The sequence below is a fragment of the Halichoerus grypus genome, chromosome 15 (genome assembly GCF_964656455.1).
Source record: "Halichoerus grypus chromosome 15, mHalGry1.hap1.1, whole genome shotgun sequence".
NCBI classification, from domain to species: Eukaryota; Metazoa; Chordata; class Mammalia; order Carnivora; family Phocidae; genus Halichoerus; species Halichoerus grypus.
In genome coordinates, this window is record NC_135726.1 from 39853382 (window position 1) to 39923950 (window position 70569).

General features: G+C 52.4%; 2 protein-coding genes across 15 annotated transcripts in view; one reads left to right on the forward strand and one right to left on the reverse strand.

Moving 5' to 3' along the window:
- The window catches only part of PLEKHF1 (pleckstrin homology and FYVE domain containing 1), a 9246-nt gene extending 7537 nt beyond the window's left edge, over positions 1-1709 (forward strand). For all 3 annotated transcript variants that reach the window (XM_036113436.2, XM_036113434.2, XM_036113437.2), the window contains one exon: positions 72-1709. In XM_036113436.2, the coding sequence (XP_035969329.1) occupies positions 89-922 (834 nt within the window). In that variant the 5' untranslated portion in view covers positions 72-88 and the 3' untranslated portion in view covers positions 923-1709. The remainder of the gene's footprint in view (positions 1-71) is intronic.
- Positions 1710-15448: 13739 nt separating this feature from the next.
- C15H19orf12 (chromosome 15 C19orf12 homolog) lies at positions 15449-27444 on the reverse strand. 12 transcript variants are annotated; one of them, XM_078063561.1, is made up of 7 exons: positions 26830-27034; positions 25767-26023; positions 25349-25662; positions 22656-22825; positions 19026-19278; positions 16148-16177; positions 15449-15869 (listed from the first exon to the last, which is right to left on the reverse strand). In XM_078063561.1, exons 3-6 carry the CDS (start codon positions 25402-25404, stop codon positions 16159-16161), a joined length of 498 nt encoding a protein of 165 aa, XP_077919687.1. In that variant the 5' UTR covers positions 25405-25662; positions 25767-26023; positions 26830-27034; the 3' UTR covers positions 15449-15869; positions 16148-16158. The 12 variants fall into 12 exon arrangements, with proteins under 12 accessions (XP_077919687.1, XP_077919685.1, XP_077919692.1 ...); XM_078063559.1 differs by having other exon boundaries at positions 26742-27034; XM_078063566.1 differs by lacking the exon at positions 25349-25662 and having other exon boundaries at positions 26742-27034.
- Between the last annotated feature and the right edge of the window lie 43125 nt (positions 27445-70569).

Sequence of the window (70569 nt, forward strand, 5' to 3'; positions counted from 1 at the left end):
GCCGTGGGGTCCCGGCCCCCCAGCTCTGCCCGGCAGCTTGCCGCCTCCCTCACCTGCCGCCCCTCCCACAGCCAGGCTGCCGGAGAACATGGTGGATTACCTGGCCAACACGGAGATCAACAGCCAGCGCATCGCGGCCGTCGAGAGCTGCTTCGGGGCGTCGGGGCAGCCGCTGGCCCTGCCGGGCCGCGTGCTGCTGGGCGAGGGCGTGCTGACCAAGGAGTGCCGCAAGAAGGCCAAGCCGCGCATCTTCTTCCTCTTCAACGACATCCTGGTGTACGGCAGCATCGTGCTCCACAAGCGCAAGTACCGCAGCCAGCACATCATCCCGCTGGAGGAGGTGACGCTCGAGCCGCTGCCCGAGACCGCGCAGGCCAAGAACCGCTGGATGATCCGCACGGCCAAGAAGTCCTTCGTGGTGTCAGCCGCCTCCAGCACGGAGCGCCAGGAGTGGGTCAGCCACATCGAGGAGTGTGTGCGGCGGCAGCTGCTGGCCACGGGCCGCCAGCCCAGCACGGAGCACGCGGCGCCCTGGATCCCCGACAAGGCCACGGACATCTGCATGCGCTGCACGCAGACGCGCTTCTCGGCCCTCACGCGGCGTCACCACTGCCGCAAGTGCGGCTTCGTGGTCTGTGCCGAGTGCTCCCGGGAGCGCTTCCTCCTGCCGCGCCTGTCGCCCAAGCCCCTGCGCGTCTGCAGCCTCTGCTACCGCCAGCTGGCTGCCCGCAAGCGGGAGGAGGACGAGCCGTGCGCGGGGGCCCCCGGGCAGCCGGCCCACGCGGCCGGGGCGGGCTGCGGAGCGTCCAGCGGGGACGAGGAGGACTCTGACGAGGACAAGGAGGGCAGTGGGGACGGCGACTGGCCCAGCCGTGTGGAGTTCTACGCCTCGGGCGCCTCCTGGTCAGCCTTCCACAGCTGACCGGGATCTGCGGCTGTGAGGGAGGGCCTCCCGGTCCCTCCTGCATCCGAGCAGACTCCATCGCCGGGCCCTGAGAGAGCACAGCTCCCGCGCTGCACCCCGCCCCCAGGACCCTGCCCCACGGGTGGCAGGCGCAGTGGCAACGGCTCTTTCTCTCCAGACCCCGGTGCCTTTGTGCTGGACATTGGCATCCTTCTTTTCCACTTCAGGTAATTCTCTGTCCACTTGGCGAACTCAAAACACTTGGGCCTCTTAGGAACAAATAAATGCCTTTTCTCAGCCCTAAGAGCTGTGGTCCCAGATGATGACTTGAGCTAGACAACCCCAGGCACCTTTCGGGACCAGAGGGCAGATAGGACTGGAGTGAGGTCCCCTGAGGCCGTGCACCCAGCACCTGCCCCCCAGACAAGCACACCCCCAGGGAAGACTGGGAGGGCTGGAAACCAGGTCTGCCCATGCACCTTGCTGACGCCCACCTGCCTGCCTGGCTGGGCCTTCTCAGGCCAGGCATGTGAGCTCACCTTGAGCCAGACTAGAGTCTGCCGTGCCGTGGGTGCCCGCCAGGCGTGCGACTGCAGCCTGGCTCCCTGGGGTCCAGGGCACATGCCCGGGCCCCTGTCCCCATCTCCCTTCACTCCAGATGTCCAGGTGTCTGATGCCCCTTGGTCCTGTCCTCGTCTCTCCCTGTGGCTGGGGAAAGCAGTGTTTTCTGTTAGGACCCTTCATTGCAAGTGACAGAAACCCTACCCAGACTGATTTAACAATAAAAAGAACGTTTATTAACTCATGTGGTCAAAAAGTTCAGGAATGACTTGCTTCAGACACAGCTCATCAGGGGCTCAAACCATGCGAGGTGGCAGCTGTCCACAACCGTCCCCCATGCTGGATGTCCTGGGAACATTGGCAGCGCAGTGGGGTCAGACATTCATGCCACCCCTGGGCTGCATCCCGCGGACATGGCCCCGTCCACCTGGGTGCTCTGCCCGTGGCCCAGCGTGACACGGTCTGCACATGGCAACACGGTCCCCTGATTTGCTTCTGCCCTGTTGCCTGGCTGACCTTGGCCAGAGCCCACTGTGGTGGAGGGGGAGGTCACTGTCAGCTCGAAGTAGTGACTCTGGGACCAGGAAAGCCTCCCCTAGCCCACATGACCCTCTGCCTAAAACCCCTTCATCAGGGCTCCAGGCCTTGGGGGAAAAATCGCCCTCTGGCCAGTTCTCAAGTCCTCCTGTGCAGATAGAACCCTGAGGGTCTGGCTAGAGTACTGCATCCGATTCAGCTGGTCGCTGGCTCCCAGGGGCAGCCAGGCTCCAGCCCGCTGTTGACGGGGAGCCACCGCTGTGAGGGAGGGTAGAAGCGGTAAAGTGCCAGACACGCGGGCCTGCCTGTGGCCTCCTGCACAGGCAGAGGGAGGCAGGCAGGGAGGGTCAGAGGTGCTTCCAAGAACAACTTGTTGGTTTTCAAGCCCTTGGCCTCCCTGAGCCACACAAACTGGTCTAGGCTGGTTCTGCCTGGGCAGAGGGCTCGGGGCAGGACAGGTCATGGGATGAGGGGCAACTTCCTGAAGACGGATCAGATACCCTCTCACAGCCAGGCCAGGCAGCCCCATCCCTTCACCCCAGGGCCGGGGCTGGGGCAGGGAGTGCCCAGCTCCAACCACTGGCCTCCTGGTCCCAGCCCCACTCTCCTGGAGCCTCCCTTTCCTGGTAAAGGGGGAGTAGAAGCACCGGGCAGCATTCATGTGGACAGGAAGGAGGACTGCCTGCAGCTGGGCACCGCCAGCCTTCTCTACAGAGGCCTGCCACAGGGGCACAGACAAGACCCTAAGCGTGCAGGGCAGGCGGCCGAGAGCCATGCCCTCCTCACCAGGGCTGGGCAGCTTCTGGCTCAGCCCTTAGCCCGGGACCCTTAGGCCTGCTCCCCTAGTACCCCCACCTATTAGGGCCTGCAAGGACTCAGGGCTTGAGTGGCAGCAAGCTTTGGGGGGCCTTCATTCATGCAGACGCATTGCTCCGTGCCATGCCAGGTGCTGGTGACAGAGCCGTGGGTGAGACACACAAGGTCCCCACTCTTAAGGTGTCTCCTCTGGCGGAGGAGCCAGGCAGGCGTGGGGTGGGTGGTGTCAGTCCTGGTGTGCTGTGACGGGGGCAGGGACTGAGGCGTGACATGGTGGGCAGGTGGACGGCAGCACTCCGCAGGGGTGAGGTCCCCGCATATGGTGAGAAAGAGTGAGCAATGCCAGCTAGAGAGGTGGCGCTCCAGACAGAGGGAATGGCAGGTGCAAAGGCCCTGAGGAGAAGAGGTGCTCTGGAGCAGCATGGCTGGACTGAGGCCAGATGGGTGGTGGGGCCGGCTCAGATGAGCCAGGAGCCGCTGGAACCTTCCACAGGGCAGCAAGTCTGCTCTTTGCTTTCCGGAGCTTGCCTGGCAGCTCTGTGCAGATGGCTGAGGCAGAGAGAGCTGCCTGACAGCCACCCCAGACTCCTAGGACCCCGGAGAGGGCAACCAGGCTCCACTAAGGCCACATCCGCCTGCGGTGGTGGGGGGTGGACGGCAAGCCGTGGCTGTCCCCACCTCCTCCTAAAGGGCCGGCCCCTCCCCTGTTCTGGATGACAGCAGATGGTGCACCGGGAAGCAAGATAAATGCCTCGGCCGAACATTTGTCCTGGGCCAGAGTGTGGGGTCGGTGATGGTCAGCGCCCCGGCCACTGAAGCCCAGAGGAGAATGTGTTGGGAGGAAGCGGGACCTCCCAGAAAAGAAGATGTGGGCCCGAGAAGGGGAGGTGCTGCCTCAGGAGACCCCATCTCTGACTCCTTTAGGTCTGGTCCCCTTTAGAGACAGCCTCGTCAGCCTGGCTCGTGTCATGGGTCAGGCCAGGCCCTGCCTCCAGCCGCCCCCCAGGCTGTTCCAAGAAGGGGCTGGCTGCCAGCCAGGCTGCCGGGGAGTTCTGCTTTCTCTCACCTACTTCCCCAGCAGGTGCGGTCCTGCGAGGCTCTGGAGCTGCCCTTAGTCGAGGCCACATAGAGGACCCTGGCCCTTGGCCACCACACTGCCCCCCTCGCATGGAGGAGGTCAGGAGTTCTCAGGGCTCAATCAATGCTTCTGCTCTTTGCGATGTTCCCTCTTCCCAGAATGAAGCTTGAGGTCTGGCCGCAGGGCTGGGTCTGCTGGGCCTATGTCCCAGCCCTCACTCTCTCCTGGGGCTTTGCTTACAAGGCCTGGCAAGGACCGGGAACCCACTGTCCTGCCAGCCAAGTGCTCCCTTCCACAGCCCAGGAATCCTTCCTCCCAGCCGTGCCTGGACTCCGTGTTCCTGCCAGAGGCTGATCCTTCAGCCCTGGGAGGGGCCTGCCCTGCCCTGCCCCTCCTCCTGGGAGATGGAGATGGAGACGGGCCAGGGGAGGGTCCGAGGACCAGGCCTGTGCATTTGAGGGGCACCCACCACCTCAGCATTGCTGGAAGCGCCCCTGTGGCATCAGCCCTGATGGAAATCACTCCAGGTGGAAAGTGAAGTCTCAGGGTGACCTCAGGGCAAGGGGGCCTCCCTTGAGAGTTTGACCTACCGCTGGGCAGGGCTGCAGTGGTCCTGCAGGACTCGGATACTGAGGGACGTCTCTGCAGGTTACTGAGGCTGATGCTGAACCTGGCTGCCCCGTACTGAGACCCAGCTGGCCACCGGCCTCAGGAAGGCAGAGCCGGGTTACACAAGGCCATCCTGAGTCTGGAGGGGATGTGGCCTGAGTCCTGAGAGAGGGATAGACAAAGCCAGTGGCCAGAGCTCCCAGAATAGTTGTGTGATCAGGGAGGGCTTCCTGGAGAAGGTGATGTTTGGTTGAGCCCCAGGAAGGCACGACTTTATCAGAGAGGACAGTGGTCTCCACCAGGACTGGGACTCTGGGTCTTTTGTTCACTATCCCCTCCTGCCCCTGACACTGAACACGTGTGGATTGAATAAATGAATCAAGTAAGAAATGAAGTTGGGGACCTGGGGGCAGAAGGGATGATAATGAAATGGCCATTGAGCCTCACCTCTGGAGCCTCCGGTCAAGGTGCTGGATGAGAACTGGTGGGCCTGGCCTCTTTCTGGAGCATTGGGGAGCAGCCCCGTCCCCCAGACACTGACTGCTGCCCTGTCAGCAGGGACAGGAAGCGTCCATCCCCCCCTCCCAGGCAGAGCTTTCTGGAGACGTGATGTCAGACCTGTTTGCAGGGGGTCATCATCCAGGTTGGCCTCAGCGGATGTCAGCTGGCCTGGCCTCTGCCCGGCCCCAGCCTGTTCTTGGGGACTCAGCCAGGAAGAGACTGCAGAGGAAATCAGGGCCCCTGCCGGCCCCTGCTACCGGGCAGGTGGGGAGTGACTGCAAGGCTGACCCAGTTCTCAGCCAGGATCCTGGGGTTCTCAGGCCACTCTCGCAAACCAAGGCAACCACTTCCGCTGACCTGCCCCTGACCCTGCAGGAAGTAACCGTCCCCAGGCCTGTGGGCCGGCTAGAGGCCGCCTCCGAGTCCGAGGCTTTTCACACCTGGCGCCAGCAGGCTCTGGGCTGCCCGAAGCCTCCCTCCTCAGTGCTTGCCAACTGTCTCCCTGCCTCTCTCTGCACGCAGGCTCCAGCTGTGAAGGGGCCCACACCCTCCACATGTGTGCTCTGCCTTAGCCCTGAGCAGACTCGGCGAGAGACCTGTGCCCAGAGGACAGAACTTGGGCCGAGGGCCACAGGCCGGAGGAGGGATTCTGCCTCACTGAGCCAAACAGAGCCAGATCCTGGGCTTCTCTGGGCTACTTGCTGACTCTGAACCCAGCATCCGCCTGCGTGCATGACCTTTGGCCCTCCCTGTGGACCCCAGTCTGCTGCCACCTCCCCTCTGCAGCCTTCCTGGTTGCCCCAGGGCAGCATGGCTAGCCCGTCTGTGCTCCCGGAGCACCTACAGCCCCAGCTCTGGCTCCCACCCTCCGTCCTCCATGAAGTGCCTGAGTGGGCCCTCGAGTCTGGGCTGCTCGAGCGTAGAGGGCCACTCAATCATCATTCGCCTGCAGCCCCCACAACTCTCAGCCGGCTTCCACAGACGCCTTTCATGGAAGGTGGCCTTGGGCCTTCCCCTAGCTCCGGGGGGGCGGGGGGCTGTCTGCAACATGCTGGGGTCACGGGACCTCAAAGCCAAACTGACCCCGTTGGCTTCCCCTAACCAGCTAGTCCTGCTCCATTGGCACCTGCCCCCATGCCTTTGAGCCAGACATTGGGGAGTCTCCTGACCGTTCCTTGCCTGTCCCCCCACCCTCCTGTGCCTTTCTAGGTAACCCAGGCCCAAACTGGGAGAGCCTGTGGAGCACTGGGGCCCTGAAGGAGCTTCCATAGGGCCCTGGAGGGAGTGGTTCAGGCAAGACCACAGAGGTGGGCCTGGGCCAGGCCCCACGAGGTAGAGTCCTTATCCCAAAGGACAGTGAGCCCTGTGCACACACAGGTGCACACACCCCTCCGGTCCCTCTCAGCCTGCCTCCTACTTTGCCCTCCCAGACTCCCCATGTCACAGCCTCAGACTAGCTTTTGGAGCAGTCTAGAAGGGAGGAATCGAGAGTGAGGGCGGGGGCTCACACTCAGGAAGGGAGAGTGAACATCCAGGAGGCTCTCGGGTGCTCCTCCCCATTTCCTTCAGTGTTTGGCCTGGGAAGCCGAGGCCCACAGGGCAGGTGCACCCCTGACACTCACGAATCAGGGGCAGTGCCAGAGTCCTGTCCCGTGTCTTCCCAGAGTCCTATCTCCTGCTGGCTCCCCTCACCACCACAGAGCCCAGCTCTGACTGGAATGTTCCAATGCTGAAAACAGAAAGGCTGGCAGGCAGGGAGGAAGAGAAGGGGGTTGGGGGGAAGACCAAGCCAGACATTTCTAGGCAAAAACAAGGGGAAATTTCAATCGCTGGAGTATTACTTTAGGGGGTCCTGTCAGATGTTCTGACCCCAAGAACAGGCTTTCTGGAGAGCAGTACTGCTCACAGTAGCTCCCAAGCTGGGAGGGAGGGAAGCTGGGTGCCGGGAGCCAGTCGTCCATGCTGCTGCTGCCCACTGTTTCCGCACACAGTGGGGCTTCACGTGACCCCTAGCTGCCCATAGCGACACCCCGGGTGTGGGAACCCAGGCTTCCAGGATTCTGGAACCACACACACACAAAGATACACACACACACACACACACACAGGCACACACACACAAGTTTTCCTTTGTGTGTACAGAAGGAAACTTTATGCAGTTGCAAATTGCCAACATTCTCAAAATGCCAAAATGCCTTCCTTTGTATCCCAACCAAGCCTCCTGGAGTCCCCACCCCCACCCAGAACACAGAGGGACCCTCTCAGCCTTGGGCCAGGCTGGCCGCTAGAGCTAATCTCTTTCCCCAGGGTTGAGCTAGAGCTGGTCTAAGAGCGTGGCGTCAAGGCAGAGGCGCTCAGTGAGAGGGAGTCTGGCTGGGGGCCGTGGTGTAGTCATCACCCCAGGACAGGCCCAGGCTCCCCACGCCCTTCTGTTCTGCACTCATGTCCTCACCTTGAAACACAGGCCAACTCCCAGCTCCCTGACTCCTGCTGCTGGAGGGGTTCACAGTGTGGTGGGCACCCGTGGCTCACCTGGGTATGTTCGTCCTTCGGGTACTCACACCCTGGCATGAAATAATACCAAAAAAAAAAAAAGTGTTGGTTTCTAATTCCAATTCCTGGCACAGAGCTCCCAAATACCTTGGAATTTCCCGGGTGACAGGAGTGCCTGGTGTCCTAATGAGGCAGAACTTAGTGGGCACTAGAAAGACCAAACTGTGATTAGAAGCTTGGAACTTTCGGTCCCACCCCTCATTCTCCCGGGAGGGGAAGGGGACCAGAAACTGAGCTAATGATCAGTCATGATGAAGGTTCCCTAAAAACCCCAGAAGTACAGGGTTCAGAGAGCTTTTGGGTTGGTGAACACGCGGAGGTGCTGGGAGGGTGGCCCCTGGGGTGGTGGGGAGGCTCCGCAGCCCTCCCACATACCTTGCCCTACGCATCTCTTCATCTGGCCATTCATCTGTAGCCTTTATCCTAATCTCTGTGATAAACCAGTCAACGTATTTCACTGAGTGCAGTGAGCTCTTTTAGCAAATTCTCAAACCCAAGGAGGGGATCACAGGAACCCTGATTTATAGCTGGTCAGTGAGAAGGACAGGGGACACCCTGAGATTTGTGATTGCTGTCTGAATTGGGGGCAGTCTGGTCTGGGGAGAGAGCGTCAGAACCAAACTGAACTGTAGGACACCGAGCTGGTGTTGCAGAGAATCGCTTGGTGGGGGGAACCCCCCACGTGCGGTGTCAGAGCGTTGTGAGTGTGGTAGTGCGTGGCGGGGGTGGAATAAAGGCAAGAACAGGAGTGTTCCTCCCACTCCTTGCTTTGGCCACTAGCTTCGGTGCAGCTGGGCCATCCACACCCTGGCTCTAGAAATGAGCACAGGATCGCGGTCGGAACAACCAGCACAGTTGGTAGGACTGAGAGGACGTCCTGAGGGCTGTGAGGGTCCACGTCCACTTCTCCCACCTGTGCAGAGAGGCGTGGTCCTGAGTCACGTGGCAGGGGGTCACAGCCCGGCTCTCAGGAGGGTCCCGGGAAAGGGATCGGGGGCCCTACATTCATCCCAGAACGAGGCTGTCACAAAGACACTGTGCAGATTTCAATTCAATTAGGGAGAAACCCACCCAATGATGAACAGCTCCAAGATATGAAAACAGAGCATTCAAAAGCACAATGGACACAGTGATTGTTTCCTTTATTCAAGTCAGAAACAATGCGACATCTCACTCAGGCACAAGCTGATTATCACATGAGTCAAAACTCTGAGGAACAAACATAATTCAGATGCAAACCTGATTTGGGAAACAAAGCCCGTCCAGTCCTCATCAAGTTAGGACAACAATGATGCAGAAACACTGAGCTCAGCAAGGAGGGGCTTCCTGAGAGTACCCAGGTCCTCCACTGTTCCGTCCAAGGTCTTTTGCACATTGATCTCCTCTACAAAGGTCAAGGAGTAAGCAGTTAGGAAAATCAATAAGTCTTCAGAGCAGTATGAGGAGGAAATCAGCATGGGGTGACACTTAGTTCATAAGTGGGGGCAGTCAGCCATCTGGGGCACCCCCTGGGGCTTTGGGGTTTTTATTGAGGTCTAACCTACATCTAGTAAAGTGCACAAATCTTAAGTCAGTGAGACTTCACACGCACGCACACACACACGCACGTGCACATAAGTGTGCATGCATATGCCACCTCCTGGGGCGAGATAACCAAGGTCCTGCCTCCAAGGGCGACTGGTGTTCACCAAAGTTTTCCCTTGTTGTTTTTTTTAACTTCATATAAATAGAATCATATTGTATGCATTTTTTTGTTCAGACTTCTTTGTTCAAACCATGTCGTCGTGAGCATCCGTAGTTGGTGTTTTTCAAGTGGTGGAATATTCTGTTGAGTGAGCCCTCCACAACTGTGTGTCCACTCTACTGTGGACAGGCATTTGGGTTGTTTCCAGTTGGGAGTTGGCATGGATAAAGCCGCTGTGACCATTCCCGTAGATGTCTTTGGTGGACGAAGCATGAATAGGGGTGGCACTGCTGGGCCACGGAACATACACATATATGGCTTTAGCAGATGCTGCCCGAGAGTTCCCTGCAGTGGTTAAACCAGTTTGCACGGCCTCAGCAGATGAGGCTGCAGGTGCTCCCCTCCTCAGCAGCACCTGGCACTGTAGGGCTGTCTCACTGCCGTGACTCTGGAGGGTCACTTGGAACGAAGGCTCAGACACCAGCCTGAATTCGGAGCTCCCCTCACCGGGCTGGCGGGAGGCAGCCTTTTCTCCAGCGCTGGGAGGAGTGGGGGTGGGAGACCGAGGTGGTGCGGGTGTTAGGCCTGCCCCGCATGCAGGTGAGATGGAAAATGAAACCCAAGAAAACCTGCCCGCTGCCTTTATTTTCTTCCTTCCTTCCCCGAGTGTTTACTGAGCACCTACAGCCCTGGGGCCACAGCTGTGAAGCGGACAAAGAGCCCTCCGCTCATGGAGCTCGCACTAGTGAAGAGAGAAAGATCACAAATACAACTGAAAAGGGTAGTATACTCCCTCATATCTCTGGGGTCTTTTCCAGCACTAGGAAGATACCCAACCCAGAGGGGCGCACTGTGGAAACACTCATGTCTGCCCCTGGTTAGCTCAGCTCCCTCAATGTGCCTTTATCCATTTGCTTCCTTTTTTAAAATGTAATTTAATTTAATTTAATTTAATTTAATTTTAATTCAGTTAATTAACATATAGTGTATTATTAGTTTCAGAGGTAGAGTTCAGCGATTCATCAGTTGCATGTAACACCCAGTGCTTATTACATCACCTGTCCTCCTTAAAGCCCATCACCCAGTTATGCCAACCCTCCACCCTCCTCCCCTTCCTCAACCCTCAGATTGTTTCCTAGAGTTAAGAGTCTCTTATGGTTTGTCTCCCTCTCTGATTTCATCTTATTTTATTTTTCCCTCCCTTCCTCTATGATCCCTGTTTTGTTTCTTAAATTCCACATATGAGTGAGATCATATGATAATTGTCTTTCTCTGATTGACTTATTTCACTTAGCATAATACCCTCTAGTTCCATCCACATCGTTGTAAATGGCAATTTCATTTTTTTGATGGCTGAGTAATATACCATTGTATATATACCACATCTTCTTTACCCATTCATCTGTTGATTTGTTTTCTGAAAAGATGATCTCAACACCCTTCTTGATGTAGGTCCTCTCCATGGGGGTGGGGTAGGAATAAGTATATAATGGAGGATGTTACAAGGACTGAGGGCTACAGATAACAACGCAGAGAGGGGGACGGTGAGGGCTGGGTGGCTACAATTTCAGATCGAGTGGCCAGGCAAGGCGTCACTGAAAAGGTGACCTTGAATCAAGCCCTGAAGGAAAGGAGGCAGATATCTGGGAGAAGAACAGCCAAGGCAGAGGAAGCAACAAGTGCAAATGCCCTGGGGTGGGGATGTCCCCAGCCTGGTGATGGAGCTGGGAGGAGCCAGTGTGGCTGGCAGAGCAGCGGGGGGGAGAACAGCTGGAGATGACTGAGAGGCAGGGGAGATGAAGCAGAGCCTGGTGTGTTGTGGTGGTTGTTGGTTTGTTGTGGTTTTTGAGAGGGGAGTGTGGGTACCAGGAGCTCAATTTCCGAGTGTAAAGCTGGAGACCGAGTAGGCGGTTGTGCGGGAGGGACTAGGGCCAGGAGGGAAGTCTGAGCTGACAAGCACCGTGTGGGACCCGAGCCCCATGGGAGAGGCGACGTGGGAGCAGCAGAGGTGTAGAAGGAGGAGCAGCCGGCCAGGGGGAGGGGGGCCCGGCCAGTGCAGCAGCCGAGGTGGGCATAAGGGAGAAGCCTGCCAGATGCTGCCCAGAGGGTGGTTGGGCGGCAGGAGGACTGAGAACCAGCCCGTGTTCAGTAACGTGGACGTCATGTGCAGTGGTCGCCTACAAGGTGACCACCGTCATCGGAGACCATTTAGTGGGGTGGTGGGAGCAGGGGCCTGCCAGAAAGCACCAGAGAATGGGAGCCAAACTGGCGAAGTCATTTGAGGAATTTCACTGCAAAGGGCAAGAGAGAAATGACCAGTGGCTAGAGATGGAAAAGTTGCTTTTCTTTTTTAAAAGATTTTATTTATTTGAGAAAGAGTGCAAGAGAGACAGAGCAAGAGAAGGGGTGGAGGGGCAGAAGGAGAAGCAGGCTCCCCACTGAGCTGGGAGCCACCACTGGGCTCAATCCCAGGACCTTGGGATCATGACCTGAGCCAAATGCAAAGGCTTAATCCACTGAGCCACCCAGGCGCCCCTGGAAGAATGGCTTTTTAAACAGCTTTATTGGGATATAATTCTTATCCCATAAAATCCGTCCGCCCTTTTAAGTTTGCCATTCACTTTTGCTAGTGTATTCATAAGATTGTGCACCCATCCCACTATCTAATTCCAGGGGATTTTCACTACCCCAGAGAGAAACCCCACACCCATGAGAGCTCACTGCCCGTTCTCCCCTCTCCCAGCCCCTGACGACCACCCATCTGCCTTCAGTCTCTATTGGTTTGCCTATTCTGACATTTCATGCAAGTGGAATCATGCAATATGTGGTCCTTTGTGACTGGCTTCTTCCACTTAGCATCTTTCCAAGTTCATCCATGTTGTAGCAGGTATCCATATATAATTCCTTTGGTTTTTTTTTTTTTGCTGAATAATATCCCCTTGCATGTTATATACAATGTATAGACCACATCTTCTTTATCCATTCATCAGATGATGGACATCTAGGTTGTGAACACTTTTTGGCTGTTACAAAACATGCTGCTAATGGACATTCATATACAGGGTTTTGTTTGGATATGTTTTCAGTTCTCTGAGGCATATACCTAGGACTGCAATTACTCGGTCTTATGGTAACTCTATGCTTAATATTTTGAGGAACTGCCAAACTGCACCATTTTAAGTTCCCACAAGCAACGTATAAGGGTTCCAACTTCTTCCCAGCCTCATCAACACTTGTCATTGCCTTTTTTATTTTAGCCATCAGAGTAGGGGAGAGTGGTATCTCATTGTGGTTTTGATGACTAATGATGTTGAGCACCTTCTCATGTGCTTATTGGCCATCTGAATATCATTTTTGGAGAAATATCTATGCAAATCCTTTGCCCATTTTTGAACTGGATTGTCTCTTTATTGTTGAGCTGTGAGAGTTCTTTATATATTCTGATACTAGTCCCTCATCAGATACCTGATTTGTAATTTTCTCCCATCCTGCCTTTTTTTTCCCACTTTCTTGATGGTGTCCTTCGAAGCACAAAAGTTTTTAATCTTGATGAAGTCCCATTTATCTATTTTTTGGGTCATTTGTGTTTTTATGTCATATCTAAGAAACATTGCTTCATACAAGGTCATAAAGAGTTATTCCCTTGTTTTCATCTAAGAAATGATCTATTTTGAGTTATTTTTTTATATGATTTAAGATAGGGGGTTGTCCAACTTCACTTTTTTGCATGTGGTTATACACCTGTCCCAGAACCATCTGTTGAAAAGACAATTACTCCCCATGGAATTATCCCGATAACTTGTTGAAATTTTTCTTGTTTTTTACTATGGGAGAAAAGACGCAAGTGTGCGTGCTGCCGGGTCACACGCTGCACAGAGCTGGGACTGGTGATGACGGGGAAGGAGGAGAATGACTGGAGCAGTGGCCTCCAGAGGGGGAGGGGTGCCCAGTGCAGGGGCTGGCACAAGTCAGGATCAAGGTCAGTGCGTAGTACCAGGAGGAGAGATGGGCACAGATGTCCGCAGTGACCTTTCTCTCCTTTCCCCAGTGACACAGGCACCAAGTCAGCACTGCAGAGAAGCAGAGGATGAGGGTGGGGAGCTGGAGGAAGAGGTTAGCGGGAGTGGAAGTGGGCTGGGAAAATGCAGGATACTTGCCAGCAACATTGCAGCCCCCTCTGAGCTTAGTGATGACAAACTGAAATAGGTGCAGAGGGGAGAGTGGAGGGCTCCAAGGCCTCTGAGGGCCGTCTGTGCTGGGGCAGAAGGACAAGGCCAGTTCTTAGTGGCTGCGGCAAACAGCCCTCTCCTGATGATGGTCAGGGTCATTCCAAGGAGGAGGTCTTTAGCCATGCAGAGGCCAGCTGGTCCTCTCAAGACAGGGAGACAATGCCATTGCCCCTAAATCTAATTAGAGAGGGTGGGGAGGGAGTCACCAGTAAGTTCTCAACTCTCCCAGTGCCCCATCTGTCTCAGGGGCTTGGGCTGCCAACAACAAAGTACCAAAGACTGGGTACTTAACTAACAATGGACTTGTACTTAACAATGGACATTTATTGCTCACAGTCTGGAGGCTGGGAGCCCCAGAAGAGGTTGCCAGCAGCGTTGGGTTCTGATGGGAGCTCTGGCTTGCAGAGAGCTGTCCTCCCACTCTGTCCTCACAAGGCAGAGAGATAGTGAGCGAGGTCTCTGGTATTTCTTCTTATAAGGGCATTAATCCCTTCTTGGGGGTCCCCACCTTGGCCTCATCTAACCTCATCACCTCCCAAAGGCCCCACCCCTAAATGCCATCACACTGGGGGTTAGGGCTTCAGCATATGAGTTTGGGGCACACAGAATCCAGTCCACAACACCATCCAAGCTGCTCTTGACCTCCAAGAATCCCAGATGCTGAACTTCACAACAGAGAAGGGACAGAAAGTGGTTCCGGGCCCTTACAGGGACATGTCCGCATCACTGGCAACCCACGTGGAAAAGAAAAATCTTCCATCTTTACATTTTTTATCATGTATCTTACAGAGTTATGAGGTCTGAGATGGTAGCCACGGGCCACACGCGGATTGACACGTGGCTAGTCAGAATGGAGATGTGCCGCAAGTGTAAAACCAGGTTCAAAACTTAATATTTTTAAAAAAGGAAAATATCTCAATAACCGTTTATATCAACTACATGCTGAAATGATAACATGTTGGGATATTGGGTTAAATTATATTATTAAATGAATTTCATCTGTTTCTTATTTTTAAAAATGTGGTTATTAGAAAATCGAAAGTTATATATGTGGCTGACATTTGTGGCTCGTTGGGATTCTGTTGGAGAGATGCTAGAGGGAGGACTCCACATCCAAAACAGCCCCCAGCATGGCAGGCCCTCCTGCCGCGGTCCGTGGACGTCTGTGCCGCCACCTGGGGATGAGCCTCCAAGTGCGTGTTACAGCGGGGCCATGCCTCAGAGGAGGTAGGGGCCCCGGGGCAGGCTCGTGAGGACACAGCCTCGTGAGGACACAGCCCGGAGCCCAGCGCAGGCGGCCTTGGACAGTCCCTGGGAGGCAGCCCCAGGGAGCTGGGGACCAGGCTCGTTCTCGTTTGGTTTAGGCACACGTAAATAATGCACATTTTTCAACACTGGACTCGCCGCAGGCACAAGATGCCCACACCTGGAGATTCTCGGCTGCCTGCACTGCTTCCTCTGAGCCACGATCTCGCTGCCCGGGAAGCCCGTAGGTCACCAGCACCTGTGACAACTGGTCTTTCTCTTTATTATACCCCCTCGCATGCACGTACGTGTGAGGTTGCTGTACGGTAAATAATGTGTGTGGAGCAGTTCTACTGAATTTCATACACCCATCCCCGTTGGCTACTTATCAAAAGTGGCTATGACATTGCCCACAAAGGCCGTTTGACTCTGTCCCTGTTGCTCAGCACTGGGCGGGCTCCCTTCTCTCCTGCTGCCGTAAACCGCAGTGCTAGGAGTATCCTCATCTTCCTTCCATTTGAATTATTTTCTTGTAATGTCTTCCCTGAAGTGAAAAGTGCTGGCTGCAAAGTATTTACAATCTCATGGTTCCTGTGGCTTTTTTTCTTCAAATCACCCTCCCAGCGGACGATATCACCACGTACGATCTCCGGGGCTCTGTGTGCGCGTGCGTGCTCCGTGTGTGCGTGCGTGTGCTCCGTGTGCGTGTTGTCTTCCTATGCCCCTACTGGTTACGTGTTTGAGCATTTTTGTTTATTTTTACCAATTAATTGTTAGGTAACAGATACTGCCTGGGTATTATCCCGGCATTTGCTTAATTGCAGATGAAACCGAGTAAAGTCCTTCCCTTAAAACTCACACAAATTAAAGAAACAGCCACCATCTCGATAGTTTAGAGAAACACTTTTCGGCTCCCTCTGCTTGTCAGCATTTGGGGTACCCACAGCCTCCCAAGGCTGCAAGTCAGCAGGCCAGGCCCGAGCTTCACCTCCTGACCCACTGTTATCACAGTGGTCCAAGAAGCCATTTATCTCCTCCAACAAACAGAAAACACATCAGACGGTCCCCCTTCCCTGTGTGGTGTAGACGAATCCTGGCATTTCTTAATTGCCGTATGTTGATTGTTCAGGATTGAGACACATTCTGGTTTATCTGTAAAAAAGGTTGCAGGAGACATGGCTGATGATCTGTTCATGGCTTATTAAAACCTCAGGAAGACCCCAGTCCCTGTCCTCTGGGGAACTCATAAAAGGGCTTTCTGGTGGAGCCACATCCTGGCCTGGCAGGTGACCCAGGAAGGCAGGGAGGAAAAAGAGAGAGGATGCGCCTACTTGCCCACTAGATGGCACCTCTCAATAACTAATGGGGGGAGTATCACTTCCTTCCAAACCTGGAGCCCCTGCCCTGACAAACCCCGCATTGCAACACACCCCAGTCGTGTTTACTTCCAAGCCAGACATCTGAAAAAAACAGAAAAATAAAAAAGTTCATTCTAGCTAAAAATACACCATCTGCCTGTGAAAAATCTTGCTTGGCGCTGTCATGTCAACACCCAAAGCAGTTTAATAACCGGCCCAGAACAGATGGTTTCTTTTTATAATTATTGGGTCTCCCCACCAACGCTTCCTCCTCAGCTTGCCCCCTTGCCCTGCTGGCAGCCCCCTGCTGTTTCCTGGCCACCCCGCTGCCACTGCCCAGCCAGCCACCGCCCTGCCAGCCACAGGGGGCCAGGCCACAGCTAGCCCTCTGCTCAGGCCAGGGCCCCCTCACCCTCTGCTGGGAATCAGCCACGGGGGCCCGGGGGGCTTTCAACACCACCGGGAAAGATGGCTACCAGGAGGTGACCCAGCCTTGTCACCCCCACTAGCAAAGAAAAATTAATCAACACAAGATGTTGGTAATCACCCATCAAATCAACAAAGGTTTAAGACACTATCATCCTATTTCTTGGTGAGGATGCAGTGAGATGTGTACCCCCAAACACTGTTGCAGGGAGAGTGATATTGACACTTACTGTCTAGAAGGAATTTTGACTGAATATAAAACCTTAAAAAATATTGCATACATTTTAATCCAGCAATTTCACTTTGAGGTATCTATCCAAAATACTATCTGTCATAGTCTAAAATATGAACAGAATGTTAACACAAACTGTTCACTGGGGCAATGAAAACCACACCAGGGATAAGGCTAAGTATGATTACACATATTTACACATATATACATATATATACACATATTTACAAGGAATTTTAAATTAAACACAAATGTTATTTAATGTTAATTGGTAAAAGCATCAAAGAGGTCTAAACAGTAAGAATGGAAATATTTTGGAAATGTGCATACATAGCATTAAAAAAGGTTTGCAAGAAATGTATCAAATGTATTAAGAGTGATTTTCTGGGTGGTAAAATTTGTAGCGATTTCATTATCCTTTGCTGGATTCTTCTAAGCTTTCATCCATAAACACTGACAAATAAAAGGAAGTGAATGGTTTTCAAAGACTATTTAAAAACTGATGTAAGGAATGCACAAGAAACTGGTACAGTGGCTGCCTCTGGGGGGGGGGCCTGGGGCAGGAGTTCATGGTGGAGGAAGCCTTGCTTTTCCATTGTACTGTCTAGAGTCTTCTAAGTCTTCTAAGTACCAGGCTGGAATTATCTATTAAAAAATAAATAAATGAAAATTTTTGCCAAGGAGACACAGAAATAAGAATCCTAAAATCACAGGAGCCGAGAGGAGAGCCTGAGGGAAAAGCCAGCAAAGTGCTTTCACCTCCTGGGGGAGACAGGACTTGAGGTCTGGCCTGCCCTCTCGGGCCCATCGCCCATCACAGTGACCCCAGAACCCAGCTAGTCCAGGCTGACTTCACTCAGCAAGGCCTGCTCCGTCTGACCGGACACTGGTCAGGAGTTGGGTCAGGGTTTTTCCCAGGAATAAAGGCAGGCAGGCCAGGGGAGGGGCTTCAGTGGACATCAAGGCAGGACCTCTGAACTAGGATCCCATGTCCGTGAGTTCTCAAAGAAAGTGATTGGGGAGGTGGGGGAAGCCTCACCCATTCACTGCTTGTGTGTTGGGCCCAACTGTCCCAGACCCAGGGGACACGGGGTCCTAGTTCAGAGGTCCTGCCCTGATGTCCACTGAAGTCCCTCCCCTGGCCTAAATCAGCATGGGTTCTAATTCATCCTGAAGTTTTCCTTACACACACAGATGTCAGAATACCAAGTCTCCTCCGCAGGAGTGCCTCCTTCCATACCCCCAGGGCGGCCTGTGCTGTTGCCCCGTTAGAGAGAGCCCCAAGCTGCTGCCCTGGCCCAGGGCCCGGGGGCCTGCGGAGGCTCGGGCAGTGTGCGCAAACTGGAAGCACAGAGGAGCCAAAGCAGGAAAACCCGGACAGTTAGGTCTCAGGCACTGGACTTGGGAGGCGTCTGTCATTCTTTAAAGCCACAAATCCAGAACCTTCCCTTGTGCTCTGCGTGTACGACCCTGGGTGTTAGAGATGCTTTTACACAAAATCTGTGAGAAAAACCCTGTTGAGAAAACATTTACTGCAATTTGATGACACCTAGTCAAGTAACGGTTCTGAAAGCAAAGTGAATATGGTATTAGGGGAAATTCAGGGTGGACAGATTGCTTAGATCCTACCACGTCAGAAAAAGCAATACTCTTGGCTGGAAGTATTTAATTTTAAAAGCAAAACTCAAGAAGTACCACAACTTGTCCAATGGGGAGAGGAAGCCCCTGGGAGGGTGAGAGCCCAGGTGTGCTGCGTAGAGAAGGGCTGGGGGCCTGGATGTTTGTGGCTCCGCTCAACAGGCGACTGACCCTGTGTGGGGCCACTCAGAGTCACTGGTCAGGGAAGGGGCACAGGAGGGAAACGTGAATTCCAGCACGGGCCAGCTCTCAGGTCCTGAGACCCTGGGCCCCAGGGAAGGAACCAGTCCTGTAACCGGTGCTTCGGACAGGGCTCATCTTCACAGGCGAGGAGACGGAACACGAGGGCCTCCTGCTATGCTCCCATATGAGTGACAGTGGATTCAGGAAGCTGTCACCCACGTCTGGGGCAGGCAGGGCTTCGCTTTCTACCAGCCTCCCAGTGAAAGGGTTGTCACAAAACACAGCGTCTTCATAAATAATTTCCAGAACATGATACAGCATAGTAGTAGCCTCTCCAGCAGATTTCACTCCATTTAAGGTAACACACTGATGATGTGCGGCCTCCCCAACTCCCCTGTCCCCTCCTGTGAGTCCCGCGAATCCTCTAAATGAGACCCGCACTTCCCAGGAGGAGCGACCTAGTCATCATACTGAATTTCGGCCCGGAGCTCCTTGGTGACGTAGTTCACCAGCATGGCCAGCAGCTGCTGCTTCAGGGCCTCGCTGCCCATGACCAGCGTGGTCAGCTGCACGGCGTCCGTCCAGTCCAGGTGCCTGAGGATGGCGGTGGCTTCATTAAAGAGCTTCTGCTGCTCAGCGGGCGGCAGCTCCATTATGATCTGAGGAATCGGCTTAAATTGTCCGCTTGTCATCCATGCACCTAGTAGACCCCCGACAGCCCCCCCTAGAAAACAAGGAAGGTTCAATTAGTTAGTTCAGTCAGTGCTCTTGCTAAGAGCACATCGGCCCGCATGACGAGTGGGCACATTCACGCGCGGGCCAGAACAGGCTCGCCTTCATGCCCGCTCCACCCCACGGTGTGGGGGGCAAGGGTTTATGGGGTCTTCGGTCCATTTGGCTCAGATAATTGACACCCCAAAGTGCCCTTCCCCAAGCTGTGCACTCACAGATGCAGCACGAAGCATCTCCCACCTCACAGCTCTGCTAACAATAAACTTCTCCAGGGCCTGCAGGTTTCCTGCTTCCCACAAAACTCTCTCTCATCGTAAAGGAGAGAGCTGAGAAGCAAGTGCTTTTTCAAGGAGAATCTCAGTGCGGAGGCTGAGTTTTCTCTATAATATGCTCTTTGCCCCTGAACTTTGGAAATTTCCAGGGAAATCCCATGGTTAAAGGACCCTGGGGACAGAGAAGGAGACCTTTACTCTGGAAGCAACTGTTTTTCATGCCAGCCCTCCAGAGTTGTATGATGATAGCTATCAAATATAACTTATTCAACTATTTCTCTTCCTGTGACCCCAAAAGGGCATAACCATTATTTTTAAGTATAAATTTATGATCAAATCTAAGGTTCATGATGTTGGGACTAAAAGCCCTTATATGTCAACGGAAAGTTCTATCTGATCAGGTGGGATGCAGGTCTGCTACAGGAAGGTGCCTTGGGGCAGGGGTCTCAAACTCAGGTGCCTTCAGGGGCCAGGCAGGTAGCTGAGAGGAAGGAATAGGGCTGAGTGAGCCTGTGGGTGACGGAGAGCTGGGTCCCTGCCTAAAGGGCGGTGGCTACCCCTCGCCAGCCCATTGCTACCACACAGAATGCCAGATGGGTATCCTGAAAAAGTCCCATGATTTTTAAATATCGATGATCAGATATTAATAGATGCAGCCCAGCTCGACACAGTGACTCTCTCTGAAAGAGCACAGCATGGAAAGGAGAGACACTAACTTCACAGTGGACAAACCTGGCAAATACCACCTCAACCAGGTGATCAAGGTGGACATTGCCAGGGAGGCCTGTGGATGTCACAGGTCCCTGAAATGGAGCTATGAGACAGGCGCCCCACCTCCGTCAGCACTATGCTTTCCAAAGGTCCGTAACCCCGGGCTAAGCAGCAGAAAGCCCTCAGGCCGACCCAAACAGGGAGGCATTCTACAAATACCTGCCCGGTCCTCCTCAAAACTACCCAGGCCATGAAAGCAGCAGTCTGAGCAACTGTCACAGACCTGCGGAGACTAAGGAGACCTGAGAATTAAATGCACTGTGATATCTTGAGCTGGATTCTGGGACAGGAAAAGATCTTAATGCAAAAACTGGCAAAGTACAAATAAAGTCTGGAGATCCGTTAATAGTGATGCATCAGTGTTGATTTCTTACTTTTGCCAAGTGCACCATGGTAACACAAGATGGTAACGTTGGGGGAACGGAAGCTGGTGAGGGATATATGGGAGTTCTCTGCGCGGTCTTGCCAACTTGTCTGTAATTCTACTACTATTCCAAAATAAAAGGTTTCTCCGAGAGAATACAGCCCGGGCCAGAGAGAAGCCGGTTGTGGGCTGGACCCCGCCAACAGGCAGTAAAACCTGCAACCCTCTCAGGAAGCCAAATGTGGAGGCATCTGGAAGCACCCAGCTCCCCTGGGGCTGAGCCCCAGCCAGCATCGGGCCCTGGAGGCTGAACCCTACCTCTGGACAGCCTTCCCCTCTGCTCCAAAAGAAGGGAGGATTCGGGGAGGGAAAACCAGTCATTTACAAGTTTTACTGAACTTTTCCCTGTGACACCCGTGAAGCGCTTAGAACCAACAAGAGCTGCACTCATCTGCACTAAACCTTTATGAGAACATCAATATTTGATTTAGAGCAGCACTTAATGCAAAAAGTCGCCAGGAATATCGACCAGCAAATTACTAACTCTTTGGAGAAGGGAAATTTCCTTGGTTTTCTGGGTAAAATGATGCTCCCGCCCACGACTAGGGGCTGCAAGTAGCGAATCCCCCGGGTTCTCCTGGCAGACATCCTGTTCTCTACCAGCTTTGACACCATCCGAATAAGATATATGCTCCCACCACGGCACCTGGGAACAGCCACATGATGAATGATCCCAGCAAGCCCTCCCCTGAGCACATCAGATGGGGGCGGGGGGCAAAGATACTGAATGTCACTGAGGAAGGAGGCAATGGCCGTGTCTCCTCCCTCACTGGCTGCTTCTTGGATGGTGAGAAGCTGAAGTCCGGACTCACTAATTCACAGGCTGGAAAGGGAAATGTACGGGTGGAAGGTCTGGGGCCACCCACACTCTGATTTACTCCCCAGCGTGATCTCGGCGTCATGAAATGTCCCTGAATGCCAGCCCTGCCACAGAAGGGCAGAACAGGGCAGGAAGCCATGCCAGGGGCCAGAGACAGAAGCCAGCCTGGCCAGACAGCAGTCACCTCTCCAGCCTGTACTCGTGGGAGGACTGCACGCCGTACCGTGAGCTCTCCCTCGTCCCCAGCACAGGCTGCCCGGCTCACAGCAGGCATTCAGCGATGCGTCCGCTGAGCCCAACGCGGCAGTCCAGGCCTCTGCCGCTCCCGTGCTGCAGGGTCCATCTGAGGCACCTCACGGGAGGTGTGATCCAATCCCCCCTCAAGTCAGGCCCACACAGCAGCCTGCTCTCTGATGCCGCCCTGGCCCACGGTTCAGGCCACGCGGGAATCCTTCCTGCTCCTAAGCCCAAGGAAGCAACCCCATCCTAGTTCCAAGGAATGATGGGAAAATCAGCCAAACCTCCATTCATTGCCAGAAACTGGCTCTCAAGGAGAAGCAGGTAGGAAAAGCGGGGGGGCAGGGATGGGACCCCTCTAGGATATTTGTTGCTTTTTCTGCATTAGACTGTTTGCTGTCAGAATGGGGAGTCTCTCTGAATGAGCTCATGTAAAATGGCCAGACGGCATCTGCTCCTAGGAGGTGCTCAGCAAATACAGCTTCCTCCCTGGTTCCCTTCTGCAGGGACATGTAATGGGGACGGGGCAAGGAGACCATCCAAGGGACCCAGGACACCCTGGCATCCTCAGACGCTAGGACACATCCCTGAGGGGAGAGGCACCCTCCAGGGCTGCTGACACAGACGCCATTTGCAAGAATGCCCTGCATTTCTGAGACCCTCACACTCCGAAGCTTGTGTTTTCAACAGGATGAATTAGGGACACAAAGATCCAGTCACAGAAGCAACCTCAACTCAACAAACATCTCCCACATGACAGAGATTTCTATGAGGTCTCTGCGGTTTCAAAGGCCTTTTCAACAACACCCCCAAGGCTGGCTGTCCCTGTGAGGCGCTTGACTTACCAACAGCTAGTCCGGGTGGGCCTCCGACCAGACCACCCATGAAGGCCACAGCCCCTGTGACCAGGGCGCCCTTCCCAGAGTGCTTGACGGCCGCCTTCATTTTCCTCTCCCCAGAGATGGAGCACAGCAGCTTCATGATGTCTTCCACCACGAAGGGCATCTTGGCGAGCCTCAAAGGAAGCATTTCAAAGGGAGAGTTTTAATGAGCATCAGAGCATTTGCACACAAATGTTACTCTTGCGAGAGTTTCAAGGACGAGTCCTCATGGAGAGCACAGGAGCTCTGCCGTAGCCGGAACAGGGAGCACCCAGCCGTGTGAGAGGTTCCTGGTCACAGACGAAGCCGGGTGGCATTTAGCTAACAAGCAAACAGAATCAGCAGAATGGATGAAGGGTCTTCCTCGCCCTCTGCTTAACTTCTGATTTATGACAGATTACGGAGCAAGCCCAGCCGCAAGCTGCAGCGGATCATCACAAGTGAGGCGAGCGTGCCCTCTCTTGCGTCAGCGGCCTTCCTGCTGTCTCAGGCATCCCCAGGGCACAGAGCCTGGCCGAGGGCAGAAAGTCCCAGCCTCCAGTCCTCTGTCGTGTGACAGGGCAACAGAGCTCCTGCCAAGCCAGAGAAGGGGAAAGTACTGGACTCCGTGACCACACCCGCCGGCCCTGGGACCCTGAGCAGAGCGTCAGATTCCTCACCAGTAAAAGGGATATAAGCCACCTACAAGCTGGATTCTGGAAAGGTCTGAGTAGAATGGATGCAAAGTACCTGGTGTGAGTCTGGAACACTGCGGCCCTCAGACATGATGGCTCTAAATGAATATTCTGTTACTGAGATACACCACTGGCTTTTCTACAAGCCACCACTCCTAAAGCCCATCCAGTTCTGCATTGGGGATATTAAAGGCAGGGACAGGATGACCCTAAGGATGACCAGTAAGATGAAACAACCAGAGAATGAAATAAACCAAAGAATTCCAGGGGTTTGCATATGTTTGGAGAGACAGACAGATGGACTTTTGGAATAATGACCTTAGAACAATTCTCTGCGGTGAGGAAACTGTTTGCCACACTGGTGGGAAACTGGCAGGTAGGCAGGGCAAGGACAGGGTGGGTTCTGCCCCAGGGTCCGTGGGAATGGGGACCCACAACACTGACGGGCCACCTGGCGGGGCCCAGAAGTAAAATCAAAGTGGCCACGAGCTGGTGCTTCTCCTTCTGGCTTCACCTGGACCCAAGGCTCGAAGGGCACTTCCTTTCCATCACTCCCCTTTTTATGCAAGCAGTCCCTATAGGAACTTGACAAAGTTTGGGGCACACCCTGTTGCTCAATAACTCTAGGTTATATCTCTTTTTTGACCCAAGGTTAATCCAGAACCAGCCCCTCATGTAAAATCATCCTCCCAATCCTGGGAGAGAATTTTGAGCCCCTAGAATGAGTCTGTGGGTCTGCTGGATCACCACAGTCAGTGTTCAGAACTTCTCTGCCATCCCAGGAGAGGTAAGAAGTGTCCTGTGCTCTGGCCCCTGCAATGTTCTGAGCTCAGCGATTCTCCATAAGTGCACAGAATCACTCCCGACCTTGTTATATGTTATGTGTGGGCTGAGATTCTGCATTTGGAACAAGCCTCCAGCTGGTCTCTAAGCCCACTTTGGACAGCAAGACTCTAAGAGAGCATGACCCAGACATCTGACATCGGCTACTTAGTCCTCGAGTTCAGAAAGTGCAAACAAGCATCCCCAAATGTGTCTGTTTGACCAAGTGGGGTGTAGAGGCAATGGGGGGGCAGGCCCACAGGGGTGCTCAAGGGACTGGAGAAGAAGTCAGGTGTGCCTGCCCCCGCTCTGGCTCCATGTGTCCTGGACCTGCCAATACACCTCCGAGCTTCCTGCCCCTTTGCTCACTACCGGCAACCCCTTGTAGATGGAGTCCCTGCCGCCTCCTCCACCGTGGATGAGAGCCCACATGAGGGTCATGACTTGTCCACACACACAGGTCACAATAATAAAACAGCATTAGAACAGCACAGGAACTGTACATGGCAGAAGTCACTGAGAAACGAGGGGATGGAGGGTGTGACTTGATTCACAGCCACGGTCCTGTGAAGCTATGTAAACAAAATGAGTTTTATTTCAAAAACTAATTTATTTTAAATACTGATACCCAAAGGAATTAATACCATGGTAAAACCTAAGGTAAAACCTTAGCTCAAAAACCTAATATTCCTCCTGTAAAACATCTAATCGTCGCATAGTTTATATCTGGTTTATATCCAGCTTTACATCTGTCAGTTATGCCGGGAAAAAGGGAGACGAAGCTCGGTCCTGGGAAGGCCCCTCTGGAGGCTGCAGTGAGCTTCCCATTTCCAGGCATGTGAAGACCCCAAGCATGGTCTGCAAGGCTGGCTTCCTGGCCGGGGAACTCTGCCCAGACACCACTCCTAAATAGGGTTTCTGCAGGATTATGGACCCGCACTCTGGAAACACTTTCTGCACAGCAAGAAAATGCATGGAAAGGAGGCAGGAAACAGCCACTTCATACTAGAGTATCCATCAAAAACCTAGCTTCCCACCTGCTCTGAATGACTTCTTATAAACCCACAGGGGCTAATAAGGCATCATCGTGCAAGGGCTACTCCCAACCTCCACTCAGCCCAGGCAGACCAGGACAAGGCAGGAGCCCAGGGCTCTGCCCACCTGGAGGGCCAGCAGGTGTCCCGGTGTGTGGGAGGGCAGGGGAGGACGTGGCCCATCACCGGCGGGGGTCAGCAGCTCCGCACCACAGGAAGAGGTAACACTGTGGCTGCCTCAATCCAAGACAAAGCTGGTTTAATTTCCCTGTGAGAATCATTTTAGACGTTAGAGCATCAATAGACTCTTGTGGAAGGAAGGTTTGTCACCCCATCTCCTGACTCCCTGCTAAAAAGCCCAGCCTCCTGACCTCTCTGGGCTTGCCAGATTGAGGAAGAAAGCCAGTCCTGTTCCTCTTCCCGCTCCAAGCTTGCCTTTGTCTGTAAGCAACAAGGAAGCCAGTAAGGAGGGAGGAGGGAGGAAGAATACTCTGATGGGGACAGACCTGAGGGTGGGAATGGGGCCTTCCCTCCCCATATCACACCTATTTCAGAATCAGATTTGTCCACAACACAGGCTCTGGTCACAGAAAGCCATCTGCCAGCCACAGGGAAGGCAAATACCCATTTGAAGCCCTGCTTTCCTGCAAGCACCGGGCTGGTCTGCTGATGACAGCAAGGTTCTGGGGAAGGTGGGAGAGGAGCCCATCCCTGAGACTGCAGCCCGGCTCTCTGCGATGGACCAGATTGCGAGAGAGCAGGGAGAGGAAGGGTTCAGAGCTAGCACAGACCTCCAGGCACCCTGTTTAAAAAAAAAAAAAATTAGAAAAGCGGAGCCTCTTAAGGAGTCAGAATGATCTTGCTCACCTGCCATCTTCAGTACTTTCTACTTCTCTGTTGGAATTTATAAAATTCCACTGTGTGGCCTGGCCCTTGTAAACCTTGTCTCTGTAGGCCCTGGTGCAAAGGTCACAGGTGGACCCCACCAGCACTGTCAGATTAGCCCACAGACTTTTAATGACTGAAGTGTTGCCAGTATTTGAAAACCAGATTTCACATACATCTGATTTCTGACTCTTCTTGAAAAATCCAAAGAGCAAGCCCCCTGGACCACCTTCCCGTAGCCACAGAGGCCAAAGCTAAGCACCTACTGCCTTCTCTCTGCCATAGACCCTGGCAGGGCGCCCTTACCTGACTCTGGGCCCATACACAGGTCACTCTGCAACCTCTCAAAGTCTCCCTGCTTCCTCTTTTAAAGGCTAAAGAAGCTACCAGTCCCCACCAAAGGAACTGTCCCCTCCGAGATCCTTCACATCCATTCCTGATCATCTCTAAACTTTCCCCGCAGGGCGAGGCCAGGGCTGCTGACTCACCGGGTATCCTAGGACTCTGTCCTGCATATATAACCCCTGCCGCCCCCCCCCCCCCACGCACCTGGGACACAGAGGAGGGTGACGCACACCCCCGGGTTACTGAGGATGGCCCATACACGTGCGTAACTGGGGCGGTCATACACACACCTGGGTCACTGCAGGGCGCACCGCTGGGTGCCAGGGCCCTGAGTCCGGCTGCCCAGGTTCTAACCCCAGCTGGGCCGCTGTCGCTTACTTCTGGCGTGACGTCAGCCTCTCCGTGCCTCAGTGTCTTCATGTGGCAAACGAATAGCCCAGCGACGTGGGGCCGGCTCGCAGCCCGCAGGCCTCGCGCACCGCGCCCTGGGCGCCCCGCCTCCCCCGCGCGGCCCCGGCGCGCCGAGCCCTTCACCCGCGGGGACGCGCCCCCGCCCCGCGGAGACCCAGGCCCGCGCTCCTGCGGCCCCCGCCCCGCCCCGCCAGGGTCTCCGCGCCCCGCGGCCGCCCCAGCGCGCAGGCCCCACCCCCCGCCGCTTTCCGGCCCGCCCGCGCGGGGGGCCTTCCGGTCCCCACTCACCGGGCGCCGCGCCGCGCTTGCGTCGCCAGCCGGCCCGGGCTCGCCGAGGAGCCCGAGGGCGCAGGCGGTGCCCCTCCTCCTCCGGCCGGGCCTGGGCCTGGGAGTGACGGGCCGGCTGAGGTCCCCGTGGCGCTCGGGCTGTGCTCGTTCCCCCCGGCGCCAGCCCTCTACCGCGGCCCGCGCGCGTTTTACCGGGGCTTCCCTCGCGCTTTCTTGAAGCTGGGAGAGGCCTTTGGCCCTTGATTCAGGATCTCTGACCCTCGGGCCTACAGAGCCTCCTCCTTCCCTTCAGTGGGCGTGGAAGAGAGCCCAGCGAGCCCTGGAAGCCCAAGGTCTCCTGAGCGTATGGGCCAAAATCCAACATAGGCTGCCGCCCCCACCCCCCCCGCCCGCCTGGGGCCGGCACCAGGGGCCCCTGGGGGTGGGGTTTGAAAGGCTAAGCGCTGGCTTTACTCCTAGGGTCCCAAGGGCAGGGGGAGTCCAGCTTGCAGGACAAAGCTGAGGTTGGGGAGCATCTTGGGAGGGGGCAGAGGTGGAGGGGGGGTCGGTGCAGGGAGTAATTTAAAGGGAGTATGGAGAAGACCCCCAACCCCATACACACACGGGCTGGCCTTGATCCATCTCAAATGTGACAAAAGCTCTGGGGGCTTTCCATGGACTAGCCCACTTAATCCTGACCGCTGTCCTCCCACCCAGGCGCGGTTACCAATGCCATATTACAGAGAGCAGAAGTGAGGTGCGGAGACGTGGGTCTGCCCAAGGCCACCCAGGTACGGAGTGTCAGGGTCCAGACTCTAACCTGGGTCCACCTGGCTCAAACCCTCGCTGTAACCAGCACTCTGCCGGGCTTTCCCGGATGCTGTACACACCCAGAGGATGGGCCTCTCGCACTGCCAGGGTCATTCTGTTTCTTTTTCTTCTTTTTCCTCTTCTGAATGGGAAAGTATTTTGGGAGTGTGTAAGTATACACACACACACACATACACACACCATATATATGCACACATACATACACACATCTATATACACACACATAAATATACACACACATACATACACACATATATATATACTATAGTATATACATGCCCCAATAAGGTGGTTTTTAAAATATATATATATATTTGCTGACTTAAAAAAGCTGTACATATTTAATGTATACAACTCGATGAGTCTGGGGATAAGTATACACCTGTGAGACCATCATCACAATCTATACCGTAAATGTATCCATCACTCAAGAAGTTTCTTCCTGTCCTTTTTATTATTATCACCTGTGTAAGTGTGTGTGCCTGTGGTAAGAACACGTAACATAAGAGTTACTCTCTTTAGTATACATTTAGTGTACAATACAATATTATTAGCTATGGTCAGTATGCTGTGTAGATTCCCAGCATTTATTTATCTTACAGAACTGAAACTTTGGACTCTAACTATCTTCATTTTGTTACTTCCGTTTACCTCCTGTCATTGTGAGAAAGGGCCTCAAGCATTAACCAGGGTTCCCTGGGCACAGTGAAATAACCCCTTCATTTCTGAATAGGAGCTTTTGCTTGAGTTTGGGTGACTTTCAGCAGTGAAAGTTCACTGAGGCTAAGAACAGCTCAACCATCTCCAGGCTCAGGCCTGGGGGAGATTCTCCCGTTTCTCTGTGGGCAGCTCCCTCTGGCGGCTCCTTAAAGAATTGGGCTGCTGACTCCCCCAGAGGTGGGGAGGGGAGCACTGGTAGGCAGGAAAGATGCTGGAAGGAAAAGAAACTGCAAAGTCGGGGCCCTCCAGAGAAGGTGAGCTGTAGGAAGTCCAGCCAACTTTGCACCTGTCAGCAACCTGGGACCTTCGTTCTGATATGAATGAGTCATAAAATGGTTGCACACACGGAAGCCCATCAATGTACCACAGTCTCCTAGTGACACCCAGGCCTCCCGCAGAGCGGCTTCTGTGAATGACAGGTGCACAGTGGGGCCCCCATCATGGTGACTATGCACTGGCCCAGCATCCAGACAGGGCTGTCATGATGCTTACCGTCCTTAGATCTGGCTGGGTGACCTCGGGAAAGTCATGCAACTTCTCTATGCCTCAGTTCCCTCATTTGGGAAATGACAACAATAATAGTGCCATCTCATAGGGTTATTCTGAAGACTAAAGGAGGTAATATGTAGGGATCTAGATTACTCTTGTTTATATCATAGGGTGTGAAAATGAAAAACGTCTCCAGAGTCCCAAATGTGAGCCTCATGTGCCCAGAGAGGCAGGAAATCGGATTCCACTCCCACTTCCACAATCCACCATCCACAATCCACGATGCTGGGGGTCCAAGAATCCCCCAGCATGCGAGGCTCTGTTCACAGAACCAGCGGTGTGGACTTTGGCCCGTACATTCACCAAACATTAATTTAGCACCTTGGGCTTCCCAAGTTCCCTGGGCTCTCTCCTGCGCCTGCTGAGGGGAGGGAGGAGCATCTCTCGGCCTAAGGGTCAGAGATCCCGAATCAAAGGACAAAGAGAAACAGGGTCCCCAGAAAGCCTCTCCAGGCTTGAGGAAAATGCAAGGTGCAAGGTCCACCTAGAATGCGTCCGGGCTGGGGTAGAGGGCAGAGGCTGGATGTGAAGGAGTGCAGCCCGGGGGCCATGCGGCCCTCTGAGGCCAGTGCCTTGTCCCCCCCCCCCCACCTTTTCCAGAGTTCCAGTTAGCCAGCTCCTAACTTATATGGCTTTTTCAGGATAATCCCACCCAGACCCAGGGCTGGATGATCCCACAAACAGGGTACACACACATAAACCCCTGCGACCTCTTAATTAAAGTATGAGTAAACTTAGTGTCATTTTGAAAGCTAAAATCTTATGGTCAGTGTTGTTTGTATTTTAAATTACCTCTAAGGAGGCACCATAGTCTCGTGCTTAGGGGTTCCCAGGGATCTGGATCCAGACTTGCAGCCAGTCATTTGCCCCAAGGCAGCCATAGAGCCAGCGTTTGGGGTCAGGAGAGGTTCCAGCCCCATAGAGTGGACCTAGGAACCCCTTCCTTCCTCGCAGCCCTGGGGGTGGAGGAGGTCTCCCCTGCCCCCAGGCTTTTCCCCAGGATGCATGCCATTCCTTTCAGATGTGAAATGTTCAGTGCACTGCCAGGCCCATACCAGGTGGATCTATTAGTTTGCTAGGGTCGTATAACAAAGGACCACAAATTAGGGGGCTTAAAAGAGGACTTTATTGTCTGTGTTTTGGAGACGAGTCCAATGAGTCGGCAGGCCCAAGTTCCCTCTGAAATCTGTGGGGGAGAATCATTCCTTGCCTCTTCCTAGCTTCTGGGAGTGGCCGGCAATCCTTGGCAGCTCTTGGCTTGCAGAAGCGCCTCTGCACCTGTCATCACATGGCATCCCCCCGTGTGCCTGTGTCTGCGCCCCAGTTGCCCTCTGCTTATACCAACACCAGTCATACTGGAATAAAAGCCCACCCTACAGACCTCATCTTAACTTGATTGCATCTGCAAAGACTCTATTTTCAAATAAGGTCACATTTACAAGTACCAGGGGTTAGGACTACAAATATCTGTTCGGGGTGACACAATTCAACCCCAGGAAGTCAACAGATACCAGCTGTGACGATAAGCATGTTGAGTATGCACACGGTCCTTGCTGGTTCAAGGAAACTAGCAGGCTCAGCCCGTGCCTTGCGTCAAAGTCACTGTGTGCAGAGCCTCCTGCCTTTGGTCTTGGAGGAGCTTAGTTCTGCAAGGGCTGTTGCCGGACAAGCTGGCTCTGGCACTGGTAATGAGCCTGTCCCGGGCTTCATTGTTGTTCTTCTAAATAATTAATTCATCCTCTTCCTTGGTGTTTACATCCTTCAAATATTTGTAGACAGTTCTCCTGTCCCTTTGTCATCACTTAGCGCCTCCCCCTACATATTTGCCATGGTGCGTTATTATTATTATTATTATTATTATTATTATTATTATTATTTCCTCCCTGCACATTCCCTTGGTCCCTCAGCCACCATCACTGCTTCGTGAATTTCCTCCAGGTTCTCTGCCCTGGAAGCGTCAAGTTACCGGGATGGAGCATCAGAAGTCAGTAGTCAGGTGACAAGGGACAGCTGACAGGCCCTCTGGCGTCCTACTCCTTTTGTCAGTTTCCCCAAAGCCACATCAAATAAATAGACGAACTAAGTAAAAACAGCATGCTTACAGTGCAAATGCAGTTTCCAGACAAATCCCCTGCCCCTGCTTCAATCCAGACAGTCCCCAATTTCCTCAGCTATGAAATGAGGATAAGAATCCTTGCTCTCAACACCCTGGGATGGCTGTGAGGACAGATGAGGACCAGAGAGGAAAGTGCCTTGTAAACTACAAGGCAGGGGGAGTGGCGGTACCAGAATGTCTTCAGTGCACGATTGGATCTCTGCAGAATGTTCCAGGGGTCTGCGGCTCTAAAAGCTAGAGATTCCAAGTTAGAATTTACAAAATGAACTTGATAGAACTGAGATTCACCCTGAAATCTGTTTGTTGAAAGAATAGAGAGGTGCCCTACTTCAAAATCTACCGTCAGATTTCAGTATTCCAAATAAGTGTGGAACTCAGATCCGGATGGGCCCTTGGAGACGAGCTACAGATGCCCTGAGGGGGCTCTGGAAGGTTACGCTGCTATAAAAGATTTGAAAAAATAAAATAGCCACCTTGTCTTCCATTTGAGATCTCACTGAAGAGTTCTCTGTACCTGGAAGACTTATTTTCAGTCTGAGAAGAATGATTTTCAATGGTTCTGTTGAACATGCAATTCTCATGCAGGTATTTCTATAATTATCCTATTTCAGTTAGAATACAGTTTCTGGAACAATAGGACTTTTATTGTATTGTCATATCGGTTATAATAGATATTTTATAACAGAAAATGATGGTAGAGTCACTATTATGATTCTGAAGTTTTTATTTCAAATTGCTCATAGGGTGGAAATTCTCTCTCCCGAGTATTTCTACTTTAATGCTGCTTTGGTTGTTTTTGTTTTCTGTATTAAACTTTGGTGTGTTCAAGACTTTGTTCAGTGGCAGAATGTGGGGTGGTTTTTTTTGTTTTTTGGTGTCTGTTCGTTCGTTTGTTTGTTTGTTTGTTTGCAGTACAGACTGGCTGAGGCCCCCACTGTGGTCTGTGTGTTGTTAGCGTGTGACGCACACGGTTTCTCTAACCGGCCACCGCGGTGTCCTACGTGTGTGCTGTCGTCTGCTCACACCGCCGTAACAAGTCACCGTACACTGGGGGGCTTGAACAACACCAATTTCCTGCAGTTCTGGAGCCTGGAAGCCTGAGATCAAGGTGCTGGCAAGGCAGGATTCATTCAGAGATCTTCTGGCTTGCAGGCCTGCCATCCTGCAGTGGGCACTTAGGACCTCTTCTCTGTGTTTGTGGTGGGGATGGAGGATCCAAGGCTCTGGTGTCTCTTCTGAGAACACGAATCCTATCACATCAGGGCCCCACCTTATGACCTCCTTGAACCCTCATTACCTCCTTATGGGTTCCATGCCCAAAGACAGTTACACTGGGGCTTAGGGCCTCAACATGAATTTGGGGGCACATAATTCAGTGCATAGCACTGAATTTTTTTTTTTAATTGCTGAAGAAATACCCAGAGACCTTGTACTGAATGAACCTGATAAACAATATTTCAAGAAGGAGTAAATAATGTTAGTGAATATATAATAGAGACCTTGATACTTGAGGCACAGTTCGGTTAAGTAATATCCTATTTCGATGGTAATCCACTGTGGGTGGGGAGAAGAGGGGAGGGGGAGGGGCCAGGAGTCCCCCCTCTTAATTCACTGGTGTCAGACTCCCAGCTGTTGGAAGCCCAGCCTGGATCTGGAAACATGTTCCTTGACTCCAGCATGATAGTCTTAGCTGCCAGGAAGTCACCACTTCCAGGAAGGTCCACAAATCTTGGACATCAAATCTAACTTTAGGCCCAGGGGACCTCTCCACAATGAAAGGATTTAAGGACCATGAAAATTCCCAAATAGCCACACACAGAACCACCTGTGAGACCAGCCACCATTTCCACACATCCCGGGTGAAACACACTCTCAGCTTAGAGCCCAGAACTGCTGATGGGGTCACAGGTCCTGAGCCCTGGGAAAAGCCGCAGCTCCCCAGTCACAGTCTTTAACTAGACGGAGCTCAAATCTAGGCACCCTGGTTTCCAGATGATTTCTTGGGCTCCCCAAGAAATAGAGAGAGGAAAAGGCTCTCCATGGTTACACTGTCAGTAACAGAATCGGAGCGAAACTCCAAACCTCTTGTCCTTGCAGCCTCTGTTCTCCCCACAGCACTCTCTAGCAGGGATGGGATGGAGCCCACTGTCGTGGGGGGTGCTGAGTGCCTTTGAAGGCAGGGAGGCTGGGGGGGGTAAAATACACGCACACATTATGAATATGGAGACAAGCAGACAGGAGAATGTTCTAGGAATTCTCCAACATGAAAATGATCCCATAGTTGGAGCTCCTAGAATAGAGGCACCTTGGAATTCACAGAGCATTCTTTTGAGGTTCAGCAGCATTGGGAGGCACCTGGGGTCTCACCTTCTCCTCCACCCCCTTTCCCATCCCACAGCTGGCTGTCCACTGCAAAATTTCGATTGCCTTGGGGGAGCACATGCCTGACGTCAGGATGGAAACCAGCAGGGACAGGGGGCCTCTTGGCACACATCCCTTTCCTGCTATGAGAGCACAGACTCACCCTATCCCCATGGGTCCCCATGAGTCCCCATGGCTTAGCCACTGGGGTAAACAATGCTCCATTCACCTCAGTACTCAGGCCCTGGTGACGGGGGTTTGGGGTGAAGATGTGGGAAGATAAGCAGGTATCATCTCTGGCAATTTCCGTGGATCAGGAATTCAGCGATGCAGAGAGCATCCAGCACCCCCACAGTAGCCATTTCTACCAGGCCCCCTCCTCTGACCATGACCAAGCTTCCCGCAGGTGCCTGGCCTTAAGCACTCGCTCCCCCTTCCTTGGTCAAAATCCCCACCACAGGATGTTCTTTTCAGTTGTCATCGGGCTTTGCTATCGAAGCCCAAGTCAGCAGCCAGCCCAGGTCAGTGGGCAGCAGGGCCCTCAGCGCCCTGTCCCAGGGATCAGAGGCCCACGCCTTGGTGGCCTTGGTGGCGGCCAGGCCGGAGTCTGCTGCGCACAGAGCGATCTGAGGAGCCAAGGGATTTCTCTCAAGTAAGCTCCTCAAAACATCTCCGGGAACCTCAAAGATTACAGCGCCCACACAGTGGGAGCAAAGCGGCTTCCAATAAGGAAGCAGACAATCTGGGGAAGACAGTGGTGTAGGGAGAAGGGGACAGCAGTGGAGGCCCCCACGCCCCAGCTCCTGGGGACCGGGGTTGGGGGAGCCCACGTTGCTTCACCCCGAAAACAAGGCCCCGGGCCCATCTGCTCCAGCAGGGGAGGGCGCCACACTGGCTGCCACCTCAGTGAAGCAAGCAAGACAAAGGGCCCAGCCAGTCCAGTGCGCACCTGACAAGTAATGAAGCCCCAGTGGAACATCGTGTGTGGGGGTTTTTGAAGAAATCTGACCGCGCTCCCAAGGCTCCTCCTTTTCACCGGGCTGCTTTCTGCTAAGGTCCAGCAAGTAATTTGCATGCCATTTCAGTAAAACTGAATTGTGGCTGAATTTTTGTTTTATTTACATAACATACGATCTTCCTTTCCTGTATTATTGAGATAATTGAGCCTGGAGCAGGATGCACAGTGGGCAAAGGGATGGTCTCCTCCCGGCCAGATCCCAGCGTCAGTCCTCTGAGTCAGATAGCCAACTCCTGCTGTCCACCTTGACTGTGGGAATAAAGTAGACCATCAGTCCTCTCACTTTGCTCAGCCTATTTTTCTTGCAGGGAAAGCTCCAGAATCTGTGTAGGAGGCTCAGGGGCAGCCATGTACTGGGAAGGCTAAGGTTTTGTGGTGCAACTTTTAAAAAATTTAACACTTTCTAAAATTCCTTTTCTAAAATATATACCAGACTGAGGAAATGTCAATCGTTGGATCAAGAATCAACACCAACATCACCTTATCTGTGATTATTGCTGCATGATGGGTTAATTCAAAACTTAGTAGCTTAAGACAACAATAAAGGTCTCATACATCTCACTGTTTCTATGGCTCAAGAATTTGGAAATGCTTTGCCTGGGCAGTTCTAGCTGGGGTTCTGTCACGAGGCTGCAGTCATTTGACGGCTCGACTGGGGCTGGAGGATAGACTTCCACCATGGCACACTTATATGGCTGTTGGAGGCCTCAGCTTCTCCACACATGGGCCGCTCCAGAGGGCTGCCTGAGCATCCTCATGACAAAGGAGTGGGCTTCCTCCAGAGCAAATGATCCAAGACACAGAGCGGAAGCCACACCTCTTTATGATCTAGCTTCGAAAGTTTCACACTATCACTTCCTCAACATCCTATGGGTCCTGCAGCCCAGCGTTTGTCAATATGTATGGCAGGGCCTACACAAAGGTACGAATACAATAGGTGAGGATTATCGGGAGCTCTCTTGGAGACTGGTTACCACAAGAGATTATTATTAATACTATTTGGCAGGGGTGTTTTGAGGCTCTAGAGGAGAGTACTATGTGGCTAAAGCCGCCATTTCTTATTTGTCTTTGTAGTCAATTCAAACCAAGTGGTCAGTTGCTGTTAATGGTATTCCATGTCACAGCGAAACTAGCCATCTGTCCAACAAACATGGACTCAGGGCCCCCTTCCAGATTGGGGAATAGAACAGTAGTGAAGAGAGAGAAGATTCCTCATCGTGGGTCCCTTAGGTCGTGGAGAGGGAAGACGTAAGGAGACAAACGGGTGCCAGTTGGTGCTACACTGCTATGGAGAGGACTATAGGTGATGCTGTCATTGGGGGATTCAGGAAGGACACCACGCCCTGAGGGCCATAGTTGGGGATCCGTACACCTTCGTCAGAAATCAGAGATCTGCAATGACCCATGCATTGCAATGAGGTGGCTGCAAGCGAAACCTTTCCGTAAAAAAACAGCCTGGATAAGACAGACTTTTGATAGCATCACACCCCTCATGGGGCACCTCTCATTTGCACAACTCCCCCTCCTGAATGTAAGATCCACAGGAGAGGAACTTACTATATCTCCTTTACCCCTATATCTTTGGCACCTAAAGAATGACTAGTACAAAGTTGATATTCGCTAGTGACTAATGTTAATAATAATTGTTAAATACTTAATCAGCATTTTTCGTGTCTCCAAGTCTTTCGGGTTTAATGGAAGTCACCCTTCACATTAATAGATAAAAGTGGCTGAAGCTCTCAGTCCACTTACAGTGGAATGTCAGCACAGAGTCCTAAAGACTGCCAGAGAGGGGTGGGGGGACAGAGCGGGAGCCCCAGGAGCCTGTGTCCTCCTGGTTCCTCTCTCAGCTTCCTGTCTCAGCTCCTGCAGCAGAAATCCTCTCTGCTCCGCTTGCCTGGCCCGAATGAATGGGGAGTCCAGATCTTCCTGGGACGTCCCCAAAGCATCTCTAACACAAAGTGTTTGGTGTCCCAGACTTTGAGGGTTTTCAGCGACCAGAGAGGGTGAGATGTGACAACATGAGCCATCAAGTGGCCTGAGAGAGAATATTGAGACTTCTTGGTTCTTGAAAGTTTCTGGGGCCCAGCCAGGCTCTCCCCACCTTACTACTCTCTTCCCAATGGGCCAGCCTCAGTGCACTCCCACACTCTTGCTGCACTCTCCCCTTTCATAGCTGGTGTCAGTTAGATGCTCATTCATACCAGCTGTCAGCAGTTTGGGGGTCCAAAGCTCTAAACTATCACCTTACCTTTAGCGTGCTCACATTTTTAGGCTTGGTGCCCACCTTTCTTCTAAATGGAGGGCAGCCGTGGGTATAATGGCTTATTGTATTCCCATAATGAATTACGCAACACCCCCTTCCTCTTAGAAGACAGAAGCATCCTAGTCAATTATTACGGTTTTTTTTTTTTACTAGAAATTTTTAATTCTAGCTATTCATAGATATACATACATGCCCACGAGACGGCTGATTAACACAAAGAAAATATCATCTTGAGAAAATTGACAAATCTTGAGTACTTACTTATTTATTAAGATTTTATTTATTTATTTTAGAGAGTGGGGAGGGGCAGAGAGAGGGGCAGAGAGAATCTCAAGCAGACTCCCCAGTGAGTGTGGAGCCTGACATGGGGCTCGATCTCAGGACCCTGAGATCATGAGATCATGACCTGAATGGAAACCAAGAGTTGGATGCTTAAATGACTGTACCATCCCGGCACCCCAAATCCTGAGTACCTTTTAAAAAGTATTCTATATACACCATCACTTTGCAGAACAACTTATTGTCCATGCAGTGATTTGAGGGGTTTTCTAAGATTGTCTGTTCTCCAAAGACTATCAGAGAGGTGGCACAGCAGAGTGAATCCCAGCCATTTTGTGGACAGGTGGACTGAGGGAGAAGGTCAGAGGGCATTCTGGAGTGATTCGCAACCTCTCAAACAGAAATATAACATCTTCTTTTATCCTCTGCAGAGTCTGGAGCTAAATTCACACCTTTTTTTTTTCTTCCCATCACTTAAAATCAAATTCTCGCCCTTAATACTTCCTTTCAAAGCTGCACCAAAAATGATAATGTCTTCTCATGCATATGAATTACCCGAAGTATATGAGAATCGACCCCACTGGAGTGTGCTAAGGACTTAACCCCACTAAATTTAAAGCTGCTAAGCCCTGATTAAGGCAAAGTTGTCTTTTTGTTTTATAAGACATTTAGGACAGTTCACATCACCCTGCACTGATGCACTGAAATCGATCGTGGGCAAACTATAAAGAGAGCATATGCTCCCCGTATCTGCTCCTGAGCCAGGCAGGATGATGAATTCCGATTTGGGATTGAAGCAAACAGTGGCATCTGTCTCCCTTGCACACACCTGCTTGGATCCTGGTTTAACTCCCTCCTTAGCTGTTCATCTGTGGAACGGTGGTGCGTTTTCAATCGAAATCTCATGCTCTACAGACCACTTGGACACTCAACAGTTATTTGCTGGAGGAACAAAGCATAAGACATGATAATTTATTCTAAACCGAGAGGTAGCACCTCTGTTCAAACACCTGATGACTTCTCTTTAGAGAAAAAGCACTAAAAGTAGCTTCGGCAACGAATTTCCCCTAATCCTAGTTTTTGTGGAAGCCAGATTCCAGGCTTCACAGCTAAGCTCAGAGCATGAATCGAAGACACCACGAGGGGGAGCGAGAGATCAGGAAATCCAGGAAGCATTGGCGCTGCCGAGAGCTCAAGGCGCGGCTCTGGATTGTCATCCAACAGAGGAAGCATGTCACTTAGTGGGAACTGTACAGCGACAATGACTTCTCTCTTCATCATTTTGCCATGATGGAATTAGTCTCTATATGCCCAATCTGATAACTAGGCTTATCCTGTGATTCCGCAGAATCTCAAGACCGCCTGCCGGTTACAGAACCCACGTCTGTATGATAAACAAGTATCTTAAGTACTTTGTGTTCTTACCCTTTTTAGCCTGATAGGGACAGAAATCCCACTCGTCTACCTCAGTGCTTTTCCAGGGGGAGTTGGAATTTGGAGACACGGTGTTAACCTAGGTCCTTCCCCCAAAAGCAGAGCCTAAGAAAAGGCCTTGAACAAGGATGGCTTCTTTGAGAGGCTCCCCAGGGACCGGGACAAGGAGCGGGAAGAAGTGGCACAAGGGAAGGGGGGACAGCCCGTGCAAGGATGTGTTATCAAGGCTGGAGGGTCACTGCTGTAGGCAGCCGGGGCTCAGCCCCGTGCTGACTTCCCAGCAGCGTGCGGAAGGCCTCCCAGCATTCTCTGCCTGCCCCCACCCAATCTCCCCACGGCCCCCCAACCTAGTCCCCCCACCCCACCCCCGCCCCCGCCCCCCTCCACCCCCACCGTCCACGCCGTCCCCACCCCCCAAGGTTCCCATGAATGACAATCTCCTGCACTTCTAGGCCGCACCTGTGCGGTGCATGCTCTTCCCGCCATCCCCTGCCATGGCATTAGGGAAACCCTGGGGCCAAAAGCAAAACCACCCCTGAGGCAAGGGGCTCTCAGCGCAAGGTAAGCTGAGGCTTGCACCACAGGTAAACCGGCGTTGAGGCCCAGGGCATGTGGGCCAGTGCATAAGACATGTCTGAGACAGTCCACGCTCCTACCCCTCAGATCCACTCATGCCCCGCCTTAACTCCAAGCTGTCACCAAGTCTTCAAGGCAGAGACCAGCCAAAATCTTCACTGCAGATGGCCCTGGAGCCACAGGTGATATTCATCATCTCCCTCCCATTCCAACCGTTCTAGATTCCCTCCCTCTTGGCCAGCACTGTAGCTTGTCTAAACCGTGTGCCAGGTGAGGTGACCACGCCTCCACCCGGAGCGTTCTCGGTCCTTAGTTGCTCTAAGCCCATGGTTGCTGCAATTGCCCAGTTACCTCGCCAAGAGATGCCCCGGTGACTCCCCTGAGTCGGGACATGCCCGGCCCGCCCTCACTGTGGAGCAACACCGCTATCCTTCATGATAATCAGGGTTGATTTCCCCTCTACTGTAATCGCTACATTTCACTGTTGTAGGTACACATAGCACAAAATTCGCTATTTTTAAGTATACAACTCAATGGTATTAATTATGTCCACAATATTGTACAAGCATCACCACTGTTTCCAAAACATTTTTTTAATCACCCAACCAGAAACCCTGTACCCATTAAGCAATAACTCCTCATTCCCCCTTCCCCCAGCCCCTGGTAGCCTAATCTACCTGCCGTCTCAATGAATTTGCCTATTCTAGATATTCCATATAAGTAGAATCATACGATATCTGTCCTTCTGTGGTTGGCTTATTTTACTCAGCTTAGTGTTTCCAAGGTTCATCCATGTCACGGCATGTCTTAGAAGCTCATTCCTTTCTATGGCTGAATAATACACCACTGTGTGTCAACCAACATTTGTTGTTCGTTTATCTGTTGATGGATACTTGTGTTGTTCCCACCTCTTGGGCTACTGTGACTAGTGCTGCAGAGAACATTGGCATACAAGTATTTGTTGGAGTCCCTGCTTCCAATTCTTTGGGATATATACCTGCGAATGGAATCTCTGGCAACTCTATTTTTAATTTTTTGAGGACCCACCAGACTGCTGTTTTCCGAAGCAGCTGTGTGTGCATTCCCACCGACAGCGCACAAGGCTCCAACGTCTCCCCATGGTCACCAACACGTGTTCGGTGTTTTCTTCTATACTAGTCTTTCTAATGGGCGTGAAGCAGTATCTTGTTAATGGTTTGATTTTCATTCCCCTCAGGACTAGTGGTGTTGAACATCTTTCATGTGCTTATTGGGCATTTGTAGATCTTCTTTAGAGACATACCTATTAAGTCCTTTGCCCATTTTTTAATTGAGTTGTTTGTCTTTCTGTTGTTGAGTGCTAGGAATTCTTTATATACAGCTGACCCTTGAAAACACACTTTTGAACTGTGTGAGTCCACCTCCATGTGGATTTTTTTTTAAAGGTTTTATTTATTTGAGAGAGAGTGAGCACAGAGGGAGAAAACCCAATGCGGGGCTCGATCCCAGGACCCTGGGATCATGACCTGAGCAGAAGGCAGAGGCTTAACTGACTGAGCCACCCAGGTGCCCCCACATGGATTTTTTTTTTTATAAATACATTATAGTACTATGAATGTAGTTTCTCTTGCTTGTGATTCTCTTAATAACATTTTCCTTTCTCCAGCTTACTTTATTGTAAGGATACAGTATATAATACATATCCATAATATGTGTTAACCGACTGTTTATGTCATTGGTGAAGTCAACAGTAGGATACTAGTAGTTAAGTTTTGGAGGACTCAAAAGTTATACATGGATTTTAAGGGGCACCTGGGTGGCTCAGTCAGTTGAGTGCCAATCCTTGGTTTTGGCTTGGGTCCTGATTTCGAGGTCGTGGGATAGAGGCCCACGGTGGGCTCTGCACTCAGCTTGGGATCTACTTGTCCCTCTCCTTCTGCGCCTCCCCTGGCTCTCTCTCTCTCTCAAATATAAATAAATAAAATCTAAAAAAAAAAAAAAGACTTTCAAAAAAAAAGTATACATAGGTTTTCAACTATGTGGGGGTCGGTGCCCTAACCCCTACATTGTTCAAGAGTCAACTGTATTCTGGATATTAAACTCTTATTAGATATATGATTTACAAATATTTTTTCCTTTCCATAGATTATCTTTTCACTTTCTTGCTAACGTCCTTTGAGATACATGTTTAAATTTTGATGAAGCCCAATTTATTTTTTTCTTGTGTTGCTCATGTTTTTGGTATCATAATCTAAGAACCCATTTCCAAATCCAAGGTCATGAAGATTTACCCCTATTTTTCTTTTTAGAGTTTTATGGTTTTACCTCTTATATGCAGATCATTGACCCATTTTGAGTTGATTTACGTGTATAGTGTGAGGTAGAGGGTCCCTCTTCATTCTTTTGCAAGTGGAAATCTAGTTGTGCTAGCCATTCCTTTTTTTTCCACCCCCACTCTGGCCACTTACCTGAGAAACCCAAGGTGACCAGGCTGTAGTTATGTTTTTCAGTGACATTTATGATGTCCCCTAGTGGAAGAGTGTGCCCTCCACTCCCTCCACCCTCATCAAGAACCAAGACCGCTAATTTACCAGAGAGTGACCCAAGGTGTGGGGACAAGAAGCACAGATTTCTCAAGTCGGTCACTGAGAGTGATGATGAGAGAAGTCACTCTAACGCCCACCCCTTGGTTCCCGGACCCATCTATTTCCACTGTTGGGAACATAGGACCAACGTGTGGGTCAATTAGCACATATACTGTAGTCTAAAGGATAGCACCCCAAGTTTTCCCCTTCATGGCCTTGTAATAGGCCATTCTGATTTTCTATCAGGCCAGCTGCTTCTGGACGAATCCTGTGGTCATGAGCCCATTGTCTACCTCCTTTGCTGTAAAAGAGATCCCCGGGCTTGAGGCAATGTTTGAATCCCGTGCCAATAAACCATGCATCTGTAAGTCCTTGGATGGTTATGCTGGTGAAGGCACTATGGCAGGGGAGGAAACCCATCTCTAGAATAAGTGTGGATTCTGGTAAAGATTAATCACTGTTTCCTCTAGGGCAGAAGGAATCTGATATAATTAGCTTCTCACCAGTGGCCTGGTCTCTTTAAGAAATGGTGTCATATGGAGGACCCAGCATTGGTTTATGTTGCTGGCAGATAAGGTATTTAGCAGTGACAGTAGCCAGATCATCCGTAATAAGAGGGAACTCATGATGTTGGGCCCATGTATGGCCTGATCTTTGTCACCTTGGCCATGCCATTCATGAAACTATTTATTGCCCAAGCAGTGGGGTGGCTGATGATGGATCCACAGGATGAATCATCTTATCTACCTGGATGCCAAGTGCCTCCTCTGCAGAAGATGCTTTCTGGGGTGGAAGAGCCTTACCATAAATCCAAAAATTGATGTACCTGTGCCCATTTCCATAGATTAGTATCACTGATTTTTCCTTTTGCCTCAACCTCAAATATAGCCCAGCCCAGTACTGTTACTGATTTGGTGTTTATTGCAAATTTTGGTATTTTACTCATCATGGAATTTTTTTGCATTAATTTTGACTTTTTAAATATTACAGTAACATTTATCTTCACTACTGATATATTTTTCACCCAGGTTATGTGCCACCCTTGTCCCAGCCTGAGGGCAATAGTTTTACTTAATGCCCACATATTGAACCAGGTCCACGTTTTCTCCTCCTCCATCAGCGGACACAGGCACACCCCTCCCCCACCCCACCATGTGCCCGCAAGACCGTATCTTAGTCCTTTTGGGCTGCTATAACAAAACATCAGGGACAAACCTTTATTTCTCACCGTTGTGAAGGCTGGGAAGTCCAGGCTCATGGCACGAGCAGTTCTGGTGTCTTGTGACCATCTTCTTCTGGGTTGCAGACCGTCAACTTCTCCCTATGTCCCTACAAGGTGGAAAGGGCCAGGGAGCTCTCTGGGGTTCTTTTATAAGAGGACTAATCCCATTATGAGGGCTCCATCCTCATGGCCTCCCAAAGCCCCCATCTACTAATACCATCACCTTTAGAGGTTAGGAATTCAATATATGAACTAGGGGGAGGGCACAAACATTCAGACCATAGCAGGCTATAAGTGTGAGCTGAGGGAGAAGTGTCATTGCATCAGAGATAGATGATCTAAGGGTCTAGGCCACCTGTTCACATAATTTATATGTTCCTACTAGACTTCCTTGGGCCTGATCCCAAATACACCATTTTCATTGCATAATGGAATGCAATTATGCCCTCCCAATCAATGACTCGATGGAGTCTGACCATGGCCAACTCATTATGGTTAGTCCAAGAGCACAGTCACCCTCTCCCATGAGTAGGTACTAAGTCTCTACCAGACCCAGTTGCACAAGAGGAACTCTTTTTCAAACTATGAGTAGTTCTCTGTAGCAGAAGGAGTGGTCTTTCTCCAGAATGCTGAAGGTGTACACTGTGACTCTCCCACTGGGGCTTGCCAGAGACTCAACATGGAACCCTTCTCCATCATAGTGGATACTGAGTCTATCACCATTGGTTCCTCCAGGGCACACAACCTTAGTAGAAGGGCAGATTTCTGGAGAGCCCTCTTGCTCTAGACTTCCTAAAAAATGGCAGGCTTCCAAGTCATCTGAGTAATGGATTAAGAGAAATATTACCAAGTGTGCTGCTCCTAGATTCCCAGGAGTACACCCAGCACTGTGCTTCTTTCTCAGTAGGAGATGATACAACAAAATTGCCACTGCTCATGCTTTACCTTAGATGGGAGCCCTGCCATGTCCCAGGCCGGTGGGACCTCTAAAAACCTCACCAATATGGCAGTCCCCTGAATATTTCTAGGGTATACCTCCTACCCTTGGCATGTCTTCTTACTAGGACGTCCAGTGATTGCCACTTGCTGCTTACCAGGTCCACTTGGCCTAATGTCATAATGGGGCACCATTGTGCTGTTCAGACTATATTGCGATAGAGAATACTGAGGTGTTATTTTATTCATGACATTATTCATGACATTTTGATTCTTAGTTTAATAAAATCATTTTGAGGAGAGGGTCTATGTAGGATTCCTTTCTGGTTTCCAACCCCTGCGTAGTCCCTGGCACATGGCAAAGGGTCAGTAAATGTTGGTTGGTTGGTTGGTTGGTTGGTTGGTTGGTTGGTTGGTTGGATGAATACATGAATGGATTTCCATCTCTTTGGAACTTCTCGCAAGACATCAGTAGGTCCCACAAGGTCAAAAAGAGCAACTTATGGTGAAATTTGAATGAGATCTGTAGATTAGATAACACTATTATATCAGCAGTTATTTCCTGATTTTGATAATTGAACCGTGGTTGTATAAGACAATGTCTCTGTTTTTAGAAAATATACACAGAAATACTTAAGAAGAAAGGGGAAGTAGATCTGCAACTTATTCTCAAGTGTTTCAGGAAAGAAATTATACATCTATATTTCTATCTATCAATTAAGAGATCATTATAAGACAGATGTGGTAACATGAAAACATTTGGAGAATCTGGTGAGGGATATACAGGAGTTCTTCATTCTATTTTTGCAACATTTATGTAGGTTTAAGGTAATTTCCAAATAAAATTTAGAAAAAATACATTAATAATTTTAGTGCAATCTGATCAGTCATAAATTATCATTTTCATTAAAATCAAAAGCAAGGAATGCCTGGGTGGCTCGTCAGTTAAGCGTCTGCCTTTGGCTCGGGTTGTGATCCCAGAGTCCTGGGATCAAGTCCTGCGTCGGGCTCCCTGCTCAGCGGGGATCCTGCTTCTCCCTCTGCCTGCCGCTCCCCCTGCTTGTGCTCTCTCTCTCTCTCTCTGACAAATAAATAAATAAAATCTTTTAAAAATATCAAAAGCAAAAACAAACAACAAATCTGACTCCTTGGGACATCTTTGTTCACTCAGAACTGGACAAAAAGCCCCAAACAGAAGCCACTTAAAATGGGTACAAAATATGATTTGGTTATTGTTTTCAAAATTGAACCTGTCAACTATTGAAAATAAGTGTTTTCAATATTTTACTAAATTTAACTAAAATCTAGGTTATTATGGCCACTATGCTCTAAATCCTAGGGCAAAGAATGAATTGACTATTTTCTATTTATAACTTTTTTATTTTATTTATTTATTTCATTATATTATATTTATAACTTTTGCATTGTTATTCATAACTTTTATTTTTAGGGGGAGAATGCTTTTCTGGCAAAAGTGCATGATGACATGCTGTGGCCTCCCTTATTTACGACTTCCACAGGGTGATCACAAAAATATCATTCTTCTAAAAACATGTGAGGCTTCAACTATTTGATATTCGAATCATTCTCCTTTGAACTCCTACAAGTCAACATTTTTGTCGATTTTCTTTCTTTTGATCCTTATCTGATCTAACTTGGCCAGAGGCTCAGGGCTTTCCACATGATCCCAGAAACTCTCCAACACCATTTTCATCAACTTCATGAAGTGCTTGGTCTTTGTCAGGATTTTCAGCCCCACTTCATAAACGATTTGCTTCCCATCTCCTTTTTTTTTTTTTTTAAGATTTTATTTATTCATTTGACAGAGAGAGAGACAGCGAGAGAGGGAACACAAGCAGGGGGAGTGGGAGAGGGAAAAGCAGACTCCGTGCCGAGCAGGGAGCTCGATGCGGGGCTCGATCCCGGGACCCTGAGATCATGACCTGAGCTGAAAGCAGACGCTCAACGACTGAGCCACCCAGGCACCCCTCATCTCCTTTTTATTGGTGGAATTTTAAAACATGCTACAGTCAGACCAAGGTGCTGACATGCTGGGCAGGGAGAAAGTCTGGTGTCAGGAAGAAAATGAAGTTTGAGTGATCTGTGGGCACACGCACACAAGAGGGGGTTTCTGCTTCCCCTGTGCATGTCGCTGCAGGGGGGTGGGCAGGGGAAGGTCCCTGCGAGCTCTTGGGCTCTCTAAGCAGATGGAGCCATGGGGCTGTGCAGAGAGGTGGAGACTTTTCTTCTGCGGAACTGGCAGGAAGCTTGGCATTCACCAGGTTTCCTAGTTCTATGGAATCAGGGACCCCATGAGGTCTGCTGGAGGAGAGAGAGAGTGAGAGAGACATTTGTCAAAGACCAGCAGCTTCTCTGATAAATGGTTCCAACCCTGGAGTCAAAATCCTCCTACTTGCTTCCTGGGAGTTCCTCAATTCTTAACACTCAAAACAGTGAGCATTAGGTGAAGGTTGGGGTCTTTGAAAAAGTGGTCCTAAAAAGGGAGGTAAGGGAGGGATGAATAGTTGGAGCACAGAGGATTTGGAGGACAGGAGAAATGCCCTGTATGAGACCATAATAATAGATGCAGGTCATGACACATTTGTCAAAACCCATTGAATGGACAGTACTGAGAGCAAACCGGAGACCGTGGATGCTGGGGAGGATGCTGTGCCGGCCTCATTCAGAGTGAAAAATGCGCCACTGCGGTGGGGACAAGCTAACGGCCGGGGGGCGGGGGGAGGCAGTGCCCCTGTGGGGGCAGGGCGTAAACACGAAATCTCTACACCCTCACTCAATTTTGTTGTAGACCTAAAACTGCTCTAAAAAAATAAGGCTTAAAAAAGTGGAGGATTTGTTTTAAGTTGATTCAGTACTTGAACTTGGAGACGATGATCATAATTTACTGTGGTTTTGCCAGCTCTGGGCTGTGAGCTTTATGTCTCCCAGCACTTCTCTGTGGCATGGCCTCTCACTGATGGAAAAAGTAAAATTACTGCATTTTACCAAGTACCGCCTCCAGTCCCCATTCCCACCCCCTCGGGGTTCTCTATGGGGAATAATATGTCGACATCACCTTGGCCCCTTCTGGACCCACAGACCCCCACTGAGGGGCAATCTGGGATCCCTTCAGCCCCACCGAGAGCTGCCTTCTAATCTGCACATCCATCCCGGGCCCCTGCCCCCTCCATCCTCCATGTTCCTTTTCCTGGAGCCTGGGGACCTGCTGAGGTCCTCACTCTCAGGGGGCTGCCGGGACCTGGGGCGGGCAGAGGCTCCCATCTTTCTTCCTAGACTTACTCCATGGCGGTCCCTTCCAGCTTCCCTGCCCAGGACACTGCAGCGTCCTCCACCTTGTGACCCGAGATTGTACCCACTGTTGTGTGCTTGTTAGCCTCCTGGCTCCCAGGAACACACTCCCCAGCTGGCTTCTTCTGCTGGGCCTGCAGGTTCTGAGCTCAGCAAACACCTAGGTGGGATTGGGGTGCTGGCCCCTCTTCCTGCCAGCACCCCAGTGTCTACATGCGACTTACTCCCTCAAACTCAGCACCCCACACATGAGCCCAGGGCTTATTGCACAGGGTCAAGTTCCCCTTGGGTAGCAAGCAAATAACCATCTCACAGACTGGGTTCCTCTCGTCTATGTGGCCAGTATCCTTTCTCCTGGACACAGACCTGCCCAAGAAGCCAGACCTTCTTCCTTGCCTTTTGAGCAAGGAGACCTCCAGGTAACAGGATGTTTTACCGGCTTCTAATGCATCTCCATGGGCCCCAGTGACACTGGAAATGGTCCTGGGCACGACAACTAAAGTGACCGCAGACTGGGCTCCGGGGCTGCCCTCCTCTGCGCCCCAGGGCTGGCCATGCCCCTCCCGACTGGCCTCCCTCTTTCTTTTTGCTATATGCTGCCAAGCAGGTGGCTGGAGAGGTCTTGCACGCGGAGCCCCGAGGCTCCTGGTGCACCGGGCACCTGTTACAGATGCACTCTCAAGGGCGGGCTCACTCAGCTAGTAAGTAAGGTGTGGGGGGTCCTTGAGATTGGGCAGCAGTGTCCTTTGCAGCCACCTCTCACCCTTGATCAGATGGGGTGAAAATGAAGCTCAGACGGGGAGAGGATTTCCCACAGTCACACAGCTGCTGCTGTTGCTGTGCTGAGTCCCTCCCCAGGCCGGTTTCACCCTACCTGCCCGTGTTCCCCCACCCACCCCCTCCCTACCGGTGCCAGTCTGCACACAGCCAAGGCCCTTCGGGTCCAGACTTCCAGGTGTCCAGCCCGGCCGCTCAGAGCCCCACTGAGGACGTGGGCATATTGAGACAAAGCCCAGCCCTGTCATTAAGACCATCTTTCCTAGTACATACTTTCATTTAGGGGCAAAGAAGGTCTCCTTTCATTATTTTACTTTGAGTAACTAAGATCAACTTTAGACTACAAGGAGTTGCTAGAAAAATACCCTTTGATCACAATACCATCACCATTCAGTTGGGTCTGATGTGTTACCCCAAACCCCACCATTGTGCTGGTCCTTCACTGAGACCCGGTAGCCCCCCACAGTCCCAGTTAAAGACAAGAGTGTGACCTGCCGTGGCGGCCCTGTCACCCACTGGCTCCTAACCACCCATTAGCCCCAAGGGTTTATTCGATTAGGTGCCTGTCTCATATGGTCCTACAGGAGAGAGCTTTTGATAGTGTGGGAAGAGGTGGGAGAATTGTCCACGAGAGGTGGAAGCCGGCTGGGGGCGGCGGGGGCAGCCTGCAGAACAGGGTGAAGGGCTGCCTCTCAGGGTTTGAGAAGCAGGGCCTGGGGAACGGGGGAAGGCAGGGAAAATCAGGGCCTCCATCATTCACGGTTTCCACATTTCTGTTACTGCGGCTGTATGACTATCTCAAGTCCCTTAAACACTTTGTGCCTCCGTGTCCTGAGGGTGAGGGGGAGACAGGAGCAGCTGGAGCAGGAGGGGGCAGGCCGGGCCTGCAGGGCCTTCTGGACCCACTAGGTCATGGGGCTTTGTCCTAGAAGCTACGGGAGGCCACTAGGCGGGGGTGGGAGGGCAGGTCGGGGCCTGCAGGAAAGCTGATCAGACTGACTTAAAACAGAGCCCCATGTGAGGAGCAGGGACTGCGGGGAGTAAAGGAGGCTGGGAGGAGGTGTCATGGACTGAAGGAATGTCTGTACCCAACCCCATTCATAATCCGAAGCCTTAATGCCCAATATGATGGTATTAGGAGGTGAGGCCCTTGGGAGGTGATTGGGGTTAGACGAGGTCACAAGGGTGGGCCCCTCGTGAAGGGATTAGTGTCCTTATCAGAAGAGACACCAGAGTGTTTCCCCTCCCTCTGCCGTGTGAGGACAGGGAGAAGGCCGAGTCTGCAGGCCGGGAAGAGAGCTCCCACCCAAACCTGACCCTGCCGCACCCTCTTCTCCAGCTTCCAGCCTCTAGAATGGGGAGAAAATAAGTTCCTGTTGCTTATGCCGCCCACCCTGTGGTATATTTGTATGGCATCCGGAGCTAAGACCGGAGGCTAGCTGGGGGTCCAGACCTGTGAACGAGGAGGAGGCTTGGAGCAGAGTGGCAGCGGGTGGGGAGGGGAGCAGACGGGGTATGAGACGCACTGTAGTGGGGGCCCCACCTGATGACAGTTCGCATGTGGGCACAGAAGAGAAGGGGTGCCAGGAATGACTCCCAGGTCTCAGCTGGAGCCCCAGGGGAGACGGAGCTGCGGTGCCCTGGGGAGGGAGGCTGGAGGGCAGCAGGTGGGGTGGAGGGCCCGGCTCTGGAGCCCTGCATCACGGGGCTGGTCAGGGAGGGACCCAAGAGGTGGGAGGCAGCCGCGATGGTGGGGAGCTGCTGAGGCTGCGCACAGGGAGCCCCAGAAGAAAGCAGCAGTGCAGTACCGCGGTGAGGGCTTGCCTTCACGGCCTGTTTGCTGAACACAGGGACCCCAACCTGCCGCCCCCCACCTGTGTGGCCGCTCAAGCATGCCCCGCCCTGGGCGAAAGGATGCTGTGGCCTGTCCTTGTCTGTGGGGAGGGCCCGGCAACCGCAAGCCACCCCCCATCCCCCCAACTCTGCAGATTCATGCTGTGTCTGTCCTTTGAGGCCACCCTCAGTTGTCCCCACTTCTTTCCTCTGAGATCCGCCAGCACCCCGGTTCCCCTCTTCCATCTGACACAAGGGCTGCGTGTGCTCTCATCTACCTCCCAGGAATGAGCTCCTCCTGAGTAGGGGTCACCTTTCCTTCTCCTCTGAATCCTAGCAAAGGGGTCAGGTGCCCAGTAAGCACATGAGGAGGGTTTTTGGCGACTACATGGACGCATGCCATCAGCGTAGTTAAACACAAGACTGGTAGAGTGGGTTACGCAACCCGGAGCATCTTCTGAGATTCAGAACAGGCCAGCCGTGGAATGCATTGTGCCTTTGAAGGTGTGAACGGCCCACCCCCAGAGGTGCCCACGAGCACACCGACACTGTCCCGGGTGGGAAGTGGGGAGGGGACGCCTGCTATGGGGGAAGGTCAGACCGCCCACCCCTAGGGACAAGGCCTGCTCTGAGGGCCTCCCAGCCTAAGAACAAGGCGAGAAGAATGATCACGGAAAGCCGAAGGATTCACTGTCATAATTCCAGAGTTTGGCACTTAGCTTAATCTGAAAATATTTGCCAACCTATTATGAATAACAATATTTGCAGCTTAAAATGCTTACCCTCCACAGCTTCCGAGTGCGAAGATGAGCTTCTACCCTGACAAAGATGTACTCACTGCTTTCAGAGCAAATTGACACAGGGAGCTTTTCAAACCTAATTGTTGGCATCTCTGTCACACGTGTCTCCCCCGGGGCCACTCTGATAACCCGGCTGACAAATGCAGTGGGGTGCAGCAGGGCAAAGCTCCCGGCCAGAGGGCTCCGAGGGCCCCCAACTCCACCTCACGCCAGCCCACACACACCCTTATTGTTGTCGTGGGGTCTCCGACCGTCTCTTCCCTGGGGAGTGGCCGAGACCACCCTGAGCTCTGTGTACACAGGGAAAGATGTCTACCCGGAACAGGGGCTGAGGGCAGGCACGGATCCATCAGGGGCCTCCCGGCAGCACGAAGGGGCCAGGCACGCCGGCTTCGGCATGGAGCGAAACACGATCATAACAGAAAAGCCCGTGGCTGAGGCTTGCTTCAGGGCCGGCCCGATCCAGGGCCTCACCCCTTCGGCTGGAAGCCATCCTCAGGGTTGCCACAGCTGTGGCTCAAATCATGGGGTCCTCCCCTCTGCTGGGTGGAACCCAGGCCACCGGCAAGCCTGCTCTGGGGCAAGGGGATGGGACACGACCACTGGCCGCACCCGAAGGGCAGGGTCTGAGAGTGGAGAGAGGTGGTTTCTCAAAGGAAAGCTGGGGGGCTTGTCCAAGCAATGCCGGGCAGGGAACAGGTTCCATTAGGGGCAGGGGAGGAGAAAGAGATGGGGGGCGGCCAGACAGGGAAGCCGGGGCTGGAGCCACGGCAAAGACTTGGAGCAGGAGAGAGGTCCCTATCACTCTGGTCTGTCCTCCGCGACCCAGAAAACCGGAGAATTAAGGCAATCACAGTGAAATCAGTAAGTTTTAAAACTCACCCTCCAGCCAACACGTAACACCTCAGGGAGCTAGATCAGCATCTCCGGGGGGAGAGGACAAGGGGTGGGTGGTCCCACAGCCAGGAGCCCCGCTCGCCCGTCTCAGCCACGTGCCCATCAGGGCCGATCTCTGCAGCGAGTCGTTCCTTCCCTCTCCTCCATTCCGCAGACTTCTACCAGGCCTCCTGCCGCGGGCGCCGGGGCCCTGTCCCCACCATGGGTCTGAGCCGTAGGCGCAGAGAGAGGTCGCTCCTGCCCCAGAGCCCTCGTTCTGCCAACAGACAGGACAATCCGGATACAGTACAGGCACAGAAAAAATGAAGCAAGGTGAGAGGCTGGGAAGCGGGTGGTCCAAGAAGATCCCCCGAGGAGGAGGCCTCTGTACTCAGCACCAAGTGACGAGGAGACGCACGAGGATCTGGGGAGGGGGGCGGAGCAGAGGGAAGAGCCAGGGCAAAGGTACAGAGCATGGAGGCGCTTCTGGGGTGCTGCGACTCCCTGGCTCGGCTTTCTGGCCCTCTGCTGAGCACCCCAACCAGGGCTCCCCGAGCAGACAGGGCACCCACCCCGGCCACCCTTGGGGAACCAGAGGCAGAGGCTGGGCCAGCACCTCTGAGCTGTCCTAAGAACAAGACCCGCTCATTTTCTACACTGTTGCTCAGACAAGAAAGTAGATATTTAAGGCAAACAGATAATAAAGCACTGCAGAGTTGTCCAGTTGGTATTTGTTATTTCTCACCCAGAACATCGCCTTTAAATCCGCAGCAGGGCAGGGCAGGACCCTGGGAGTCCTGCCAGTTCTCTGACTTCAGGAGAGAATCTGACCATCCCAGGCTTGCAAGCAGTTTCTGCTCAGGCCCTGGGAGGAACAGGGACCAAGACATGGCTTCTTTTCTTATTACTGGTCATTGTAACCTGTCTGGTGTTTGGATGCACACATTTACAGAACAGAACCTGCTGGGAGCTTTGAAGCACAGCACGCCGAGGGCCCTCAGAGCATGGACAGGAAGCCCGCCGCTCCGGGGCTCCAGGGGTCAGTGGGCACAGGACTCCGAAGCTCTGGCACGTGTGGCAGCGACAGCTGTGGGAAGGTAGAAGCTGCACGGGGAGACACAGCGGCAGGTCACCGAGCCTTGTCCCGGGCCACCTGGAAGCAACGTGGAGGCTGCCCCCCCACCCCCTGGCGGTGGCTGGGGTCCTCGGGCCGGGGCCGCTCTGCAGGTGGTCCTACACGGACGGCTCTTAGCACGTCCCTCTTGGCACATCTGTGCCCCAGGGGCCACCCTGCACCCTGCCTGCCGCCCTGCAACTGTCAACAAAAACGTTGGAAACACGTACTGTGAGCCTGGCTTCAAGGTCACAGGAGTCAAGTTCGGATGAAGGTTTCAGAGAAGTGCTCTGGCCTCCCCAGCCCTTGACAGCGGCTGGCTCCGTCTTGTCACCATCAGTCTGCTCATCTACCCCGGACACGGAGCCCGCTTTGGGGGCAGGGCCTGAGCACGGTTTGAAAAGGGTATGTCACCGCATAAGCCAGCACGGGGCCTAGCACAGGCTTACGTACATCTTTCTCTTGTACAGGGTGGTCCGTGTCACCAGATACAAAGGTGTTGGAGGACCAGGTCTGCTTGCTTTGCCGGGCGTCTGGCGCAGTGCTGTGTTCCTAGGGGAGACCTGGGAGTTTGGGGAGGGCATGGAGGCTCTCATATGCCTCCTGGTTCTGCATGAACAGATGCTCTGAATCCATATGTGGGCCCAGCAAATGGGTCACCTCTGATCACCAGCCTCAGGGCCTCTGCAGGGCAGGACTCAGGACCTCAGATTCTTTTCAGATTCCAAAGATTCTCTGAGACTCACCCCCCTTCCCTGTCCAGAAAGACTCATTCCTGATGGCACAGCCTTGTCTGCTTCCTCCCAGGCAAGCTCTAGACCACGGTCCCCCACGCAGCTCTCAGCTCTGTCCACCATGCACCAGGCTCCCAGTTCCTAGAAGGTCAGTGTTCCCTGGCCCCCAGCCCAGGCTCGTTGGCCCTTGAGCAAGGACAGAGAAGGAGCAAGCATTAGAGGACAGCGAGCTGCCTGCCTGGGGCCCGGCCGCCCATGCGGCCTGCTGCGGGCCAGTTTGGGCAGCCTGGCTAGGGGGCAGGGAGCTGGCCCACCCCGGTCTGTCCGTGCCAGGCCGGAGAGCTCCTGCAATGCACACCAGGTCAGGGGGCCCTCGGATTTCTGTGCCGTACTTTTACATTCTGATTATTTCATATACGGCCTTCTGATGGACTCATTTACTGGGAAGCTAAAGATACTCTTAAATGCCTAAAAATAACCCTGATCTGCTAAAAATTCAGCATTTCTCTCCCTCGCCTCTACCAGCTGGGCCTGTCTGCTTTCACTCCAACACCATCAGGAGCTACAAACAAGATTTACAAAAGCGAACAAGTTTACACGGGCCTGATTAGCAGATTCTCTTTTCTCTTCAATTTGCCAAAACATTTTGGGGATGTTATTATTGAGACACTTTCTTTTCTCTTTCTCTCTCTCTCTCTCCTTCCTTCCTTTTTTTTTTTTTTCAATCATCTCAGGTTTTGTGACTTGCGCTCCTTTATTTTAGCATTTAGGAGAACTTTGGTCAGAAAGCAGGCTTCCAAAATTCTCACCCACTGGCCTGGAGCATCTCCCTCTTCGATTATCTTAAGAAACTCTCCCGGGATCTGCGAACACCATGCGGGTTGCCTGAAGGCCAGTTAAGAATAAACGTGCTAAGCCAATAAATTACATTCACCCTCATTTCCAGAGGAACCCTTTTACATAAATATCTGCCATGGAAATAAATCAGATAAATTAATAAGATCTCTCTCCTCCCCCCCAAACCAAACAGTGAACAGTAATGGTTATCAGACCAGTTAAAAGAATAAACCTATTAAATAAATAAATTTGCTCTACACCAATTTATGTCACCAATGTACTTAAGGGGAAACCTTTTAAAGGAGTAGATTTACAGTGCACACACACAGATCTCCACTGGGTATGTGTAATTACGCATAAGAAAGGCATTACTTTTAAAGTGGATGAATGGGCGATACTTTTTTGATTTACTGTTAGAAACAGAAAAATGGTAATGGCATGAAATAAGCGTTTGCAAACCCATTTCGGAAGACAGGAAATGCTTGATTTACCTCAGGCACCCATCATGTTCTGTATCTCAGATCGAAGTAGATAAATGGCAAGGCAAATGGATATTTGGGGGGAAATCTATAGCCTTTCTGTCAACTCTGCAAGTTAAATGTTTGGAATAAAAACTCAGAGAGTGTCTATGTGTGAGGAAGAACTCCTGATTTATCAGCCATCTGGCAAATGAGAGTGGGCAATGCTTACCTGGGAAGGTGAGGCTTTGCCCCATACGAGGAGCCTCGGGCCTTTTCCATGGGTCCCGATGGGCTCCTCCTCTATGACAGCCGGTGTCCAGCTAGCCCCGCCCTTCCCCCAGGCCCCCCAAACACTGTTCTTGTTTTGGTCTCTCTCTCGCACTTAAAACCCCTGCCTGCCCTCGCAGAGATGGACGCCCATTCAGGGGCTTGGCCGTTGTTTTCACGGAGGCCACGTGGAGCCCTGGGCCTCGGTGTCACTCACTGATCGATACCAGGCACAAGCCAACTGTGTACATTCACCTGTAGCACTGGTGCTTACAGATGCCTGGAAGATTGCTGCCTTTCGCACGGCGCAGTATTTCCCGAGGCAGAAATCAAGATGCAGAAATTGGCCACGAGGTCAGGAGCCATGTCTACACTCAAATAGAGGCTCGAAGCTAGCGCCCAAACCCTGCTCTCCTAAACAGCTGCCCTCCCTTCCTGAATTACCCAAGTCACTTCAGGAACGGTCCCCTCTGTTTGTTTTCCCCTTTTGCACACAGCCGCGGAGGGAAGTGCCAGGCCGGATGGGACGGTGGCCCAGATTTCAGTCCCAACTCTGCGAGCCACTAGCTGGGCCACGTAGTGTCTCTGAGCCTCAGTGTCTGCATCTCCAGAGTATAACCACCGCATGGCCGGTGGTCATGATGAGGTCATGATGAAAGGGACTTACCACGTCGGGCAGGCAGAAAATAGTGACAGTCACTGCTGTGTCGATTGTCACCACCAGGGACACGCTGACCAGGTGACAGGCTGTGTGCCCGCTCTGTCCTAGGTGCTCCGAGGGCCAAGAGATCTCCGGCACAGGCTCTGCCTCGAGGAGATTACTTTTGCTTTTGGGTACAAGAAAGAAAGAAGTGCTCGGTGGTCTCGGCTAGAGCAGCTCAGAGAGGAGGGTGTCGGCTGAACCCGACCTGTAAATAGAGTCAGGAGAGATGGGGAGAGGAGGACCTTCCATGGAGGCAGCGTCTGGGAGACGAAGGGACTGTCTCCGGAGGAGAGGCACGTGGGGAGTGAAAGGGGGTCGCGGTCGGAGCACCAGGGGCCTCGGGGCTGCTCCTCGGAAGGTGCTCCTGTAACAGTTCACGTGGGCTCATTCTCAGCCACCATCCGCAGCCCGGCTCCGTCCAGCCAGTTCCGCCCTCCTCGAGCAGTCAGCCCCCACTGGCCGCTCTCGTCGCTCTCCCAGCCCCAGGGACCACGCGAAGGTCTGCCCCGACCGGGCCACTGCCTGCCCTGGTTCTGCCTGCACGCCTCGGACACCGGGCAGGTGCCCCCATCTCGCTCAGTGTCCTCAGCCCTGGCAGCTGCACCCCTGCTCGGGGGGCATGCCGAGGGCCACGCGGGAAGTCGGGAGCTGGCAGATTTACACGGTCAGATGCACTAGTATCTTTTGATCAGCTTAAAAATAAATAGGGCCCAACAAAATGTCGTTTTTATGGATATTTACAACCAAGACACTTTGTAAACCTAAGAACTAATATTTCCCAGAGGAAATCTGGCTCTCGATTCTTGATAAATTATTGGAAATTTAAACCAGCCTTAGTTCAGAGGTTTTTCTATATTTTGGCTCCAGAGGTGTGGCCGGCGACAGATGGAGGCTGCCCGGGGCTGAGTCACAGGCACGCATGGGCAGCCTTGCGGCGCTTCAATGATCGGACTGGCAGCAATAATCACAGGCACTTACGTAGCGATTACTCTGCCCCAGGCGCTCTTCCTCGCCCTTCCTGAGTATTAGCTCTCGCAATCACCACAACCACCCTATGATGGAAGTGCTGCTATCATTCCCATTTCACAGATGAACAAATCGAGGCAGAACATTACAGTAAAACTCGGGAAGAGCATCTGGAGGGTAAAAGGGACTCCAACTCCAGAATCTTGGCCGACTTGCTTTCTGTTACAAGTTAGAAAGTCCAAGTGAAACTGATAGTGATGCAATAAAGGAAACATACTAGCTTAGTGCAGGGGCAAGTGCCCCCTTCAGGCAGGCTTGGGGCAGGAGCTCCACTACCCCCTGGCTTTCTCCTCTGCTTGCCCCGCCATTCTCACACCCGCTGCAGGGCCCCCCAGCTTTAAAATCCCCTCTCATTCAGGGGCGTAGTCGTTAAGCTTCTGCCTTCCGCTCAGGTCATGGTCCCAGGGTCCTGGGATCGAGCCCCGCATCGGGCTCCCTCCTCGGCCAGGAGCCTGCTTCTCCCTCTCCCACTCCCCTTGCTTGTGTTCCCTCTCTCGCTGTGTCTCTCTCTGTCAAATAAATAAAAAAAATCTTTAAAAAAACAAAATTAAAAAAATAATAAAATCCCCTCCCATTCAAATGGAGCAGGAGCAGGAGGTGAGGCCCTCCTTGACCATGGGGCTGCGACACCTCACAGGAGTTGAAGGACCCAACGTGGAGTCGCTATCCCAGGAGGCCTGCCGTCCTCCCAGCAGCTCAGTCAACCCCCAGCATGGGGACAGGGTCTGGGTGCTGTGATCCCGCAGGTCCGGCCCTTCCCCAGTCTGGGGGCCAGCCATCTGCCTGGTCCTCTAAGGGCAGGGAGGACCACACTGGCCTCCCGCTCCCCCCGGGCTTCTGGGGGAGGGGGAGGCTGGTGGTCCTGGGGCCACGATACCCCCAGCAACCAGTGTGCCTTGAGCAAAGAGATTGTTACCAGATTTCTCTCTCCCACCCTCTAATACCCTGGGATCCCAATGCATCTTAGGATCAATGTGCACCTGGTTTTATTTCTTCTATTCTCCCCAATCTGGTATCGTCAATAGTCTGTTGGACAACTGACGACACAAAGTGTCACTTGAGCCCAGCTGCCACACAGGGGGCGGGGGTGGGATTGCAAATGGGACAACCAGAGAGCAAGAGCACCATCGTCACGGTCAGGCTCTGCGTGCAGGAGGCTGGGTGGGTTGTAAGGAGGAACATTTCCAGGCCCCACTCTGCCCCGTGCATCACGTCCTAGTCATGGGGCCTAGACCGAAGGGCAGGCTGCAGGCCCGGGTCCGTCAAGCCCAGGTGCAGGCCTCCAGGAACACAGCCGGGGCAGCCATCCCTGGAAGCTCCAGCCACCCCCCGCTCGCTGCCCTCCATCCTCGTTGTGCAGAACAGGCATTTGCACCCCCTCCAATGTTGTTCTTGGGAACAACAACCCAAAACAAATATGCAGACTCGGCAAACATACTTTTTTGACAGCTTGAACACTAAAAAAAAAAAATTAAAAAGCCCACAAATGTTGCACAAATGAAGCAAAGCCCTCCTTCCACAATGCTCAGTGTGAGGATTCCCTGGGTCACTGGTGGGGGCAGTGGGGGCCCTCAGTCCTGGGGCTATGACACCGGGCCCCCACTCACCCCAGGCAGAACTGGGGCTGTGGCCCCGACAAGGGTTCCTGGTTCACAGAGTTCCTGGGAGAGGCGCATCTTCGTGCAGATTCCGGCCAGAGCTCTGGGCTGGCAGGCGGAGGAGGAGATAGGGAATCAAGGGGATGGCACCGCTGTCATGGACTGGGACAGCGACCACGGCTGCCCAGGAGGAGTCAGAGCCAGGGATGCCAATGCTGGACTGAGAGGCGGGAGGCTGGGCTGGGAGCCAGACTCGTCAGCGACCTGGACAGATCCTGGTGGGATGGAGAAGACAAGGGCCACAGATACAGAGACCGACGGATGTGGGGAAGAGGGTAGGCTCGAGGATGCTGCCCGGCACTCTAGGGACGGAAACGTGACAGCTGAAAGTTCACGAGGACAGGGCAAGTCCCTCCAACTGATGAGAACACATTAAGGGACCAGCCGCATGTTTCGGGTGGCGTGGTTGAGGGTGGGCTGAGATTGTACAAGAAGATGAAGGGCACAGGCCGGGCAGTCCCGGGGGCGGGGTCTCCCTCTCTGAACAAGTGGAAGGACAATTTCTCCACCTGTGCCCTGCATCTCGGCCAGGTTAGGGCCACTATGAGCTAGTTGCATCCCCTCCAGTATCCATACGCTGGTGTCCTAGCCCGCAGTACCTCAGAATGGGACTGTATTTGGGAATAGGGGTAAATACATTTAAATGAGGTCATTGCAGGGCCAGAAGGCAAATGACTGGTGTCCTCACCAGAAAAGATCAGGACTCTGGCACAGACGGGGATGGCTATATGAAGACACAGAGCATCTCCATGCCAAGGAGGAGAGGTCTCAGTAGAACCAAACCTGCCGACACCGGCTCTTGGACTTCTAGCCAGCAGAAGTGTGAGAAAATACATTTCTGTTGTTTAAGCCACTCGTTCTATGGTGTGTCACTATGTCAGCCCTAGAAAATGAACTCAGGTTGATTCAGAAGCTCCCCCAAGGAGGGCTGGAGGGATGCGCTCCCTCCCTGCCCCCACTTCCCTTCTCTTGCCTCCCCTTCCCCCTGGCAGCAGGGCCGGAGCACCCAGGTGAGGGGCCCCAGGCTATTTCAGCTACCAGCAGAGGCGCTCCTCCTGTCCCACTCACTCTGCTCCCCAATGGGCAGGGGGTACTCGCCGCGCAAGCTTGGCTTCCAGCTTCCTCAGTCCTTGTCCGTGACGTCGTTTGAACACTATGAGGACCTTGATACCCTTTGTGCATCCTTCCGTAGACAGTGCCAGAGCCTCGGCTGTGCTTTGGGGAGCCTAGCAGGAAGAAAGTTTTCACCTCCCTTGTCTCAGACACTGTGCTTCTGTTAATGCCACCAAATCAAGCACTGGCTGTCTTCTCAGTCCTTGCTCCGTAGCCCCACATCAGCTGCTCTGACTGAACACCCAGCTGTCCATTTTACGCATAGCCCGGTTATTGAGCATGTCCCCCCTCTGCGTCATACACTTGATGGGGCCCAGATGGTGGGCTTACCTTACATTCAAGAGTGAACACAGCTGTGAGCTTCAGCATGGGGGGGTGGGGGGAGCTACTAGGAGGCCCTGAGCTCCTGTCTCCTATAAAGCGGCATCTGCCATGTCTGCGAGTGTCCCTTGTACAATTCCAGCAACCCCCACGTGGGGCTGGCCCCCTAGTACTCGTCCTTGCCAGTAGGAGGGACTGAGCCCTCTCCGTGTGAGTTCATTTGCTCTGTGAAGCTAGATTTGCTTCTGTTAGACCAACAATTATTTGGTTCCCCTGAGAGTTGGCTTGGAGAAGAAAGGTAGGATAATGCTGCATTCATTTGCTTTATCTACCAGTTTTCTTTTCTTTTTTTTTATTTTTGCTGTCTTAATGTTTTACTAATCCTGTCAGTAAAAACAGTGACGTCATGAGAAGTAACAGGTTAGGTTTACTACAAGGAACGGGGTTTGCCGCTCAGTTGGAGACATGCACTTCCAGTATTTTCCTATTTGACCTGAGCTCCCAGTAGCAAACTTTCTGCTGAAAGACAATAACTATTTTCTTCCATACCTTCGTTCAATGTCCGCCTGGTAATGTGTTTTAAGCTCTTTACGTTTCAGCTTGAAGGCATCTGTCACCAGACCTGTTTCAGGGGTCCACTCTACCAGTTTTCAAAATCACAGTTCAGTTAGCCTGCCTCCTGCAGAGGCAGGGGTGATGATATAATTCATCATGAATGCATCATGCAAAGTAGGACAGTTCTTTGAGTGAAGGGGCAACAGGTATAAACTGGGACACTAGGGGCCGACCTCGCCAAGGGTGACCAATGAGGTTTCCTTTTGTTTTTTGTTTTGTTTTGTTTCTTTAATATTTAAATTTTTTTAAAGATCTATTTATTTTAGAGAGGGCAGGGGAGGGACAGAGGGAGAGGGAGAGAGAATCTCAAACAGACTCCATGCTGAGTGTAGAGCCCGATGGGGGACTCGATCCCACGACCCTGAGATTATGACCTGAGCCAAAACCAAAAGTCAGAAGGTAAACCGACTGAGCCACCCAGGTGCCCACGGGTTTCTTTTTAAGTGTCATTATAAAGTCACAGATTTCAGCATTGCTCATTCGTTTCTATTCACTGCAGCCATTATTCCCGATACTCAGATCATGCTATCTTTGGCCACTGGGGAGTCAACGCTTCTAAACGCCCCTCCTTCCTTAAGACACCGGTGACATCATAGGCCTGATGTGCTATTTTTTTCTAAGTACATATGCAAAGCACTTGGAACTATTAAAATAAGCCTCATTCACCCATGTGCTGCCAAGACTTATTCTGGGCACCCGGAGAGGTCCCGCGCCACCCTGGGGGCACACTGAAGGAATCAAGGACTTCAGGGAGGAAGGGGCCCTTATTCCGGCCGCTGGGGGTGGGGGCAGGGGAGGGGTTCAGCTTCATTCTGAAAGCACATTGAACTGGTCAGAGCCGGCCATGAGAGAAGCCGCTGCCTCCGTGGGATCCCTGTCCCTGTGGGGGTGCAGGCACACAGTGCCGGCCCTTAGACAGCCTTCATTGGGCCTGTCCCTCCCCACGAGGCGAGAATTCCACCTGGCCAGGGGGATGTGCCCACACCAAGCCTGGGCCCCTTCCTGACCACACTCTGGGTGCTTAGCAACCTGGAATGCCCTGCCCAAACAGCCCTGGGCCTGTTTCTGGGGCCTGAGCAGAACTCAGGACTGTGTACCTATAGGTCAGTGCTTCTCAAGGGGATGCGGGGAGTGACTTTGCCCCCCCGGGGGACATTTGGCAATGTCTAGAGACATTTTTGGTCTTTGCAGCTGGAGGAGGGGTGCTCCTGGCCTCTAGTGGGTAAAGGCTGAGGGTGTAGGGTGTTTATATTCTGCAATACACAGGGTGGCCCCACAAGAAAGAATTATTGGACCTAAAGTGTCCATAGTGTCCAGATTGAAAAGCTCTGCCCTAGGCCCCAGGGACAGCGGAGGGGCAGTGTTTGTGGGAGAGAGAGTCAGCACTGGGCCAGCGCAGGCTGAGGCGTCCCCTTGCCCAGGTGGGACAACACAGCACAGAGTAGAGGGTGGGGAGAGGAGGAGGATGGGCGGGAGGTAGGGCCAGGGTGGGTCCCCCAGCTGCCATGATACAGCATGGCGCTCCAAAGCGTATGGGATTTCTAAAACAGAACCTGGTTTCCCAGGTCTTTATGATGTAGTGTTCATCACGGCAGGTAGAACGCGTTTTGTTTAGGCTTTTTAAAGCTTGGTTTAGAGCAAATACTTAGGTATGTGGTCTGCAGCCCCTGCTTCTGCTCTTGCTCCCAGTGAGGACCTGTGAAGCGTGTGTTCACAAACTCGTCTCTGTCAAGAGACCTGGGGAGGAGTGAGGTGTGGACTCCCCCGGGGGCCCGGGGGTCCCGTGCACAGGTGCTCGGGCTGGCATGACTTTTGAGATTCATGGCTCATTCAGCAAGGACTTGTTGAACCCCAGCTGTGTGCAGGCAACCTGCTGGGTGAGGGGATGGTCAGAGTCTAGGGCAAGAGGCCGATGTTGGATAAAAAGCCACCGGTGATGATGGTCACGGGCTATTATAAAGGAGACGGTGGAGCACTTCTCGATCCCAGGCTCTGGGGCGAGTGCATGTGGGGTTCCAGGTTCCTCCTGCAGAGTCCCCTTACCTCATATGACCCTCTTGTGTGCACAGCTGGAGAATCTCCTTTTTAGACCATCCTGGGGCACTGCCAGGACCACCCTAAGGAGAAGTATTCCCTGGAATCTGAGTCCAGACACACAACACAGCGATCTCTGAGATCACCAATGTGCCCATTACAGAGATAAGGAAACCAAGGCTCCAACTTGTACAAGGCCAGGCACAGAGGGAGTGGCAAGGTCCTGGCTTAGCCAGATCAGCCAGTTTCCATAGCATTCTTGCTGCCTGCCAGAAACCTTCCTAATCGGGCTGCCCCCAGGGGTTGGGTGGAGTGAGCTTTCACAAATATCAGTGTGCTTGAATCTTTGAGAGCTGGTGCTGGTTCTGTTTCACTAGACTAAAGGGCAATCATTAAGGTTCCCCCTGTCTTCGCCTGGCCTGTGCTTTGAGCCACCGCTGACCCTACGATGGATGGCCCTAACCTGCAGAGGGCACAGGGATGAGCTTGTCAGGGGCCTTCTTCCTCAGTGGGCATCCCGAGGTGACCATGAGTCAGGGGAAGCACCCACCTCTCCACCCCACCCTCCTCTCCCCACTGGAAGGCCCTTCTTTGCCAGGTGCAGGCCCCAGACCCCAGCTTTCCAGGACCCTTCTGCCCCAGGGTGGGGTCAGCTGAATTACCAGCACTGATCATCAGAGGGCGCCAGGCCCAGAGGCCTCTACGGAGGGTACCAGTCAGGAGATAGCTCAGGAGGGTCCTTATTCCAGGGAGCCAACCCGAAGCATCTTCAACAGGAAAGCAGCTAGGACTGGACCCCAGGCCTCTGGACAGCCTCCCCACGCATACGCATATTGGCCCGATGGGAGCGTTCAGTTCTGTTTATCAGGCTTTCTGCCATCACTCCTATTCTACGTTAAACCCCCAGACCAGGTCCCCACCTCGTGTCCCATTTTGCGAAAATTAAAATTAAATCCCTCACAGAGAGCCCCATGTCAACCTACAAAGACCCACAGAACCTCTGCTCTGTCCCTAGGGCCAGGCTGGGAGTCATGGAAGAGACAAGAGTTGCACCCCTGCCCCGGGATAAGAATGTGAGCTGGGTGTGAAGCCCAGGGAAGAGACGGAGGGTCTTGTTGTCCAGGGGTGAGAGGCTGGGGGTAGGAGGGAGGAGCTGACTTTGCTGCAAGAGTTAGAGGTTGACTCTGGACCCCCTCTGCCTGGACTCAAACCCCCTTTTCAGCTGTGTGGTCCTGGGCAAGTCACTACCCTCTCTGTGCCTCAATTTCCCCTTGTATCAAATGAGGGCAATCGGAGTGCTTCTCAGGGGGATTCCACAGGACATCACAAGGAAGTGCTGAGCATGGATGTCCGCATGTAAGAAATCTTAGTTATCATTATCCTCAGGCTGGGCCTTAATAAAAGGGGCCTGGAATCTGCTAGCCAGAGCCAGAGCCAGAGCCAGAGCCAGAAGGAAGGATGCACAGCCTATATAAAGGCACGGAGGTGGGCTGAATATCTCTGAGCAAGAAGGCAAGGGCATTTGCAAGTCGGAGATGGGGGCTGGGTTTCAGAACGCTGGGCTCTCTCAGGCAGTGTGGGCAAGAGGAGGTACGAGGGGCTCCCCCGCAAACCACCCCCCGCCCCCGCCAGCACTGCTTCCAAACAGGCTGATTGCTCTTCCTTCGCCTTCTTCTCGTTCTTTCTTTTTCTTTTTCTTCTCCTGCTTTTTTAAAACGAAAACTCATCTTGCCATATAGTATGCGGCAGCCACTAAAAACACGTTAATCTTTAACGTGTTAGCAAAACAGCCTCCAATTTGAATACTGGCTCTTCCTCCCATCTGCGGCAGTTTGCACAGATTTTTTCAGAGTGGCAGAATGCCTCGTCTATGCGCCAGCCGGCTGCAGGCTCCCTTCACTGCGACAGAGCCTCCCCCCGGAAGGTGCGGACCCCTCTCCCAGACCTCCCGCCCCAGCCCCATCCACGGCCTCTGCAGAGCCTGGAATCTGGCAGAGGGCTCAGCCCCCACCCAGCTTTGCGCAAGTGGGCCCCAGAGTTGTGGAGTTTGCAGACCTGTGGAGCTACGCCCCCAAACCAACTGGAGAACTAACAGTTTTGCCAAGGAAAGCTCTTGGAGAGAGAGAGAAAAAAAAAAAACCCAAAAGCTATCATCCAAAACCTTCTTCAATTCACCTAAGAAAGGAAATTTTGACGTGAGGAAGGGAAAGAGGACAGAATTTAAGAATAAAAGTTCTTTAAACTGAGCAAATCCAGCTTTATGAAGACTCCCCCACGTTGTTTTTATTTTTCTCCTTTGGAGTTAAAGATAACCCTGGAAGGGCGCCTGGGTGGCTCAGTCGTTAAGCGTCCGCCTTCGGCTCAGGTCATGATCCCAGGGTCCTGGGATCGAGCCCCACATTGGGCTCCCTGCTCGGCAGGAAGCCTGCTTCTCCCTCTCCCACTCCCCCTGCTTGTGTTCCCTCTCTCTCTGTCTCTCTCTCTCTGTCAAAAAAATAAATAAAATCTTAAAAAAAAACCCAACAACCCTGGAGACTCTGCGGCTGCCCCGCAGGGGCGTTGGTGAGCTCAGCACCACAGGGGCACCCAGCTGGCCCCTGCACCTGAGTCCCGGTGGGCTCACCCGCCTCCCGCCTGCTGCCCCCTTAACACAGCCACATCTGAAAACTCAGTCCTCGGGAAACACACGCTGCTCCAGGGTTCGTCAAGTGGCAAAGAATCAAGGAAGGAATAAATAGCAATATTTTATAAGTTTTAAAATGCTATTTAACAAATACCAGAGCAACTATAGCATAAATCAACAGAGACACCCAAAAGTGTGTTTGTACAAGAAATGTAATAAGCTGGTATGAAAAACAGTGTCGACTGGTGCAGATGGCAGAAAAAGCCAATATTCAAATGTATGCTGTTTTACTAACACATTAAAGATCAACATTTTGCTACCTGCTGCTCATGATAGCAGGATTAAAAAAACACACAACACACACATATACTCACGCGTGATATTCTAACCAAGAGAATGAGAGAGGCTTAAAGAAACTGTCAAGCACTTTCTATACTTCATCTGGTGGTTTTAAAAGCTTCCGTGGTTCAGAGAAAAATTTACATCTTAAAATGCAGCTTTTCGGGGCGCCTGGGTGGCTCAGTTGGTTAAGCGACTGCCTTCGGCTCAGGTCATGATCCTGGAGTCCCGGGATCGAGTCCCGCATCGGGCTCCCTGCTCAGCAGGGAGTCTGCTTCTCCCTCTGACCCTCCCCCCTCTCATGCTCTCTCTCTCTATCTCATTCTCCCTCTCAAATAAATAAATAAAATTTAAATAAAATAAAATAAAATAAAATGCAGCTTTTCCCCTATCTGCCTGATGTTTGAGAAAATTAGCCAAGGAGGACGAGAAAGTATCAGTGTGGCCCTTTGAGGTCCCCTGGAACCCTGCGGGAACAGAATTACCCTACACGCATGCACTCATGCTGATGCTCCCTCCCTCTCTATGCATAGCACGGGGTTGGGGGGGCGGTTTTCTAGGTGCCTTCTGGGCATGGTAGCTCTGGGCGCCCCCAACGGGCCCTATGAGGTGAGCAGGATGGGGAGCATTAGCCCCACACTGCCGATGGGTGACCTGAGGCTCAGACATGGTGACCAGATGGCCAAGGATGAAATGCCTAAGGGAAGTGGATCAGGGTACAGATGGAGCTCATAATCCAGCAAGGAAGTTCCAAGGAATTCTCAACGGCCTTGCGGTGTTTGCTCTTAAGCCCATCAGCTTAGGAATCAAGTTGCCTGAGCTCAAATTCCAGCTCCACCCGGCCTGACCTTGGACAGGTGACCTCACCTCTAAGCATGCACGGCTTAGTCTGAGATGAGAACAACAAGACCCTTCCCACAGGGGTGGCCGAAGTCCGACTGGGATGTGGAGAAAGTGCTCAGCAGAGCCTGGGGAGGGGTGAGCACAACCAGAGTGAGTGAGCAGGGACAGCCATGCAATGCTCCATCTAGAACAGAGACAGCTAACCGGCCGTGGAGACACAGTTGGTCAGTGATCGTTTGGGGGGGTTTTAAAAAGTTTTGAGGCCGTGTGTAAAAGCCAGAGACTTCACTTAAAGATCCAGAGTGCTTCTTGTCTTGATGATCACATTCAGAAGCTCTGGCAACAAGCAGCCGAAGCCTCCAGGGGGGGCTGCTCCTTTGAAGGCGGACGGGACAGGGACCACCAGCCCGGCTTCCCCGGGGGAGGCTGATCCGGGGGAGAAGCAGGCTGAGGGCAAGGACTGGGTCGGCCCCGTTCTGCTCTGCTCCGGGCTCACAGCAGGGCCGGATGGCCACTATCGTGGGGTGCATGGTGGGTCTCCAGAAAGACAGGCCACCTCCTGGAAGCTGTGCATTTGAGCCGGCTTGTTAAAAGGGTCTTGGCAGATGTGTTAAGGCTCAATCAATGATGAGCGTGCTTACGGGACAAGAGGGAAGACATGGAGACGGGCGCGGAACACAGACCAGACCAGAGACTGGAGCTATGCGGCCACCAGCTGGGGGCCACCGGGAGCTGGACAAGGCAAGGAAGGAGCGCAGGCCCGCTGACACCTTGCCTTTGGACTTCCAGCCTCCAGAACTGAGAGAGGACATATTTCTATTGTTTTAAGCTACCTAGTTTTCAGCACTTTGTTGGGGTAGCTCATCTGGGCATGGTGGGCAGCTCAGACGCTCAGCAGCTAGTGGCCCCAACACATGGGCCCCTGGTTCTGTGAGTGCCTGATCCCCTTGGTGCAGACTCTTTAAAAGGGGCTCCCGTGGCCAGGTCCTCGGGGCCCCCACAACCCCCACCCCACACTCCAGCCTCCACTGCCCACCAACCCAGGCCCTCTGCCCCCTCTGCCTGGACACTCTCTCCTCCCCACCCCACCTCCTCTGGACAGCAGGCTCTGACCTTGAGCCCGGCCTCTATGCCCACCCTGTTTTGGGCAGGAGCTGTTTCTGCTTTCCAGAGAACCCAACAGAGAGCCTGACAGGCATGAGGTGCTCAACGCGTGCTGAGTCCACCAACAAATTAATGCGCAAATACCAGTGAATGGAACAAGGGGATACCACGTTTTACCCACGAAATTGACAAAAAATGTGAAAGTATGATAATATCAAGTGTTGGAGAGGGTAGTGGGGAGGTACACTCACATGTCAAGGGTGGGAGTATAAACTGGGACCTCTGTGATGCACTTTGCAGTGTATTTAAACATTTTAAGCAAACATGCTCTATGATACAGCAGTTCCATTCTTCAAATCTACCCTGGAGAAATCTTAGAGAATAAAGAATGACATGCACATTATAGGACTATATTCTTATTTTTATTTATTTTTTGTTTTTTAACAAAACCATCCCACAAAGTAATATTACCGATCATCTGGGCAGTGGCTCTGTGATAGTGTGGTTTATAATAAGAAATACATATTGGGGGGGCCTGGGTGGCTCAGTCCTTAAGCGTCTGCCTTCGGCTCAGGTCATGGTCCCAGGGTCCTGGGATCCAGCCCCGCATCGGGCTCCCCGCTCAGCGGGAAGCCTGCTTCTCCCTCTCCCACTCCCCCTGCTTGTGTTCCCTCTCTGGCTGTCTTTCTCTCTGTCAAATAAATAAAAAATCTTAAAAAAAAAAAAAAAAAGAAATACATATTGGGTCTCTGTCCCAATTTTCCACAGAGAGCTCCTAAAACCCTTAGAATTTCCAAGTTATGAGAGCTTTGAAGGTGTCTTTTGTTTTGTTACGGAGGTGGCCTTGGGAAAGCCCCTAGGTCACCCAAGGATGGGAGCTGGTTGCCAAGGGGATCCAACTTTGTGATGTGAGGGTTGCAACTTTCAGCCCCACCCCCCTGCCCTCCAGGGAGGGGACAGGGGCTGGGGGTTGAGCCAATCCCAATGGCCAGTGATTTAATCCATCATAACCATGTCATGAAGCCTCCATAAAAACCCAAAGAACAGGGTTAGGAGAGCTTCTGGGTTGGTGGACACGTGGAGATTTGGGGGGCGTGGCGGACTGGGAGAGGACGAGGGAACTCTGAGCCCCTTCCCTGTACCTCACCCTGTGCATCTCTTCCATCTGGTTGCTCCTGAGTTATATGCTTTTGTAATAAACCAGTGATCTAGTAAGTTAAGGTGCAGGAGACAACCGGCTGGTGACTGGTGTCTGCAGTAGAAGGGGCAGGGCCAGCTTTGTGGGCCCGAGCTCTTGACCTCTGGGATCTATTGCTGGTCTCCCAGTAGGTAGTGTCAGAACTGGGTTGAATGGCAGGGCACCCGGCTGGTGTGGGAGCATTGCGCGTTGCTGTGGGATTACCCCCCCACCCCCCCACCCCCCACACACACATTGGGAATTGGGTACAGAACTGGATAGGTTCACACAGGAAGTGATATTGCCCCCACCCCCTCCAACCACCAGTGGACAAGCAGCAGTGTCTGGAGATATTTCTGGTCATCACGACTAGGCAGGAGGTGTGACCGGCACCTGGCAGGTGGAGGCCAGGCATGAGGCTAAACATGCTAGAAAGCTCAGGACGGTCCCCACAACGCAGAATCATCCAGCCCCAAACGTCAGTAGTGCCAAGGTTGAAAAACCCTGCTCTAAAAGAGGAAAGTAACTGGAAACACACAAGTTAAACTGGTAACAGAGGTAGCCTCTGGGGAGTTTGGGCGTTGGTCAAAAAGAACTTTAATCCTATGGGTAATGTCTTCCCTTTATTTCCTAGAATACATTTGTACTACACTGTTGTCTAAAGGAAAGGAAGGATGGATGGAGGGTCAGAGTGGACCACAGTGGACCTGGGCCTGGGCTGCCCCTCCATGTCTCCATGCAGAGGGATAGGAGGGGCAGGAGGAGTGCCAGAAGCTGACTGGATCACGGCTGTCCCCACACTTGGGGCAGGCTGGAAGCACCCAGGCCCTCCTCCCTTACAGTGACACTCCCAGGAATGCTGTGACTGCCACACCAGCCACATAATTGGGTTACAATTCCCCATAATGAATGTGACTTTTAGCAACTTTGCTAAGTGTTTTTAAAAACAGCCTCTTTCACCAAAGCATCATTACCAGCAAATTTGTTACAGCTTCCACACCAGCTTCCCACCAGCTCCTGGCTACTAAGCGCCCCCATCCTTAGGGGCCTCTGCAGAATCCCCCGACAACTGGTGGGGAAGGAGTGACATTTGTGGGGTCATCTGAACATTCCGCATAGACGCGGCTTTCTCCTCTGATCCAGAAGGTACCAAGACCTGGGCTGGGGACGGCCCATGATGTTTTATTAATGTTCAAGCACTTGCTTGAGACCTGAATCTGGTCTCCTCTCAGGACGAGTGAAAACACTGCAGTAAGGCCACCGTCCCTTTGACCCCATGTACCCCGCACCTCTGCACTCTTAACCCAGTTTGGGGGGGTCCCTGATGGATTTGTATCCTAATGTGTCTACATAGATACACACATACATGCATACAATTGTACATAATAGGTAGAGGTCATCAATGGCTGGATACAGATACATAGTCATGATATAAATTATGCTATAGACATGGGTGGATACAGATGACAGAGATAATCGATGGTAGATAGATGAGAGATAGAGAGAGAGAGAGAGATTGATTTGCAGCCCCAGAAACTTTTCTGGGGCTTTTTCCCCTATCAATGGCATCATATTGTTCCTTAACTTGCCTTTTTCCCCCAACACGTGCCTTGGAAGTCTTCCCGTGGCCACTGTGTGCTATCAATCACGTTGTCCTGAGGCAGGCCAAAGGGCAAGTGGGGGCTGAAATCAGCCTTGCTCTCCGGCCAGACGTGGCTCTGTCAGCCTAGAGGCAGGCGCCCTTGTGTGTAATTCACCTGCTCAGAGGAGGCTCCTTTCTGGGATCCACACAGGTGCTACGGGGCTGGCCAGCATGTGGGGGCTGCCTCGTACCCAGCAAGTGGGGGCTCCCACCTTGAATAGCTGACTGTTTAGGGTATCTCTAAAGGTTTGTCATAAATGATTCCACCACGAGCAAACTTGTCCTTGCCTCCTTGGACACATGTGTCTCTAGCTAGACACATCTTGAACTTGCCAGAGCAGCCACAAATGCGATCTCTTTTG

Excerpts from the sequence above, each read along its gene's own strand:
- C15H19orf12 (XM_078063561.1), bottom strand. The coding sequence starts at position 25,404 with ATGGGCCACGTCCTCCCCTGCCCTCCCACACACCGGGACACCTGCTGG. Across the intron at positions 22,826-25,348 it reads GACACCTGCTGGCCCTCCAG|GCTCGCCAAGATGCCCTTCG; the intron begins GTGGGCAGAGCC and ends GCTTCCTTTGAG. Across the intron at positions 19,279-22,655 it reads CCCACCCGGACTAGCTGTTG|GGGGGGCTGTCGGGGGTCTA; the intron begins GTAAGTCAAGCG and ends CTTGTTTTCTAG.